The 63,838-nt window shown below is 45.4% G+C and overlaps 2 long non-coding RNA genes across 16 annotated transcripts in view; both read left to right on the plus strand.

Moving 5' to 3' along the window:
• The window catches only part of LOC115080089, a 24,281-nt gene extending 3,267 nt beyond the window's left edge, over positions 1–21,014 (plus strand). Inside the window, exons 2-4 of the long non-coding RNA XR_003853515.1 lie at positions 567–734; positions 18,549–18,619; positions 20,954–21,014. This is a non-coding gene — a long non-coding RNA (uncharacterized LOC115080089). The remainder of the gene's footprint in view (positions 1–566; positions 735–18,548; positions 18,620–20,953) is intronic.
• An 18,691-nt stretch (positions 21,015–39,705) lies between these two features.
• Positions 39,706–59,493, plus strand: LOC115079779. 15 transcript variants are annotated; one of them, XR_003853372.1, is made up of 14 exons: positions 39,706–40,598; positions 41,496–41,586; positions 42,485–45,458; positions 46,340–46,430; positions 47,313–47,403; positions 48,286–48,376; positions 49,258–49,348; positions 50,246–50,336; positions 51,215–51,305; positions 52,187–53,265; positions 54,867–55,014; positions 55,777–55,870; positions 56,392–56,496; positions 57,716–59,493. It is a non-coding gene; the product is annotated as an uncharacterized LOC115079779 (long non-coding RNA). The 15 variants fall into 15 exon arrangements; XR_003853368.1 differs by having other exon boundaries at positions 42,485–42,575; positions 43,457–43,547; positions 45,368–45,458; positions 47,313–49,348; XR_003853370.1 differs by having other exon boundaries at positions 47,313–49,348; positions 52,187–52,277; positions 53,175–53,265.
• The last annotated feature ends 4,345 nt before the right edge of the window (positions 59,494–63,838 follow it).

The raw sequence follows: 63,838 nt of genomic DNA on the forward strand, positions 1-63,838 counted from the left end.
CCATATGTTATTTATTTATTATTATATTTATTTATTTAAAGTTTTTTATATACCGACAATCGTTAAGAAAACATCACATCGGTTTCCATAGAACAACAAACTGGCCAACAGGGCTTCACAGTGTAACTGATAAAAGAACTAGAACTAGGGGGGAGGGGGGCAAACAAGGGGGGGACGGGGTGGAGGGAGGAGGTTTTACATAGAAACAGGGGAGATATTAAGGGAGGGGAAGTGGAGGGGTAAGGGAAACTAATTTTTAAACTGTACAAATATTTATTTTTGATCCCAGTTCCTGTAACCCTGTTTGATGTAAGGCTCTCGTTTTATGCTCCCCTCATTTCGCTGTAAACCGATATATGTACTGTTTGCACATGAATGTCTGTATATAAAAGTTCAAAATAAATAAATAATTACATAGTAACACAGTAAATTACAGCAGTAACGTCTGCTCAGTACAAGTTACACCCTCATCTCTCTTTACTTTTTCAAACAGCTGCTTTTAAGTTAGTTTCCTATTTTTATTTTAGAGGGGTTCTTTAATTTTATCTTCCTTTTTCTCTTTGCAGGGCTGGAAAGATCAGAACCTTTAGAAGCCAATCAGGAACGTTCTACCACCACAGGGCTGGAGCTCTTATTCATTGTTCTCAGCATCTGTCCTGGCAAAGGGACATCTCCAGCATGAATCTACTCAAAGGGAAAACAGGAGAGAGATTTCTATGCATGTTTCCCTTCAGGTAAAACAAATTCTAATCTCTTCACTGAATCAGAGCTTTAACAAAAGTTTTTTTGGGTTTTTTTTTCTTGTGCAGCTATCCCAGCTGCTCTTCAAAGCACACTGCAAAAATATTTAAGAGAACATATTTTTTTTCATACTATGATCTACTTTAGAACTGATATCACTGAAAGGCTTTAAAATTAAGGTCACCAGATTCTGGGTAGGCACATTTGCTCCCCATACTACCAGTAGTGAACAAGCAGGTTACAGAGATGGTAAGGGTGGCTCATGTGAAAGTGAGATTTACCTCACCAGCAAGTGAGAAGGAAGGCCCAAAGGTGAGAATTTTCAGGTGGTGTCTGAGGTATAAATCTGGAAAGATTAAGTGATGTATTACTCTGCAAATGAAAAACAGCAACACTGAATGATATTTAGCTTTCTTTGGTGCCTCTAAAATGATAATAGACCAAATGGTGGCAGTATGAGAACAGTTTTCAAAGGAATTTGGCTGAGTAACTGATGCCTTCACTTCCCAGGGCTGAAAATGTCCTTCCGCTCAGTGGCTAACGTATGCATGCATGAGATAGGGCAGGGAAGGCAACACACACACATGGGGACCTGAATCTGAAATGATTGCTTGTAATTTGTTTCTTGTTCTCACCTGCAGGAAAGCAGGTGCACAGTCTGCAAATACTTTCTCTTTGATATTTAGCTTGCAAGGCCTGCGGACTGCCCAGAGTTTAAAAGGTTCCTCTATACATATATTCCAGAGGAGAGGGGGATTATGATAGAGAAATTTAAAATACCTCAAAGATGTAACAAACATGACTGGCCTGCCACTCCCTATGCCCCTTTCCCCACCCCTCAGCAGTTGAAACAGAGCTGTTAGGGGTGCTAGCAGTCCATTCCCACATGAGACCTCATTTTAACTTTCAGAGTGCAATGCAGACTCACTTTATGTCACTGTAAGCTGCAGTGGGCTCCAAATCTGAAGGGGTCCAGTGGCAGTAAAATCCATTGTCCTTTCCTCCTCTCTGCTCTTCTCTTTTCCCTCTTGCCCCTTTCCTCCTCTCTCAGCTGCTCTCCCACCTACTACTATTATTAAACATTAATATAGTGCTACAAGATGTACAGAGCACTGTACAGACACAAGAGACATCCCTGCTCCATGGATCTTACAATCTAGTAGTGGATACATAGACATTGTCTCTCATCTCTCTGCCTCTCTATGCATTATGTTGTATTTTTCCAAAATGTCATCTTGATTTCAGGCCTTTTCATTAACTTCCTTGAATGCTTACAGTTCAGCACATTCCACATCATATACACTTACCTTTAATGCTTACAACCAGGCAGATTCCATGTCATATTTTTTTGGTTATGCATTGTAAATTAGTTAATTATCATTGTGAACCTTTTTGCATTCAGTACATAGTTGAGCTTGCATGCATTCCTCAGGCTTAGCAATAAACATTGTAACATAGATAGTAATACAAACTTACTACCAAATTGTACAATATAGCTTTAAACAGTAAAATTCTGATACAAGATAGACACATAGTGTCAGTCTGCTGTAGTAGTTAACACAGGCCTCCTATGTCACTGCAGGTCTAGCAGGTTCATGGTGACAGCTGGCAGTCATGAAGTTATCTGAATATAACATGGCAACATTTTCAAATTAGAAGTTCCCTGTACATACCCTGATCAGTCCAGACTCCTGGGCTTTGCCTCCTCGCCAGCAGATGGAGACAGACATTTTTGACTGACCCTGCCCTATACCTTGAGGTGCCACCTACACTCCGTCAGTATTTCTCTGTCTCCAGCAGATGGTGGAGGAGCATAATCCTAGACTGATAGTTAAAAAAAAAAAAAAAAAAAGGAAACCTTTTATTCCCTGTATGTACCCAGATCAGTCCAGACAGCTGGGTTTTGCCTCCGTTCCAGCAGATGGAGACAGAGAAAAACTTTGAGCACCCTCTCATAACCTGGTGTGTGCCACCTGTTGCTCCTCAGTATTTGTCTTCAGCAGATGGAGGTGGTACAAAACCTGTGGTTCTGATCCCAAGTGTGTATTTCAGTTAAAAAAAAAAAAAAAAAAAAAAAAAAAGCAAAAGACAAGGGATTTCAATCTTTGGAGCATCCCAGGGAGTTGTTAGGTCCTGGTGGGACTGTTCTCCCTGGTAGTAGGCAGTGGAGGAGCAGGGGTTGGGAACCCTAAATTTGGCTCCTATCTTGTGGCCGGTGGGGTGATAGCTGGGAGTTCTCCTTCCTCTTCAGCCGTTTGTAGCCTCTGCCAGCTCTTCAGGGAAGTATCCCTTTAATTTCTTTCCTTTCCTTTCCTTTCTCTTTAAGGAAAAAAAAAGACTCAACTTTTTTAGCTGAGGAGAAACGGATAGCAGGGCTGATCGGCTGTGCAGCGTTTTCCAGGGGATCCTGGTTTGTGGGGATGGCGAGGTTGGGGATTTCTTCCCCCCCCCCCCCTCCAGCACCTGATATGCCACGCATGAGCCAGTGCTCGCACTGTGGAGAACGGCTGTTGGGCTGTGTCTCCTCTGGTTGCTGTGACCTGTGCCTCCCCGGCGGGGAGGGCTCTTTGGGTGCAATGGGACAGCAGGTGACTACCGGGATATTGCTCCCTGCTCAGCAGATCACTGCCAACCTATTCCCTCTAAGCACAGGAACAGTGGCTATTTTGGATGCTTTTTGTGCCATGGAGGACAGAGCTGAGGGGGGGTGGGGATCTCCCCCCCCCCCCCCCAGCACTCTCTCTGGCTAGTACCAGCGCTGTGGAGGCCTGAGGAGCCATAGGGGGGCTTCATGAGGAGGACCCTTTTTCCCCGGAGGGGAATTCAGGGGGTCCTGCAGTTTTCTCACCAGAATTTTTTTCTTTTAATGCACCAGGCCTTTTTGGCCAGTGGTGCCCCTAAGAGGTCTCCCAAGCCCCCTGGGGTCCATAGGTCCGCCATCCAAGATTCCCAGGGTGGATGATATGCCTACAGCGACCAGGATCCACAAAGTGCAGGACCCTGTGGTATGGGGTCCACAAGGGCTGCTTGTCCAGATGATTTGGACCTGGGGGAGAGCTGGTAGTCCCCATTCCACCCCTGATATACTGGACCTTGAGACCGCATCTGATCATTTGCCCTCAGTGGAGGGGGAAGATTATTTCAGCGTGTCGAGTTGGCACCCCTCATTCTGCATGTCCTGGCAGAGCACGGAATTGTGGAATTGCCAGCACAACCAGGCCCAGATAAGGTGGATCCTGTTCTTGTGGGCTTGTGTGGGTCTTTTATGACTTCTGCATGCCATGCTTTGACAGATGATGCTCCAGGAGTGGGTTACTCCGGAGACAGGCCTCAAGGTGAGGGCGATGGACAAACTATATCCCCTGCCGAAGGATATCTTGGACCTCCTGAGGTTCCTGAAGGTGGATGCATCTGTCATAGCGGTCACCAAGCACATGACTATCCCTGTCAAAATGAACTTTCCACTGCTTGGGTATCCAGACTTTTCCGGTGACTGGGGGGAGGAATGAGCCTCTTGACTAGGCCCAGGATACAAGGTCGGGCCCAGCAGGATGGGAGCATTCAAGTCTTGTGACTCCCGGACTGGCTGCTTCATGAAGCTCCGTCCTGCTACGTCCCCGACACCACCCGTTGGGGTGCACTACAGCCAGCCAGCAGTCAGCACTGCCCTTGCCTGCCTCCTGTCCAGGCCATAGATGCAAGGTCGAGGGCTGGAAGAGCAGCTGTGCTAACCCGCACCACTCGCTAGGGCACCCGGCAGTGCTTCTACCACCACACTACTGCTGCTGCTGCCTCTTGTGGTCCCTAGAATAAGTCAGTCCAGGAGTCACAAGACATAAATGCTTCGACCTGCTGCATCCCCAACACAGCCTGTTGGGGCGCACTACAGCTCGAGATGCAAGGTTGAGGCTCTCTCTCCCACAGACATGGTATGCACACAGCCTTCTCACTCTCAGGCTGTCTCTCCCACAGACACAACTAGCACACATATGCTTCTCGCTCACTCCCAGGCCTCTGACTCCTTTCCCCCAGCGTCCCCCTCCGAGGCAGGCAGGACCCTGCTGGGTTCCTCTGCCTCCTTTCCCCCAGCGTCCCCCTCCGAGGCAGGCAGGACCCCGCTGGGTTCCTCTGCCTCCTTTCCCCCAGCGTCCCCCTCCGAGGCAGGCAGGACCCCGCTGGGTTCCTCTGCCTCCTTCCCCCAGCTTCCACCTCCGAGGCAGGCAGGTCCCCGCTGGGTTCCTCTGTCTCCTTTCCCCCAGCGCCCACCTCCGAGGCAGGCAGGTCCCCGCTGGGTTCCTCTGCCTCCTTTCCCCCAGCGCCCACCTCTGATGCAGGCAGGTCCCCGCTGGGTTCCTCTGCCTCCTTTCCCCCAGCGTCCTCCTCCGAGGCAGGCAGGTCCCCGCTGGGTTCCTCTGCCTCCTTTCCCCCAGTTGCCCACCTCTGATGCAGGCAGGTCCCCGCTGGGTTCCTCTGCCTCCTTTCCCCCAGCGTCCCCCTCCGAGGCAGGCAGGTCCCCGCTGGGTTCCTCTGCCTCCTTTCCCCCAGCGTCCACCTCCGAGGCAGGCAGGTCCCCGCTGGGTTCCTCTGCCTCCTTTCCCCCAGCGTCCCCCTCCGAGGCAGGCAGGACCCCGCTGGGTTCCTCTGCCTCCTTTCCCCCAGCGTCCCCCTCCGAGGCAGGCAGGACCCCGCTGGGTTCCTCTGCCTCCTTTCCCCCAGCTTCCACCTCCGAGGCAGGCAGGTCCCCGCTGGGTTCCACTGTCTCCTTTCCCCCAGCGTCCTCCTCCGAGGCAGGCAGGTCCTCGCTGGGTTCCTCTGCCTCCTTTCCCCCAGCTTCCACCTCCGAGGCAGGCAGGTCCCCGCTGGGTTCCTCTGCCCCCTTTCCCCCAGCGTCCTCCTCCGAGGTAGGCAGGTCCTCGCTGGGTTCCTCTGCCTCCTTTCCCCCAGCTTCCACCTCCGAGGCAGGCAGGTCCCCGCTGGGTTCCTCTGCCTCCTTTCCCCCAGCGTCCTCCTCCGAGGTAGGCAGGTCCTCGCTGGGTTCCTCTGCCTCCTTTCCCCCAGCTTCCACCTCCGAGGCAGGCAGGTCCCCGCTGGGTTCCTCTGCCTCCTTTCCCCCAGCGTCCTCCTCCGAGGCAGGCAGATCCCCGCTGGGTTCCTCTGCCTCCTTTCCCCCAGTTGCCCACCTCTGATGCAGGCAGGTCCCCGCTGGGTTCCTCTGCCTCCTTTCCCCCAGCGTCCCCCTCCGAGGCAGGCAGGTCCCCGCTGGGTTCCTCTGCCTCCTTTCCCCCAGCTTCCACCTCCGAGGCAGGCAGGACCCCGCTGGGGTCCTCTGCCTCCTTTCCCCCAGCGCCCACCTCCGAGGCAGGCAGGTCCCCGCTGGGTTCCTCTGCCTCCTTTCCCCCAGCGCCCACCTCTGATGCAGGCAGGTCCCCGCTGGGTTCCTCTGCCTCCTTTCCCCCAGCGTCCCCCTCCGAGGCAGGCAGGACCCCGCTGGGTTCCTCTGCCTCCTTTCCCCCAGCTTCCACCTCCGAGGCAGGCAGGTCCCCGCTGGGTTCCTCTGCCTCCTTTCCCCCAGCGTCCCCCTCCGAGGCAGGCAGGACCCCGCTGGGTTCCTCTGCCTCCTTTCCCCCAGCGTCCCCCTCCGAGGCAGGCAGGACCCCGCTGGGTTCCTCTGCCTCCTTTCCCCCAGCTTCCACCTCCGAGGCAGGCAGGTCCCCGCTGGGTTCCTCTGTCTCCTTTCCCCCAGCGTCCTCCTCCGAGGCAGGCAGGTCCTCGCTGGGTTCCTCTGCCTCCTTTCCCCCAGCTTCCACCTCCGAGGCAGGCAGGTCCCCGCTGGGTTTCCTCTGCCTCCTTTCCCCCAGCGTCCTCCTCCGAGGCAGGCAGGTCCTCGCTGGGTTCCTCTGCCTCCTTTCCCCCAGCTTCCACCTCCGAGGCAGGCAGGTCCCCGCTGGGTTCCTCTGCCTCCTTTCCCCCAGCGTCCTCCTCCGAGGTAGGCAGGTCCTCGCTGGGTTCCTCTGCCTCCTTTCCCCCAGCTTCCACCTCCAAGGCAGGCAGGTCCCCGCTGGGTTCCTCTGCCTCCTTTCCCCCAGCGCCCTCCTCCGAGGCAGGCAGATCCCCGCTGGGTTCCTCTGCCTCCTTTCCCCCAGTTGCCCACCTCTGATGCAGGCAGGTCCCCGCTGGGTTCCTCTGCCTCCTTTCCCCCAGCGTCCCCCTCCGAGGCAGGCAGGTCCCCGCTGGGTTCCTCTGCCTCCTTTCCCCCCAGCTTCCACCTCCGAGGCAGGCAGGTCCCCGCTGGGTTCCTCTGCCTCCTTTCCCCCAGCGTCCCCCTCCGAGGCAGGCAGGACCCCGCTGGGTTCCTCTGCCTCCTTTCCCCCAGCTTCCACCTCCGAGGCAGGCAGGTCCCCGCTGGGTTCCTCTGCCTCCTTTCCCCCAGCATCCTCCTCCGAGGTAGGCAGGTCCTCGCTGGGTTCCTCTGCCTCCTTTCCCCCAGCTTCCACCTCCGAGGCAGGCAGGTCCCCGCTGGGTTTCCTCTGCCTCCTTTCCCCCAGCGTCCTCCTCCGAGGTAGGCAGGTCCTCGCTGGGTTCCTCTGCCTCCTTTCCCCCAGCTTCCACCTCCGAGGCAGGCAAGTCCCCGCTGGGTTCCTCTGCCTCCTTTCCCCCAGCGTCCTCCTCCGAGGCAGGCAGATCCCCGCTGGGTTCCTCTGCCTCCTTTCCCCCAGTTGCCCACCTCTGATGCAGGCAGGTCCCCGCTGGGTTCCTCTGCCTCCTTTCCCCCAGCGTCCCCCTCCGAGGCAGGCAGGACCCCGCTGGGTTCCTCTGCCTCCTTTCCCCCAGCTTCCACCTCCGAGGCAGGCAGGTCCCCGCTGGGTTCCTCTGCCTCCTTTCCCCCAGCGTCCCCCTCCGAGGCAGGCAGGACCCCGCTGGGTTCCTCTGCCTCCTTTCCCCCAGCGTCCCCCTCCGAGGCAGGCAGGACCCCGCTGGGTTCCTCTGCCTCCTTTCCCCCAGCTTCCACCTCCGAGGCAGGCAGGTCCCCGCTGGGTTCCTCTGCCTCCTTTCCCCCAGCGTCCCCCTCCGAGGCAGGCAGGTCCCCGCTGGGTTCCTCTGCCTCCTTTCCCCCAGTTGCCCACCTCTGATGCAGGCAGGTCCCCGCTGGGTTCCTCTGTCTCCTTTCCCCCAGCGTCCTCCCTCCGAGGCAGGCAGGTCCCCGCTGGGTTCCTCTGCCTCCTTTCCCCCAGTTGCCCACCTCTGATGCAGGCAGGTCCCCACTGGGTTCCTCTGCCTCCTTTCCCCCAGTGTCCCCCTCCGAATCCTGAGTCTCAAACTCATTTACAAAACAAAATAATTGTGTGAATGAAGTAATAAAGTGCCCTTACATTGATTAAAATAAAAATACACACACACTGGAGTGTGTGTACTGTTAATGTGTATGCAGATACACGTCAATACCAAAAATTGCCTTGTGTCCTAGAAGCCCATTTAAAGCAGAGAATGTATTAATGCTTCTAATTCTGCCAGTCCCAGTATTGTTGTTCATTCCACTACTTGTAGTAAAGTAGTAACTAAGTAGACTAAGAAAGCAGAATCATGCAAAACAAACAAAAGACCTTCAGAAATAATAATAAAAAAAGATAAAGTGAGCGCCCAGCAGTTGCACATTTCTGAAGGATTTCTTTTTCATGATTCTGCTTCCTAACTCCTACTTCAGTACCACAAGCATTACATTTGCCGCTTCAAATGGCTGTCTTGGTCATGCAAAGATTTTTGGCATCGAAGTGTATACTCGACTCGTTGCAGTAGCCTGAGTGCACAATATTGCACTGGCCAGGTTGAAAGATGTGTGAATGGTCAGTAGCCATGGTTGAAGCCTTGACGTTGGCGCTACTGCTCACAAGTATACAACTTGTGCTAATTCAACCAGACTGAGTTTCTTATGAAAGTGTATCACTGGGTGTCGTACTGTTCCTGCCTCCTTCCATGCACAGGCTTCTCACTCCCAGGCTCTCTCTCCCACAGACACAACACGCACACAGGCTTCTCACTCCCAGGCTCTCTCTCCCACAGACACAACACGCACACAGGCTTCTCTCTTCCACAGACACAACACGCACACACAGGCTTTTCTCTCCCACAGACACAACACGCACACACAGGCTTCTCACTCCCAGGCTCTCTCTCTCCCACAGGCACGCACGCACAGGCTTCTCTCTCCAACAGGCACGCACGCACAGGCTTCTCTCTCCCACAGGCACAACAGGCACGCACAGGCTTCTCTCTCCCACAGGCACAACACGCACGCACAGGCTTCTCTCTCCCACAGGCACAACACGCCCGCACAGGCTTCTCTCTCCCACGGGCACAACAGGCACGCACGCACAGGCTTCTCTCTCCCACGGGCACAACAGGCACGCACGCACAGGCTTCTCTCTCCCACGGGCACAACAGGCACGCACGCACAGGCTTCTCTCTCCCACGGGCACAACAGGCACGCACGCACAGGCTTCTCTCTCCCACGGGCACAACAGGCACGCACGCACAGGCTTCTCTCTCCCACGGGCACAACAGGCACGCACGCACAGGCTTCTCTCTCCCACGGGCACAACAGGCACGCACGCACAGGCTTCTCTCTCCCACGGGCACAACAGGCAGGCACGCACAGGCTTCTCTCTCCCACGGGCACAACAGGCAGGCACGCACAGGCTTCTCTCGCCCACGGGCACAACACGCACGCACGCACAGGCTCCTCTCGCCCACGGGCACAGCACGCACGCACAGGCTCCTCTCGCCCAGGCCTCTATCTCCTTTTCCCCAGCGCCCACCTCCGAGGCATGAGTCTCAGACTCATTTACAAAACAAATTAATTTTAATTTAACATCTTATACAAAAATAAAAACAAATATATATTTTATTGTATAAAAAAAAACAGAGTGGAGTTGCCCAGGCCAGGGCAAAATATGATGCAGATTTATGATGTTGCAGGGTCATATGTAGAGGAGGGTGTCGACCCGGGAGGATCCTGCTCTGGATATTAGGGCACTGGCATCTCCTCCTCCAGGGCTGACAATCTCCTGTATAGATTTCTGAGATCCTGCAGCAGCAACATCATGAAGTCCGCATCATATTTCGCCTTGAACTGCCGTACTTCCTGCAGGATCTCCTCCAGCTTGGCAAACTCTGCAGGGCATGCACAACTAGGAGGAGATCCTGCAGGAAGTATGGTAGTAGTGGTGCTGCTGATATTGTTACTGCTGCTGCTGTCGCTGCCTCTTCTTGCACTGTAAAATGTAAAAAAACAAATTCAACATGAAACATAGAACAATGCACATATGGCAAATAAATAAGCAAATACTGAACGTGCGCGAGCAAGTTTATAAAATCGACCCCTTAGTTTACTAACCTAGAGGGTTTTAGGAAAATGACAGTCCATAACTGGAAAGAGTGAGGGAGGAGGAGAGCGGAGGAATATCAATCTAGATAGATTAGAGAGAGTACATGATTAGAAGGATTGGAAGGAGAAATAAAGGAGTCCGAATATGATGCTACACTACAGTATAAATCTCTTTCCCGTCGATAGCAGGGCTGAATTAGCCATGCTGTATGGGAACTATCAATCAGGGCCCAGGAGGCGGAGCTTCTTAGCAGAGTCAAGATCTTTTTGATCCTCTGCGGCTGCGCGTGGGTTCCCGCGCAGCAGTAACGGTTCTCCTCAGTCTGTTTTTTTCCGCGCGCGGGAGCGCACGCGGAGCCCTTCTTCTCAGAAGAACCAAAAAAAAAAAAAAAAAATGTCCAAAAAACAGTCAGGCTTCAAGCCATGCCCTTGCGGCAAGATCATGTCCGTCACGGACATGATGATGGGCATGATCGTTGCTATCGATGTCTCGGGCGCGAGCATCCACAATCCGACTGTGAGCACTGCGAAAGAATGTCGCCCAGAGCTCGTCATCATCGAAGCTACCGATGGCTGGAAGTAGAGGAAAAGGCTTCCACCACACATTCTTCACCGGGACCGAAATCTAAATCTTCATCTTCCACTAAGAGAGCATCGTCCTGGGACCCTCAGTCCCCGAAGGTAAGGGAGACTAAAAGAAGGCCCAAGGACAATGAAGGCCAGGGACCTGGTCTTCACTCCATAGGAAGGGAAGACGGGAAGCAGGAGCCATTCAAGCTGACCGAGCCCTGTTCCCAAAGACCTCGGGGAGAAAATCTGGTAAGAGCCTTGTTACTTTCCAAGGCTGCGGGTCTGAGGCCGTCATCGGCACCGAAAAGATCGCAACCGGAAGGGGAAACATTGTTGGCGCAGAGAAAGGCATCACCGCCCAGTACGTCGAAATCGGCGCCGAAAACACTCTCGGCGCCCAGGAAGCATCCGGAGCCGGACACTTATACGGCGCCAACTCAGCCGGAGCCGAAAGATCTCACGGCGCCGAAGCATCCGGAGCCGAGACCGGGGCCGAAATACCCAGCGCCGAAGCGCCCGGAGCCGAGACTGACGCCAAAGTACCCGGAGCTGAAACGGGCGCCGAAGTACCCGGAGCCGAGACCGGCACCGAAACACCCACAGCCGACTAGGCAACCGGCGCCGAAGCAATGGGAGCGGGATAAAGACCCGAAGTCAAAGGCGCATTTGGCACCGAAGACACATTCGGCGCCGCCATCAAAGGACTCGGAAAAGAGTAAATCAAAGTTTACTTCTAAACAGGAAACCTCAAAAACACACGGTCCGGAGACAATATCTACTAAATCCACGGACCATAAACGACGTAAGATAAGCGATTCCGGGGATCCGGAGGCAACTACTGGGAATCAGCAATCCACCCCAGACCCACAGCCTATCGCGACGACAAACCCTCTCCAGGAGTCGGCATATGCCCACTCAGGAAGAGAAGAATCTCTGGAAGTAGGGAAACACTAAATCCGAAGACCAAGTTCAGACAAAGGGTCGAAAGACAGCAAAACTTCCTCTTCAAGAAAGAGACGCCATCATCATTCGACTTCATCGCCCTCCCCGAAGAGATACTATGGCGAAGCGAGGAAGCATCACGGAACACATCTCCAGAGTTGGAAATCTTCCTCCTCTTCATCCTCTCATTATAGGAGTAGTTCCAATCGTTCTGCCTCGTCCTCTCACAGAGTGATTCCTATTTCCTCGTCGCAGTCCCCCAACACTTTAGACTCGGTGCATTCCAGGAGTCACAGTGAATCTAATTGGAGTGATCACTCAGATCGGAATAAGAATACCAATCCTCTTCCGTTACAGTCACCTAAAGGTGTTCAACGTCCATCAATGCCACAACACACTTCTAAGGCATTTTGGGACCTTACACAATCTTTAGCAGGATTCTTCGAATCCCTGCAATCAACGTACACCCTTCCTCCAGAATCGGCTATTCCGGAGGAGTCAGCACACACTCCACCGCAAACTCCACTGAATATACCTGCCTCTCTAGCTCACTCTCCACCAATATATCCCATCTCCCCGTCCCAACACACAGATTCCATATCAGCACGTTCCTCGCCTGCTTCATCTACGGGTTATCCTTCCGACCCGCCGGAACAACCAGCGGAACCATACTCCCCCCCCCCCCCCCCCCCCAGAGGATCTCACGTATCCTAAATTTGTGGAGAAAATGGGTAATATCTTGAAACTAGATATTCAAAAATTGCCAGAACCAAGGGCGGAAACATTTGGATTATTAAAAATTTTTGATGCCCCTGGGGAGCCATCAGCCCTGCCGCCACACGCAGTGTTACATGGAGTTCTACAGAAGTCGTGGGACACCCCCTATACTCTATCAGCAGTATCGAGGAAGACGGACTTAAAATTTAAGCTACAAAAGCCATCCATGTATTCCATCCCCCAGTTACCACACGAATCTATAGTGATAGAGTCGGCACTACAAAAGTACCGGAAAACAAAGATGCATACTTCGGCTCCGCCGGGAAAGGATAATAAATGTCTAGACGATTTTGCGAAAAGAATTTATCAAAACGCAATGCTTACGTCTCGGATTAATCACCACCATTTCTATATGGTACAGTATTTATACGAATGTCTACAAGCCACCAAAGGCATGTTCACGGCAGCAGGGGAAAGCATTCCGTCCCCGATATCAGATATGGAGGAATGCACGCGTCATATGCTGAGAGCAGTATATGAAGGATTTGAGAATTCATCAAGGGCTTCAGCTATGGCGATAGCTGCCAGACACCTAGCATGGCTCAAAGCTAGTGCCATCAGAGAAGATCTACATGAAAAATTGGCAAATTTACCATGCTCAGGTGATAACCTCTTCGGAGACCGTCTACACGATACCGTGAGTAAACTCAAGGATCAGGCTCTGGCAGTCCAATCGCTAGCAGCTCCACCGTCTGCGAAATGATATTTTCCATCACGCAGACAACCTTACACCAGAAGACCGTATAGGTCTTACCAGAACTTCAGAGCACAATCATTTACCCCTTACCATAGGCAAACACACATTAACCCTCCTCAACAACAGCAGAGAAGGGGAAAACCACGAGCACAACGGCAACCACAGCAACAACAGAAGACAACGGTCCCAGCTAAAACTGTTCAGTCTTTTTGACTCCACTGCCACCTCTGCCACCATCCTTACCGGAACATCCCCCGGGCAGGATAACTGCTTGTTACGCTGCATGGAAATCCATCACGACAGATCAGTGGGTTCTAGATATAATTCAAGACGGATATCACTTACATTTCCTATCCAAACCCATCATTCCTCATTTTCCCCTGAAAAAGGGAAAACCTTGTCAGCCCCAACTGGCCCAGGAATTGACCACGCTGATTCATCAAAGGGCAATTCATCCTATCCCTCGGGAAGAAAAGGGCCAGGGGTTTTACTCCCCATATTTCCTCATTCCAAAGAAGTCTGGGGGCACTCGGCCCATCCTGGACCTCAGGGAACTCAACAAGCACCTAGTCCAAGAGAAATTCAAGATGGTATCCCTAAAATCCATCCTACCCTTCAACACAGGGATTGGATGTGTTCGATAGACCTCAAGGATGCGTATACCCACATTCCGATCCACAAATCATGTTGGCAATACCTATGTTTCCAGTATCACAACCAACATTACCAATACAGGGTTCTACCCTTTGGACTGTCGGCAGCACCCAGGGTATTCACCAAGTGCATGGTGGTAGTGGTGGCTCATCTTCATTTACAGGGACTAACAATATTCCCTTACCTACACGACTGGCTACTAGTAGCGTCGGACCCGATCCTTTTGGAATCGCATCTCAGCATTGCAATAACCTGTCTACAACGACTAGGATTAATTATCAATTACCCAAAGTCCAAGTTACAACCCTCACAAATTCTACAATTCATAGGGGCGCGTCTAGACACGTGTCAAACCAGAGCATTCCTACCGGAGGAAAGGAAGCTGGTAATCTGTTCATTGCTCTTAGCCCTACAGAGCATGCGAACGACTACGGCTCGGATGGTACTACGACTTCTGGGCCATTTGGCGGCTGCGAACTTCACAGTCCCAAACACAAGACTTCATATGCGATGCCTACGGTGGGGTCTGAAACGTCAATGGACACAACACACTCAACCATTGAACAAAAGAGTGTGTGTAACCAACCAAATGAACCAAGACATCACTTGGTGGCTCAAGATACCAACGATGAGCAAAGGAGCTCCATTCAACCCTCAGCCACACAATGCGGTCCTCACAACAGACGCCTCGCGGAAGGGCTGGGGAGCTCATCTGGATCTCCTAGAGACACAAGACCTATGGTTGCCAAACGAACAGCAATTACAAATCAATCTCTTGGAGCTCAGAGCAATTCGGAACGCCCTGCTCACCTTTCAGGACTACCTACGTGGTCGGAGGGTCATGATTTACACGGACAACCAAGTCGCCATGTTCTATATAAACAAACAAGGCAGGGTCCGGTTCATGTTCCCTCTGCAGAGAGACTCTACAGATTTTCGCTCACGCTCACAGACACTCCACCTACAAGCCTCTTACTTACCGGGAATTGCGGACAGACTGAGTCGTATATTTCATCCGCACGAGTGGAGAATAAATCCCGAAGTACTGCAGGAAATCAACAGTTGGGGTACACCAACAATAGATCTGTTTGCCACGGAAACAAACACTCAACTTCCTCAGTTTTGTTCCATCAGGCCCAGTCAGCACAGGTTGTCTCAGGATGCCTTCCTGATTCCTTGGGCCCCAACTCTTCTATACGCTTTTCCGCCGATTCCATTGATCACGAAAACGATACAAAAATGCATCACAGACTGCAGCCAACTCATTCTCATTGCACCGGCTTGGCCTCGACAACCATGGTACAGCTACCTCCTACACCTATCAGTAGAAGAGCCGATCCGCTTCCCGGACCGTCCGGACCTTCTCCTTCAAGACAACGGCCTTCTCATTCACCCGCTTCTCTCATCACTCCATCTGACTGCATGGAGATTGAACGGGCGTTATTAACCGAACAAGGGGTTTCCCACACGGTGCAAACTATTCTTCTCGAATCTAGGAAACCATCCACCAGAAGAAGTTACTCCTTCAAATGGAAACGCTACTCTGCCTGGTGTGGGGAAAACAATATTTCACCCATAGACTGTTCCCCAACATCCTTGTTAGATTATTTGCACTCTATGTATGAATCGGGATTGGCCACCTCCTCTATCCGAGTGCATCTTAGTGCGATTGCAGCTTATCATAGGCCACTAGATAATCATTCGGTGGCAGAACATCCGCTTCTATCTAGATTCTTCAAAGGTCTCCTGCATTTACGCCTTCCGGTGGCTAAACCACCGATACCGTGGAATCTCAACTTACTTCTTGAACAACTTATGCTATATCCATTTGAACCCATGGAATCCGCACACATGAAATATCTCACTTGGAAGACAGTGTTTCTAGTTGCGATAACGTCTGCCCGCAGGGTTAGTGAACTACAAGCTCTAGTTCATTACGAACCATATCTACAATTTCATCATGATAAGGTTGTCCTACGAACTCATCTTTCATTCCTTCCAAAGGTAGTTTCTTCCTTCCATCTCAATCAAACCATTGATTTACCAATATTTTTCCCAAAACCTCATTCAAATGATAGAGAACGCTTATGGCATACCCTAGACTGCAAGAGGGCATTAGCATACTATAAGAGAAGAACACATTCCCTCAATAGGTCTTCTCAATTGTTCCTATCCTTCAACCCAAACGCTCCTGGCGTACCAGTAGCGAAGCGTACAATCTCCAGCTGGATAGCACAAGGCATCCAGTACTGCTATTCTAAGAAGGGAACACAGCTTTCTTCAATGCCAAACGCCCATCAATTAAGAGCGATGGCCACATCGTTAGCTCATCTACAGAACGTTCAGCCCGTGGATATCTGTAAAGCAGCCACTTGGTCTTCGCTGCATACCTTCACATCCCACTATTGCATAGATAAACAATCTGCGGGAGATGCTACACTGGGGCAATCAGTTCTACACACCATTTCTGGGTAATAGCCACGACTGCCACGCTATTACACACGCTAACAAACATTATACAATGTATACGGGAGCTTTGGACTCCCATACAGCATGGCTAATTCAGCCCTGCTATCGACGGGAAAAAGCAAGTTTGCTTACCGTAAACGGTGTTTCCGTAGATAGCAGGATGAATTAGCCATGCTGACCCACCCGCCTCCCTGTCAGTCGTGGTTTTTTCCCGCTACGCTCAAGCTTAATTACAGACTGAGGAGAACCGTTACTGCTGCGCGGGAACCCACGCGCAGCCGCAGAGGATCAAAAAGATCTTGACTCTGCTAAGAAGCTCCGCCTCCTGGGCCCTGATTGACAGTTCCCATAAAGCATGGCTAATTCATCCTGCTATCTACGGAAACACAGTTTATGGTAAGCAAACTTGCTTTTCTTCTTTCTCCTTCCATTCCTTAGTTTACTCTCGTAGTCACTCAGTGTCATTATAATTAGGGATGTGAATCATTTTTTGACTATTTAAAACAATTGTCAGATATATTTTAAATCGTCAAAAATAGTAAGAGCCATGATACATTAACATTTCCCCCGATTTATTGTCAAAAATCGTAAATGGGGGGAGGGGTGGAGGGCGGGAAAACCGGCACACCAAAACAACCCTAAAACCCACCCCGACCCTTTAAAATAAATCCTCCACCCTCCCAAACCCCCCCAAAATGTTTTAAATTACCTGGGGTCCAGTGGGGGGGGGGTCTCCCTGGCACGATCTCCCACTCTATGGCCACAGCTGCATTTAAGAGAAATGGCACCGGTGCCCCTTTGCCCTTACCATATGACAGGGCAAAGGTAGCGCCGGCACCGTTTTGGTTCCTGTGACCTGACGTCACGAGTGCAGGAGATCGCTCCCGGACCCCTGCTGGACCCCCAGGGACTTTTGTCCAGCTTGGGGGGGCCTCCTGACCCCCACAAGACTTGCCAAAAGTCCAGCGGGGGTCCGGGAGCGACCTTCTGCACTCGGGCCGATTTGCCAATATTCAAAATGGCGCCGGCGCTACCTTTGCCCTGTCATGTGATAAGGGCAAAGGGGCACCGGTGCCATTTCTCTTAAATGCAGCCGTGGCCAGAGAGTGGGAGATCGTGCCGGGACACCCCCCCCCCCCACTGGACCCCAGGTAATTTAAAACATTTTGGGGGGGTTCGGGAGGGTGGAGGATTTATTTTAAAGGGTCGGGGTGGGTTTTAGGGTTGTTTTGGTGTGCTGGTTTTCCTGCCCTCCCACCTCCCTGATAAAACGAATTTTTAAGCTAAAAATCTAAGACGATCAGATTCCCCCCCCAGCCAAAATCTATCGTTAAGACGATCGATCACAGGATTCAGATCCCTAATTATAATATATAATATATAATATATAATAATATATAACACAAATCCATCCATAATCACCTTCAACTCGACCTCGAAATTCCTTTCAAACTCCATACTTCCAGCAGACCGATTAGAGAAGTCTACAAAGGAGCTCTACAAGCCCCTCCAAGCAAAGCCACGTGCCTCACCTCGACCAAAGACCGAGCTTTCTCAACAGGAGGCCCAGCCATGTGGAACAACATCCCTTCAGACCTCAGGCTGGAACCTTGCCTCCTAACATTTAAGAAAAAACTTAAGACTTGGCTGTTTGCCAAGCCTTCCCGGATCCCTGGGATACACATTAGATGATTAACCCTGTTCCTCCTCTAAGTACTTCAGAAGCACTAGTACCTCTTCCAATAACTTAATAAGCACTAGCCTGGATTCCGTGATGATTTTATGTTCTTAATTTATTGCCCTCTTAGGCCTTTCCTTCTAGCTGCTTAAGCTTCCAAGTTTACTGTCCTTGTTAAATGTAACTTTTGATTCTTTCTGATTATTAAAAAAAAGTTGTTTTTCTGTTAGTTTTTCTATCCCAGTTCGATGTAAACCGATCTGATATGGTATTTAACCTTGAAGGTCGGTATAGAAAAATGCTAAATAAATAAATAAATATACATACATCCAACAGAGGCCTGGTTTTGGCCTCTGTTGGAAACAGGATGCTGGGCTTGATGGACTCTTGGTCTGACCCAGCATGGCAATTTCTTATGTTCTTATGTGGTATTAATATTTATATTTATCATTTTGAAATGATGGTATTTGTGATTTTGAATGCCACATTGAAAGATAACTAAGAATAAAATAGTATCTTTTTATTACTAACTTTTCTATGTTGCTTAAAAAATAACCTAGTAGGTCAAGGCAAAACTTGGGCATGTTTGTAATTATTAATCATCGTTATTCTTTTTCCTTTATCCCTCTAATTCTCAGGTCACCATTTGAGACTTCACATGGGTAGGTGGCTCGAGGAGAACTGCAGAACTCTTCCTGTCCCTTGCCTGGTAATTTGTTTTCAGAATACTACACAAGTACACAAATATTATTCATTCAATAAGTGTGTTGCTGCTGTAACAAATTTTAATTGTAATGGAATATAATTGTAATGGAATTTGTGATAACTTTGTTTCTTTGGAAGTATAGTTGGTAGTATAGTATAATAGTATAGGGTCAAGGTGACACACTACTACTACTTCTGTTCTTCTAAAATATATTTTAAATTACTGTACTTATAACTTTATAGAACTCACTGTATGCTGCTACTACTACTACTCGTACTCTCTTCAGTTTCTAAATACAAAATATAAATAATTAATAATATGCACAGCGTTATTATCTCGCACCTTTCTTTTGAGATCTTCAATCTCAGGAGGGTAAGAGGCTCACCAGCAGAACTCCTCCTGGAGAGAGGCCCAGGCTGCAGACTCCCTTTCCAGGTTCTGCCTGCAGCCTGGGGAGGTGTAGAGGTTCCTCTCATCCAGGAGGATGAGCTGGGCCAGGAGGTCCACATCGGCCTGTGTAAAGCGGGGCTTCCTGGACCTTGCAGTTGCCTTCCTGACTTTAGCAGATGTCACCTTGGAGGAAGATGGTGGGGGAGGAGTTGGACTCCCTGTCCCTGTCGGACTCCCTGTCACGTTCTCTTCTACCATAGGAAAATAAAAAAGATGAAAAAAAAAAAGTGCTTTAGGACAGATATCTGTTCAGAAGCTCACACCTTAATGCAGGGAGGGAGCTGTCTCACCCATCACCATCCTCCCCCCCCCCTCACCCACACACCATTCACTGGCTGGGACATGGGGGAGGGGAGGATGTGATGGGCCAGGCAGTTCCCCCATCTCTGAAGGACAGCCCTCTGTTCAGAAGCTCACACCTTAATGCAGGGAGGGAGCTCTCACCCATCACAATCCTCCCCCCCCCCCCTCACCCACACACCATTCACTGGCTGGGACATGGGGGCGGGGAGGATGTGATGGGCCAGGCAATTTCCCACCCCACCCCATCTCTGAAGGACAGCTGACAAAATTGGTGAGAAAACTGTGGACAGGTTGTCAGTCTCTGTTGTTTTTGTTCTTTTACTAGACCAGCATAAAATAAAAAAGTACTTTCTTAAACTTTTTTTATTTCCTGTAATGTAACTTAACTTAAAATGTACTTCATTTAATATTATTTTTATATTTTATGCTACTTTAGGGGAAAATAGTGCATTAATTATATAACTAACTAGTAACTAACTACATACTATAGAAAAACAAAGACAAAACCTTATATACTTACAGTGGTACAACTTGAGCTAGTGCTCTGGAGAGTATCTTTTGCTGTCCTGGTGAGGTGCTGATGATGCTGTCTCTCTGTGCTAAGTTCTGTAAAAGTTACTGCGCACCGCACATTGAAGAAGCAAAATGGCCCCTGGGGACACCACCAAGCATGCTCGGATTAGTGCGCACTAACTCTGGATGGAGGTAGTGATGGCTCTACATTCTCATTGGCTGTCTTCAAGGTGGAGAGAACCAATGGGAACCCAGAACCGTACCTCTAGCTAACTAACTCCTCATGAATTGATGCGTTTTAATTTTTAAGTAGCACTTTTTGTTAGTGCGCACTAACATTAGTTACAGTGCACTACTACTCAATTAGAGGGGCAGTGGTTGAGAGGAGACCCTCTGCAGGGGATAGTTTGATAGAAAAGATTGAGTGGCAAGGTTAGAGTCAGAGTGAAGTGAAGCTAATTTTATTTTAGTGAACCTCTGGGGTCATGTGAATTTTCAAGATCTAAAATGGGGGTCACATTGGCTAAACATTTGGGAAGCCCTGGTACAGCATGTCCACGAGCGAGCTGCTGATCACACTGCCCAGATTCTTAGTATCTGAAGCCCTAATCAAAAGCCAGGCTGATCGCAGCTCTGGGAACCTGCACTGCACTGCCAAGGAGTCTGAGTGAAAGCAGGGCTGGTCAGGTCCCACTCTGAGGGAATCTGCACCATCACTACCCAGAGAGAGAGAAAAGCAGGAGCAGCAGCAATAGCAATCATATGAGCCAGCAAGAGTCTGGTGATGGGGGAGAAAGGGTGGTGGGGATGGGCTTAGGAGTGAGGCATAATGGTAGTAGGATGGAGAGAACGAGAGAGAGACTGTCTAAGAGGGCAGACTGAAGAGGAAGGGCTGGTGAGAAAGCAAGAAAGACTAGTGAGCCTCTCACCAACCCACGACCACCATTCTTCCTCCCCAGCACCAGCTCATGTCTGTCAGCAAGGGCTCACTGATGTTGCTCTTCTATTTCTATAATAAATCTATTAACCTTTGTAACTATATTTCTTTATTCTCCTGTATTCTAATTTTAGGCTACATACTGTAAGAACATAAGAAAAAGCCATATTGGGTCAGACCAAGGGTCCATCAAGCCCAGCATCCTGCTTCCAACAGTGGCCAATCCAGGCCACAAGAACCTGGCAAGTACCCAAAAACTGTCTATTCCTTGTTACCATTGCTAATGGCAGTGACTATTCTCTAGTTGAATTTAATAGCAGGTAATGGACTTCTCCTCCAAGAACTTATCCAATCCTTTTTTAAACACAGCTATACTAACTGCACTAACCACATCCTCTGGCAACAAATTCCAGAGTTTAATTGTGCGTCGAGTAAAAAAGAACTTTCTCCGATTAGTTTTAGTTCGTGCACAGTAACGGAACTTAATGCACATTCACATAGCTAGTGCACACTCATTCGTCGTACTATGCACTAATTCTGAGAGAGTGCGGTTTGGGTAAAAACTGCGTGAAATCTTCGTTCCTGTGGCTTTTACTTGTTTAAATCGGATGTGTTGTGCTGACAAAAAAAACCACCTTGACCGTTTAAATTTAATTCTTTCTAATTTCCCACCCTCCCGACCCCCCCCCCCCCCCCAAAAAAAAAAACTTTTTTAAAGTACCTGGTGGTCCAGCGGGAGTGACGGGAGCGATCTCCCGCTCTTGGGCCGTCGGCTGCCAGTAAACAAAATGGCGCCGATGGCCCTTAGCATGTGACAGGGTATCCGTGCCATTGGCCAGCCCCTGTCACATGGTAGGAGTAATGGACGGCCAGGCCCCCCAAATTCTGATGAGTTTGAAAATATCTTCTGATATTTTGTATCGTTAGAAAAACGATTCACATCCCTAGTACAGACACATGCAAGCGACATCCCTGCTTCATGGAGCTCCATGGAGACATTTTCTCTCATCTCTCTGCTTCTCAATGCATTATGATGTATTTCTTTCCAAAATGTCTTCTTGATTTCAGGCCTTTTCATTAACTTCCTTGAATGCTTACAGGTTAGCACATTCCACATCATATACACTTACCTTTAATGCTTACAACTGGGCAGATTCCATGTCAGACTTTTTTGGTTATGCATTGTAAATTAGTTAATTATCATTGTGAAGCTTTAAACGTTTTGAATTTGGTCCATAGTTGAGCTTGCTTGCATTTCTCAGGCTTAGCAATAAACATTGTAATTGAGAAGTATGCCTGAACAGAAAACCAACATGGAGAAGGAAATCCCCAGAAGCTTCTGCGTGTCTTTGGCCTCCCTGGGCTGAATGGACTCTGGAGTGACTTTCTGAGCATGACTTACAGAATGTCCCTGGATATCTGTGGAGGCAGGCAAGCTGGCACCAGACAGGTGATGTCTATTCATAGAGTCACAAAAGAAGAACCCACAGGGGAGCTTCAGGCACCATTCTCAGGAGTTCCACCCAGTTACCGATGTGTTGATTGCCTTTACCAGTAAGAGTTTAACAGAACAAAGAGAGCCATGGGAAATGGGCTACACATCCTGGGAAGCCAATCAGGGTAGTTAGCAATGATTTAATCATGCAGTTGACATTACAACTTATGAAAATGATCCTTTGGGTAGTCATGCAAGTCTCTAGAATCTTCTATCCTTTTCCTGTATTTGAATGTTATCTATAAAACAAGGTCACTTCCTGTATCCAAGGAGATGCTGGTCAGTTTGTAAGACTAAGGGCACTCAGTACCCAGCATCTCCTGAGAACACTTATATTGATTAATAAAAATACATTATACTTTTACTGAGTCTAAGTGTTCTTGTGTCCCTGGCTATAAGCATAGCGTAAGCTTTACATAATATAGATAGTAATACAAACTTACTACCAAACGATACAATATAGCTATAAATAGCAAAATTCAGATGCAAGATAAAGCCACATAAAGTGGCAGTGTGCTGTAGTTAAAACAGGCCTCCTATGTCACTTCACGTCTAGCAGGTTCATGGTGACTGCTGGCAGTCATGAAGTTATCTGAATATAGCATGGCAACATTTTTAAATTATAAGTTCCCTGTACAAACCTGGATCAGTCCAGACTCCTAGGCTTTGCCTCATTTCCAGCAGATGGAGACAGAAGTTTTTGACTGACCCTGCCCTATACTTTCAGGTGCTACCTACAGGTTATCAGTATTTCTCTGTCTCCAGCAGATGGTGGAGGTGCAAAATCCTACAGTCTGATAGTAAAAAAAAAAAAAAAAAAAGGAATACATTTTAAAAGAATGAAACCTTTAGTTATACAGACGCAAGGCAGAAGAGATCCCTGAGCCTCCCAGGGGGTTTACAGGTCCATGTGGGACCTTCCCCCTGGTATTTGAGGATGTGTGGAGCTGGTGTCAGGGACCCTGCTGACCTACCCTGCTGACAGCGTTTGGGGTGATACCGAGGAGCCCAGTTAACTCACCCTTAGGGGAACAGGACCCCAGTGCTTGGATGGAACCAGGTTTGGAAAAAAGTAAAAGACTTATTCCCTGTACGTACCTGGATCAGTCCAGACAGTGGGGTTATGTCCCCAATCCAGCAGATGGAGTCAGTCAAAGCTTTGAGGGGGCGCGTCCGTCGAAGCAAACTGCAGGGAAAGAAGCAAAAACAAACACTGCACTTACCCCGCACGCAACGAAAGGAGAAGGAGAGAGCAGACAAACATAGAGGGAAGCCACGCCTCCCAATTAGGGCCCTCTAACTCACTTTACCCTTTTTTTTTTTTTTTTTTTTTTTTTTTTTAACAAAACTTGATCCAAAAAGAAGTAGGCAGAGAGAAGAAAATCAGAAAAAGAAGTACAAGGAATGCCTAAGGTAATCGGGAGCAACCCGTATTCCCTACTCGCATCTGCTGGAGTCAGAAGATACTGGACTCCTGCAGAGGGGGTAGTAGCACTTATGGTGACGCCCCCTCAAAGCTTTGACTGACTCCATCTGCTGGATTGGGGACATAACCCCACTGTCTGGACTGATCCATGGTACTACAGGAACGAAAATTAGCAGGTAAGGAATAATTTTCTTTTTTTGCTAGCTGTCCGGGCCTGTTCTCTGTTCCCTCCAATGCTGTGTTGCTGTCATCTGTGGCTTTTTTTCTCACCAAAGCCTCACCGGTTCTTTGGTAGTTTGCCAGCCGTTGATGCTATGTGGTGCAGTCTGCTGCATGTGTGGAGACGCACGCGTGAATTTCCTGTGATGGTCTGTGCTCTGGTTGCCTCCCCGGGAGGGAGGGTGGTCTGAGGATGAGCCTGGTAGGTTCAGTCAGGCATGGCAGCCTTGCCCAGATATGTTCCAGCTCAGTGCAGGAACAGAGGCCATTTTGTCTGTCTTTCTCTCTGAGCCAGTTCAGAGCATGGAGTCAGAACCCCTGAGATATTGGGCAGAAAAAGCTTCAATGTGGCCTGATCTTACCATAGTAGCACAACACTTTCTTTCCTGCCCACCAACCAGTGTGCAAAGTGAAAGAGTATTTTCATAGACAGGGAACATTGTGAGTCCACACCGTGCATGTTTGAGTCCAGACTTAGTAGAGGAATTGGTTTTCATCAAAATGATCCTACCGCTGCTTGAGAATCTGAACGTTCCCTGTGACTGGGAGGAGGAGTGAGCCTCTTGTCTAGGACGGGGATGCAAGGTAGTTTGGGGATGCAGCATGATGGAGCGTTCAGCATCATGTGTCTCGTACTGGCTTTTTTGCACAAGTCAGCCAGTCAGCCCTGCTCCTGCCTCCTGTCCAGGTGACACACCACGGTGCTGCCACTGCCTCTTGTGGCCCTCAGCAGAAGCCAGTGCGGGAGCCACAAGCAAGCCATGGGGTGAGAAAAAGCCTGTCCTGCTGCGTCCCCGCACCACAGGCTGCCAGCCAGTCAGCCCTGCTCCTGCCTCCTGTCCAGGCCCCCAGATGCAAGGTCGAGGGATGGAAGTGAGGCCTTGCTCTAGTCTGTGCACACAGGCTTCTCACTCCCACACTTTCTCTCTCACCCACAGACAGACAGGACACGCATGGACACGCTTCTCTTGCCCACCTCCGAGGCCGGACCCAGCCGGGTTCCTTCCTCTGCCTCCTTTCCACCAGCATCCACCTCCGATGCCAGACCCAGCCGGGTTCCTTCCTTTACCTTCCCCTCGAAGGCCGAACCCAGCCGGGTTCCTTCCTCTGCCTCCCCCAGCCTCTGAGGCCAGACCCAGCCAGGTTCCTTCCTCTGCGTCCCCCAGAGTCCACCTCCGATGCCGGACCCAGCCGGGTTCTTTCCTCTACCTACCCCTCGAAGGCCGGACCCAGCCGGGTTCCTTCCTCTGCCTCCTTTCCCCCAGTGTCCACCTCCGAGGCCGGACCCAGCCGGGTTCTTTCCTCTGCCTCCCCCAGCGTCCACCTCCTTTCCACAAGAGTCTCATAGTATTTTTCAAAACAAAATAATTGTGTGAATGAATTATGAAATATTTTCAAGGCCAATGCGATAAAAGTAAGTGCAAAGACTTTCAGAAATAATGCAAAAGTAATATTAGAAGAAAAAGAAAAACTGAGCCTCCAGCAGTTGTGTATTTCTGAAGGTTGGGTTTTTTTTTTTTAGATTCTGCTTTCTCTTATCCTACTTTAGTATCACACAAACATTACATTTGCTGCCTAAAATGACTGCCTTGGTCATGCTTTGCACTTGTTCCAATAGATTGAGTGCACTGCAGTGCTGCACACAGTGCACTGTACAATGAATATTGCATTGGCCTGTTTGAAAGATGTGTGAATGGTCAGTAGCCATGGTTGAAGCCTTGACGTTGGCGCTACTGCTCACAAGTATACAACTTGTACTAATTCAACCAGACAGAATTTTTATTTCTGAATGTGTATGACTGAGTGCCATACTAAATTAAAAAACACTGAAATTTTTTTGATTATATATAATACGATTACATACAAATCTGTTTTCTATAAATTTAGTACCATACTACTTCATTTAGTAATAATAATAATGAAGAATAAATTCTTTAAATAATATATAGTACAGTAATAAAATAATATAAATTCAGAAAGACATCTATGAACGTAATCAAGCACAGGACAGTTGTCACATTAGAATAATTGAGTCCACTAATATTTCTCCAATGAAAAATATTTTATTGACTAAAAAATATAGCTAAAATAAATAGTATTTCCTGTCGTGTAGCCAGATGGACTCAGAACAAGTGGGTATAGTGTGCTCGTGCTAGCAGTTGGAGACGGATCTGACGTCAGCACGGGTACATATACCCCCACAGGAAGTGAAGCTCTTCAGTCATTTCCGTCTCCAAAGCAGTTTGGAGAGCTTGCATGCTCGCTGAGCGTGTTTCCAATCTACTTTCTATTTTCAGGACTACAAGCATTGTCTTGCCGTGATCCTTTTCTCAGAATCACTCCTGAGGCTATCCATCTTCATACGGTTCCATCCTTCTTGCCTAAGGTAGTCTCACAATTTCACCTCAACCAGACCATATCCTTGCCAACTACAGCAGGTCTGAAGAAAACAGAAGAAGGGCGTTTGCTACGCCATCTCGACATCGGCAGATTGCTGCCCAGATACCTGGAAATGACAGAAGCAGTACGAAAGACTGACCATCTGTTCGTCCTTCACAGCGGGAAGAAACAAGGAGAAGCGGCCTCTCGGCCCACCATCGCCCGCTGGATTAAAGAAGTCATCAGAGCGGCCTACGTAGAGGCCGGGAAGTCACCGCCTCTACAAGTTAAGGCTCATTCTACCAGAGCCCAAGCAGCATTGGGCGGAATCAAGGATGCTGTCGCCTGCAGAAATATGTAAAGCGGCGACATGGTCCTCCCTCCATACCTTCTCCAGGTTCTACCGTCTGGATGTCCAGGCCAGGGAGGACACAGCATTTGCGAGGGCAGTCCTACGCGGTCCTCAGGCAGCCTCCCGCCCAGTCTGGGAGTAAAGCTTTTGTACATCCCACTTGTTCTGAGGCCATCTGGCTACACGACAGGAAATGTGGAGATTACTTACCTGATAATCTCCTTTTCCTTAGTGTAGACAGATGGACTCAGCATCCCGCCCAGCTGCCTGTAGTCATTGGTTTCACCGATTCAAGGTAAGCCTTATCACTTCTTACGTCCACTCTGCCAGGTGTCGACGCCTTCCGGTTGGGAATGCTGGCGGTCTCCAGCTACTATCAATCGGTCAGGGGAATCCTGTTTTCACTATTTTTCTTTGATCGTCAGTACACATATATCCATAACAGCTTTTGCAAGGAAGATTACTGAAGAGCTTCACTTCCTGTGGGGGTATATGTACCCGTGCTGACGTCAGATCCGTCTCCAACTGCTAGCACGAGCAAACTATACCCACTTGTTCTGAGTCCATCTGTCTACACTAAGGAAAACGAGATTATCAGGTGAGTAATCTCCACATTGTAATGTTTATAAAAATAACTTTTAAAAATGACAAAACATTAAAATAAAAAAAAAACATGGGGTTTAACACCCCCCTCAGGCCTAATTTTGATGCTCATTGCAAGGATGTGGAGTGGAGGATGGCAACCCGGGAGGAGGATCCTGCTCTGGAGCAGAGGGCACTGGCATCTCGAGGAGGAGATACCTGTATCCTCGGCTCCTGAATGGCCTCCTCCATGGCTGACAGCCTCCTCTCCACATCCTTGCAATGAGCATCAAAATTAGCCCTGAGGCTTATTCCCTGCAAGATCTCCTTCAGCATGCCAAACTGTGCATGTGCAGTGCATACACAGCTTGGAGGAGATCCTGCAGGGAGTAAAGCAGCAGTGGTGCCGGTGCTGGGCCTGGCTGTGGCTGCCTCCATTCTTCCTCCGGTTGTGGCACTGGTGGCTGTGGCTGCCTCTTCTTGCCCTGTAAAGAAATGTGAAAAAATGCAACATAAGATATAGAACAATACATATATGTGAAATAAATAAGCAAATGTACGTGCACCATCAAGTTTATAATATTAAAATAAAATCGACCCCGTAGTTTACTAAATTGCAAAATGAAAAATGAGTCTATATTCTACAACATCAGTGATGGAGAGTGGAGGGATATCATTCTAGATAATTCGATAATATTATATAAATATATAACATACAGCTATCCCACTCTCTATAACTGACTAATCACAAACAATAATTTTGTTTTTCAGCCTCAGACAGATACACTACTACTTACTTACTGGCCCTGTGGCCCATAATACAAGGCATTAAGCCTGTGAAAATGGGCTACATTAAAAAAATATATATTTTTTTCAGTTCGTTTTTGGACATGGCACTCTTCTACACTTCTTCTTCCTCACTCAGCCTCTTTCTCCTACTGCCTCCCTCCCCTCTCACTGACTGATACCCCCTTCCCTCACTCTAACCTCCCCCCATTCACATTTGCAGCACGTTGGTCAGGTCTCAATTATCTAATATTACCTGGCCCACTGGCTGGGCTGTTGGCTCCGTCCTCCTCTGCTGATGACAGCTGCTGCTGGGCTCAGGAAGCCCCACCTCGTCCCTGCTTCTGTGTGGTTCTGTAGAATACAGTTCAGATTTCAGAGAACAGTTACAATTTAAAAAACAGGAATGGGATCAGACACAAGCATTCATTCACTGTTATAATAATAATTTATAATAAACAAACATTAAACACAAATTCCATTACAATGAATTGAATAATATTTGTGTAGTATTCTGAAAACAACCTACCAGGCAAGGGACGGGACAGGGTTCTGCGGATCTCCCTGAGCCACTCACCCTCGTGAAGTCGTAGGTGACGACCAGAGAATTAGAGAGAGAGAAAGGAAAAAGAATAACATTGATTAATTTAATTACAAACAACATGTCCAAGTTTTACCTTGAACTACTAATTTATTTTTTTATGCAACATAGAAATGTCAGTAATAAACCATTACTTAGATAATATTTCAATGTGGCATTCAAAATCCCAAATACCACCATTTATTTATTTATAACTTTTATATACCGACATTCAAATGAATATCACATACAACTGGGAAACCAAAAAACCAGTACTGAGAAAGGAAGGATAAAGTTACAATTAACAGGGGGTCATAAGGAACGGGGAGAGAATGCGGAACGGTCTAAGGGACCAAGTGAGAGTAATAGCAGGAAGGATACAGCAAACTTACAACTTTGTTGAGATAGCAACTATATTACATAATATATTTACAAAAGTGTATGACAGTCAAAAGCCCTAGTGGTTGCAGCAAATTGCTATGACAATGTATAATGTTTGGGTTTACCAGAGAAAGCTATAGGAATGTTAGGGGGATAAAGGTTCAATGGATAGAGTAATGGAAACTGGTAGGGGTGCAGAATGCTTGGTTGAATAACCAGGTTTTTAACTTTTTTTTAAAGGTGTTCGGGCAGTGTTCCAGGCGAAGTTCTGGTGGCATCGAGTTCCATAGTGTAGGACCTGCGATGGAGAAAGCCCGTTCTTGGGTGGAAGTGAGCTGGGCAGATTTGTGTGAGGGGGCAGTTAGAGTCCCTAGGTAGGCTGATCTGGTAGGCCTGTTGGGGATATGAAACTGGAGAGAGTCATTAAGCCAGTGAATCTCATTATTGTGTAGGGTTTTGTGGATGATGGATAGGCTTTTATGAAGGATTCTTGCTGGGATAGGAAGCCAGTGAAGGTCTCTGAGGATAGGTGTGATATGGTCTGATCTGCGGGAGTTGGTAAGAATTCTAGCTGCCGCATTTTGCAGCATCTGCAAAGGTCTGGTGGTGGACGCAGGCAATCCTAGAAGTAGGGTATTGCAGTAGTCGATTTTTGAAAATAAAGGAGTTTGGAGGACAGTACGGAAGTCGTTATGGTGTAAAAGGGGTCTTAATTTTTTCAGGATGTGTAATTTGTAAAAGCAGTCTCTTGTAATGTTGGTTATGTGATTTTGGAGATTGAGGTGGTCATCCAAGGTGACGCCCAGATCTCTGACATGTTGTGAGAAGGGGTGAGTTGGGAGCGGGGGAGTGTGAGGGTGGCGGGCAGGAGAAATGTAGAGTAGTTCAGTTTTTGATGAATTAAGGGCGAGGTTAAGGTTGGTGAGAAGGCTATTGATTGAGGATAGGCATTTATCCCATAATTTAAGGGCGTTTGTTACAGAATCGGTGATAGGAAGAAGTATCTGGACATCATCTGCATATACATAGTGTGTGAGTCCAAGATCTGCAAGCAATTGGTGTAGGGGAGAGGGAAGAGCCTTGGGGAACACCATGAGATAACTTGACCGGGTTAGATTCATGATTGACTATTTTGACTTTGTAGAAGCGGTTGTCTAAGAAGGACGACAACCAGTTCAGGGCTGAGTCTGCAATACCGATATCTGAGAGGCAACTGATAAGGAGATTATGGTTGACGGTATCAAAGGCAATTTCAAAACAATTTCAAACCAATTAATATTAATAATAATACCACAGATAACTTTCTTTCTTTCATAGTCTAGTAGTTACTGCAGTGTAAGGGTGGTACACTACTACTATTTCAGTTCATCTAAAATATATGTATTTTAAATTAGTAGTACTGTACTTTACTTACTACTTATAATTTATATAACTCACTCTATGCTATTACTATAAATACATACTCTATTCAATTTTCAAATACAAATGAAAATATACATAATAATTGACCAACATTATTATCTCTCACCTTTCTTCTTGAGATCTTGGATCTCACGAGGGTAAGAGGCTCGATCGCTAAATTCCTCCTGGAGGGACACCCAGGCTGCAGACCCTTTGCAGATTAGGTCTACAGCCTGGGGGGGGGGGGGTATAGAGATTGTCCTGATCCTGGCAGATTAGCCGGGCTAGGAGGTCCACATTATCCTGACTAAAGCGGGGATTCCTGGACCTATCAGCTGCCATCTTGGAAGAGGACGGTTGGGTGGAATCTGACTTCCTATCATGATCCATCTACAATGTGAAAAAAAAAAAGAATATGAAAAAAAAGTATGTTCAGAATCTCAGAATGCAAAGGGATGAAGTAACCCACCCTTCACATCCCTCCCCCCCTCACCTCACATTTATTGCTGGTATATGAGAGAGGTGAAGGGCCAGGCAGTCCCTGTCTCTGAAGGACAGCTCTCTTCAGAAAATCAGACCTGAATGCAGGTGCTGTCTCCCCCTCCACATCTCTCCCCCCCCCCCCACACACACCATTTACTGCTGGTGTATGGGAGAGGGGAGGGGTGGTGAAAGGGCAAGCAGTCCCTGTCTCTGAAGGACAGCTCTCTTCAGAAAATCAGTCCAGAATGCAGGGATTGTCTCACCCTTCACATCCCCCCCCCCCCCCCCCACCACACCATTCACTGCTGATATATGGGAGGGTGGACAGTCCCTGTCTCTGAAGGACAGCTCTCTTCAGAAAATCAGACCTGAATGCAGGTGCTGTCTCCCCCTCCACATCTCTCCCCCCCCCCCCCCACACACCATTTACTGCTGGTGTATGGGAGAGGGGAGGGGTGGTGAAAGGGCAAGCAGTCCCTGTCTCTGAAGGACAGCTCTCTTCAGAAAATCAGTCCAGAATGCAGGGATTGTCTCACCCTTCACATCCCCCCCCCCCCCCCACCACACCATTCACTGCTGATATATGGGAGGGTGGACAGTCCCTGTCTCTGAAGGACAGCTCTCTTCAGAAAATCAGACCTGAATGCAGGTGCTGTCTCCCCCTCCACATCTCTCCCCCCCCCCCCACACACACCATTTACTGCTGGTGTATGGGAGAGGGGAGGGGTGGTGAAAGGGCAAGCAGTCCCTGTCTCTGAAGGACAGCTCTCTTCAGAAAATCAGTCCTGAATGCAGGGGCTGTCTCCCTTTCACATCCCCCCCCCCCACCATTCACTGCTGGTATATGGGAGGGGGCAGTACCTGTCTCTGAAGGACAGCTCTCTTCAGAAAATCAGACCTGAATGCAGGTGCTGTCTCCCCCTCCACATCCCTCCCCCCCACACCCACACCATTCACTGCTGGTGTATGGGAGAGGGGAGGGGTGGTGAAAGGGCAAGCAGTCCCTGTCTCTGAAGGACAGCTCTCTTCAGAAAATCAGTCCTGAATGCAGGGGCTGTCTCCCTTTCACATCCCCCCCCCCACCATTCACTGCTGGTGTATGGGAGAGGGGAGGGGTGGTGAAAGGGCAAGCAGTCCCTGTCTCTGAAGGACAGCTCTCTTCAGAAAATCAGTCCTGAATGCAGGGGCTGATTCCCCCTCCACATCTCTCCCCCCCACCACACTATTCACTGCTGGTATATGGGAGAGGAGAAGGGTGGTGAAAGGCCAGGCAGTTCCTGTCTCTGAAGTCAGCTCTCTTTAGAAAATCAGACCTGACTGCAGGGTCTGTCTCCCCCTTCACATCCCCCCCCACACCATTCACTGCTGGTATATGGGAGGGGGGCAGTCCCTGTCTCTGAAGGAAAACTCTCTTCAGAAAATCAGACCTGAATGCAGGGGCTGTCTCCCCCTTCACATCCCTCCCACACCATTCACTGCTGGTATATGGGAGGGGGGCAGTCCCTGTCTCTGAAGGACAGCTCTTTTCAGAAAATCAGACCTGAATGCAGGGGCTGTCTCCCCCTTCACATCCCTCCCACACCATTCACTGCTGGTATATGGGAGGGGGGCAGTCCCTGTCTCTGAAGGACAGCTCTCTTTGGAAAATCAGTCCTGAATGCAGGGGCTGTCTCCCCCTTCACATCCCCCCCCCACCACACCATTCACTGCTGGTGTATGGGAGGGGGGGCAGTCCCTGTCATTGAAGGACAGCTCTCTTCAGAAAATCAGACCTGAATGCAGGGGCTGTCTCCCCCTCCACATCCCACCCACACCATTCACTGCTGGTATATGGGAGGGGGGCAGTCCCTGTCTCTGAAGGACAGCTCTCTTTGGAAAATCAGACCTGAATGCAGGGGCTGTCTCCCCCTTCACATCCCCCCCCCCCACCACACCATTCACTGCTGGTGTATGGGAGGGGGGGCAGTCCCTGTCATTGAAGGACAGCTCTCTTCAGAAAATCAGACCTGAATGCAGGTGCTGTCTCCCCCTCCACATCCCTCCCCCCCCACACACACACACCATTTACTGCTGGTGTATGGGAGAGGGGAGGGGTGGTGAAAGGGCAAGCAGTCCCTGTCTCTGAAGGACAGCTCTCTTCAGAAAATCAGTCCAGAATGCAGGGATTGTCTCCCCCTTCACATCCCCCCCCCCACCACACCATTCACTGCTGATATATGGGAGGGTGGACAGTCCCTGTCTCTGAAGGACAGCTCTCTTCAGAAAATCAGACCTGAATGCAGGGGCTGTCTCCCACTCCACATCCCTCCCCCCCACACCATTCACTGCTGGTGTATGGGAGAGGGGAGGGGTGGTGAAAGGGCAAGCAGTCCCTGTCTCTGAAGGACAGCTCTCTTCAGAAAATCAGTCCTGAATGCAGGGGCTGTCTCCCTTTCACATCCCCCCCCCCCACCATTCACTGCTGGTATATGGGAGGGGGCAGTACCTGTCTCTGAAGGACAGCTCTCTTCAGAAAATCAGACCTGAATGCAGGTGCTGTCTCCCACTCCACATCCCTCCCCCCCACACCCACACCATTCACTGCTGGTGTATGGGAGAGGGGAGGGGTGGTGAAAGGGCAAGCAGTCCCTGTCTCTGAAGGACAGCTCTCTTCAGAAAATCAGTCCTGAATGCAGGGGCTGTCTCCCTTTCACATCCCCCCCCCACCATTCACTGCTGGTGTATGGGAGAGGGGAGGGGTGGTGAAAGGGCAAGCAGTCCCTGTCTGAAGGACAGCTCTCTTCAGAAAATCAGTCCTGAATGCAGGGGCTGTCTCCCTTTCACATCCCCCCCCCCCCCACCATTCACTGCTGGTATATGGGAGGGGGCAGTACCTGTCTCTGAAGGACAGCTCTCTTCAGAAAATCAGACCTGAATGCAGGTGCTGTCTCCCACTCCACATCCCTCCCCCCCACACCCACACCATTCACTGCTGGTGTATGGGAGAGGGGAGGGGTGGTGAAAGGGCAAGCAGTCCCTGTCTCTGAAGGACAGCTCTCTTCAGAAAATCAGTCCTGAATGCAGGGGCTGATTCCCCCTCCACATCTCTCCCCCCCACCACACCATTCACTGCTGGTATATGGGAGGGGGGCAGTCCCTGTCTCTGAAGGAAAACTCTCTTCAGAAAATCAGACCTGAATGCAGGGGCTGTCTCCCCCTCCACATCTCTCCCCCACCCCACACCATTCACTGCTGGTGTATGGGAGGGGGGCAGTCCCTGTCTCTGAAGGACAGCTCTTTTCAGAAAATCAGACCTGACTGCAGGGCTTGTCTCCCCCTTCACATCCCTCCCACACCATTCACTGCTGGTATATGGGAGGGGGGCAGTCCCTGTCTCTGAAGGACAGCTCTTTTCAGAAAATCAGACCTGAATGCAGGGGCTGTCTCCCCCTTCACATCCCTCCCACACCATTCACTGCTGGTATATGGGAGGGGGGCAGTCCCTGTCTCTGAAGGACAGCTCTCTTCAGAAAATCAGACCTGAATGCAGGGGCTGTCTCCCCCTCCACATCCCACCCACACCATTCACTGCTGGTATATGGGAGGGGGGCAGTCCCTGTCTCTGAAGGACAGCTCTCTTTGGAAAATCAGACCTGAATGCAGGGGCTGTCTCCCCCTCCACATCCCACCCACACCATTCACTGCTGGTATATGGGAGGGGGGCAGTCCCTGTCTCTGAAGGACAGCTCTCTTTGGAAAATCAGACCTGAATGCAGGGGCTGTCTCCCCGTTCACATCTCTCCCCCCCCCCCACACACACACTCACACACACCATTCACTGCTGGTATATGGGAGAGGGGAAGGGTGGTCCCTGTCTCTGAAGGACATCTCTCTTCAGAAAATCAGACCTTAATGCATGGGCTGTCCCCCCCGTCACATCCCTACTTCCCCCACACCATTCACTGCTGGTATATGGGAGGGGGGACAGTCCCTGTCTCTGAAGGACAGCTCTTTTCAGAAAGTCAGACCTGAATGCAGGGGCTGTCCCCCCCTTCACCCCCCTCCCACACCATTCACTGCTGGTGTATGGGAGAGGGGAGGGGTGGTGAAAGGGCAAGCAGTCCCTGTCTGAAGGACAGCTCTCTTCAGAAAATCAGTCCTGAATGCAGGGGCTGTCTCCCTTTCACATCCCCCCCCCCCCCACCATTCACTGCTGGTATATGGGAGGGGGCAGTACCTGTCTCTGAAGGACAGCTCTCTTCAGAAAATCAGACCTGAATGCAGGTGCTGTCTCCCACTCCACATCCCTCCCCCCCACACCCACACCATTCACTGCTGGTGTATGGGAGAGGGGAGGGGTGGTGAAAGGGCAAGCAGTCCCTGTCTCTGAAGGACAGCTCTCTTCAGAAAATCAGTCCTGAATGCAGGGGCTGATTCCCCCTCCACATCTCTCCCCCCCACCACACCATTCACTGCTGGTATATGGGAGGGGGGCAGTCCCTGTCTCTGAAGGAAAACTCTCTTCAGAAAATCAGACCTGAATGCAGGGGCTGTCTCCCCCTCCACATCTCTCCCCCACCCCACACCATTCACTGCTGGTGTATGGGAGGGGGGCAGTCCCTGTCTCTGAAGGACAGCTCTTTTCAGAAAATCAGACCTGACTGCAGGGCTTGTCTCCCCCTTCACATCCCTCCCACACCATTCACTGCTGGTATATGGGAGGGGGGCAGTCCCTGTCTCTGAAGGACAGCTCTTTTCAGAAAATCAGACCTGAATGCAGGGGCTGTCTCCCCCTTCACATCCCTCCCACACCATTCACTGCTGGTATATGGGAGGGGGGCAGTCCCTGTCTCTGAAGGACAGCTCTCTTCAGAAAATCAGACCTGAATGCAGGGGCTGTCTCCCCCTCCACATCCCACCCACACCATTCACTGCTGGTATATGGGAGGGGGGCAGTCCCTGTCTCTGAAGGACAGCTCTCTTTGGAAAATCAGACCTGAATGCAGGGGCTGTCTCCCCCTCCACATCCCACCCACACCATTCACTGCTGGTATATGGGAGGGGGGCAGTCCCTGTCTCTGAAGGACAGCTCTCTTTGGAAAATCAGACCTGAATGCAGGGGCTGTCTCCCCGTTCACATCCCACCCACACCATTCACTGCTGGTATATGGGAGGGGGGCAGTCCCTGTCTCTGAAGGACAGCTCTCTTTGGAAAATCAGACCTGAATGCAGGGGCTGTCTCCCCCTCCACATCCCACCCACACCATTCACTGCTGGTATATGGGAGGGGGGCAGTCCCTGTCTCTGAAGGACAGCTCTCTTTGGAAAATCAGACCTGAATGCAGGGGCTGTCTCCCCGTTCACATCTCTCCCCCCCCCCCCCCCCACACACACTCACACACACCATTCACTGCTGGTATATGGGAGAGGGGAAGGGTGGTCCCTGTCTCTGAAGGACAGCTCTCTTCAGAAAATCAGACCTTAATGCATGGGCTGTCTCCCCCGTCACATCCCTACTTCCCCCACACCATTCACTGCTGGTATATGGGAGGGGGGACAGTCCCTGTCTCTGAAGGACAGCTCTTTTCAGAAAGTCAGACCTGAATGCAGGGGCTGTCCCCCCCTTCACCCCCCTCCCACACCATTCACTGCTGGTATATGGGAGAGGGGGTGAAGGGCCAGGCAGTCCCTGTCTTTGAAGGACAGCTCTCTTCAGAAAATCAGACCTGAATACAGGGGCTGTCTCCCCGTTCACATCCCTCCCCCCCCCCCCACACCATTCACTGGCTGGTATATGGGAGAGGGGAGGGGGAGGTGAAGGACCAGGCAGTCCCTGAAGGACAGCTGTCTGTTCAGATGGGCCTTGCAGATAAAATTTGTGAGAAAACTTTGCTCAAGTTTGCAGTTCCTGTGTTAAACTTTTTTTTTTTTCACTAGAGTAGCATAAAATATACTGAAGTACTTTGTGTATTAAACTAAAGAAACTTTACATAAAATTAAATTAAGTACTTATTTTCATTTAATATGCTGCTTTAATGAAACAAAACATTTAATAAAGAAACTTGCGACATGAGCTTCAAAACATTAAAATACTATAGAAAAACTAAACAAAAAAGTTTCTAATATTAGTACTTATTTATTATACTTACAGTGGTTAAATTTAAAGAGCATGCAATGTTAATTTGGTAATTCTTGCTTGCACTGCACGTCTGAGTCTTGTCCGTGCATGGCTGTGTGCTATCTGATAGCAAAATGGCCACAGTGAACAGCACCAAGCATGTGCGGATTAGTGTGCACTAAATCGTGGATAGTGCACTACCCGCGATTTAGTGCGTACTGAAATACATCTGTTAAATATATGGTTCTACTTTCCCATTGGCTGTCTCCACGGTGGAGAGACAGCCAATGGTGATGCAGAACAATACCTCTAGCTAACAAAACATTTCCTCAAATGTTACTTTTAAACCGTTAAGTAACATTTTTGATAGTGCGCACTAACTCACAGATAGTGTGCACTAACTCCTGTTAGTGCGCACTATTCGGAAAAATGATTTTTTTACAAAAAAAAAAAGCTGATCCGCGGGAACATGATATCTTCTGGCTGCCAGACGAACCCGGTCATGAAAAAGATCAGGTACCCGATTCACATCCCTATAAAATATACATTTCAAAAGTGTGGTGTGTAACCTGTAACCTGACAATACCATGACAGGAGAAGGTTACCTTTGTGCAGTGTTGAAATAGCTTCATAATTACTCTGTTTTAATAGGTGAAGTCTGCCTTTATTGAGCTCCGTTTGCAGTGGAACTCTGACCAACATAGGATCAGTCTGTTTGTGAATGCATACCCAGGCATGAGAAATAATGAGCCTACGCATTGGTACTTTAACTATTTCTTAGGCGGAACTGAATGCAGTATAATTATTTGTATCTGTATGTCTGTAGGATTTTACCGGATATGTGGTTTTTGGCACTCGTCATAGCTGAGACGTCTTTGTGGATTTGCACCCTATTCTCCATTGGGTACGGGTTGTCTAGTCACTGAGTTTCCTATGCATATATTTTTATATGTACTTGATATTAGAGAAAAAACTCTTAATTATGTTATATGTTAATGATGAATCAGAATGGATCTGAATAGGGTTGAATTATAAGTGAATTCAAAAATTACTGGGGAGTGGCATCCTCGCTGATATATTAAATGTCTAGGATATCTAGTTAGCTTTGCTCTGATTCTAATGTAATGAGAAGAAAAGTTATTTTAATAGTCTTAAAGGTTTTAGCCAGAAAGGAAAAATATTCTTTCAAATTTAGAGCTATTAGATTTTCACATAAATATAATCATTACCTGAAAATTAGTTTTGAAACATAGGAGACACGACTGTAAAACTGCGAAAATGTAAAATATCAGTGAGACTGCCTCCTAGAATCAGGTGGCTTGGGCTGACTGAATGGAGAGCAGTGGAGGTCAGAATTTCCCTCATTCAGATCCATTCTAAGGTGAAATTTACAAGTGGAGGCGGTGGTAAATTTCCATGTCTGACCTCTTGAATATATGCCAATATTTCACACTGGGATTCCTGGTAATAACTGGTTTGATGGGAATTCCGAATAAGTATGAAACAAGCATTTCAAATGTTTCATGTGCAACCTATAACCGGACAATACCCTGACAGGAGAAGGGTAGCGTGTGCTTTTGTATGGTGTGAAACAGCTTTATAATCGTTCTCTTTTAATAGTTGATGTCTGATTTTATAGAGCTCTGCTTGGGGTCATGGCATTTGTGAATGCATACGCCGGCATGAGAAAAAATGATAGTACGCATTGGTATTTCCACTATTTCTTAGGTGGAACTGAATGCAGTAGAATTTCTTTGTATCCGTATGTCTGCAGGCTTTTGCCGGATATGTGGTTCTTGCTACTCATCAGAGCTGAAACATCTCTGTCAATGAGACATCTTTGGGGCTTCGTACCCTATTCTCCATTCGTACGGGTTGTCCGGTTCCTGGGTTTCCTATGCACACATTTTTATATTTATTTCAGATAATAGAGAAAAATCTAATTATAATGAACCAGAATGGATCTGAATAGGGTTGACTTACAAGTGAATTCAAAATTCTCTGAGGAGTGGCATCCTCGCTGATATTTTAAATGTCTAGGATATCTAGTTAGCTTTGCTCCAAGTCAAATATAATAAAAAGAAAACTTATTTTAATAGTATTAATGAAAAATGTCCCTTCAATTTTAGAGCCATTAAATTTTCACATAAATATTTTAATCACCTGAAAAATAGTTGTGAAACATAGGAGACTCGCACGTAAAAAGGAGAAAATGTAAAACATCAGCGAGCCTGCCTCCCTCAGTCAGGTGGCTTGAGCTGACTGAATGGGGAGTAGTGGAAGTCAGAATTTCCCTCATTCAGATCCATTCTAAGGTCAAATTTACAAATGGAGGGGGTGGTAAATTTCCATGTCTGACATCTTGAATATATGCCAATATTTCACACTGGGATTCTGGTAATAACTGGTTTGATGTGAAATTCGAATGATTATAAAATATGCATTTCAAATGTGTTGTGTGTATCCTGACAATACCCTGACAGGAGAAGGGTAGCGTGTGTTTGTACAGTGCAGAAACTGTTTTATAATTGTTCTCTTTTAATAGTTGATGTCTGATTTTATAGAGCTCCACTTGGGGTCATGGAATTTGTGAATGCATATGCTGGCATGAGAAATAATGAGCCTATGCATTGGTATGTCCACTATTTCTTAGGGAGAACTGAATGCAGTATACTTTCTTTGTATCTGTACGTCTGCAGGATTTTACCAGATATGTGGTTCTTGCTACTCGTCAGATCTAAAACATCTGGGTCACTGAGATGTCTTTGAGGCTTGGTACCCTATTCTCCATTCGTATGGGTTGTCCGGTTGCTGAGTTTCCTATACACACATTTCTATATTTATTTAAGATGATAGAGAAAAATCTCATTGTAATGAACCAGAATGGATCTGAATAGGGTTGAATTACAAGTGAATTCAAAGTGCACTGAGGAGTGGCATCCTCGCTGATATTTTAAATGTCTATGATATCTAGTTAGCTTTGCTCCAAGTCTAATATAATAAAAAGAAAACGTATTTTAATAGTATTAAAGGTTTTAGCCAGGAAATAAAAATGTCCCTTCAATTTTAGAGCCATTACATTTTCTCATAAATATTTTAATCACCTGAAAATTAGTTGAGAAATGTAGGAGACTCGCACGTAAAAAGGAGAAAATGTAAAACATCAGCGAGCCTGCCTCCCTCAATCAAGTGGCTTGGGCTGACTGAATGGGGAGAAGTGGAGGTCAGAATTTCCCTCATTCAGATCCATTCTAAGGTCAAATTTACAAATGGAGGCGGTGGTAAATTTCCATTTCTGACCTGTTGAATATATGCCAATATTTCACACTGGGATTCCTGGTAATTAATTTTGGAATTCTGAATGAATATAAAATATGCATTTCAAATGTGTCGTGTACAACCTGTAACCTGACAATACCCTGACAGGAGAAGGGCAGCGTGTGTTTGTACAGTGCAGAAAGTGCTTTATAATCGCTCTGTTTTAATCGGTGATGTCTGCCTTTATAGAGCTCCGCTTGCAGCAGGACTGTGATCAACATGGGGTATTGGGGCTTGTGAATGAATACCCTGGCAAAAGAAATAATGAGCCTACGCATTGGTACTTCCAGTATTTCTTAGGTGGATCTGAATGCAGTATAATTTCTTTGTATCCGTATGTCTGCAGGGTTTTACTGGATATGTGGTTCTTGCTGCTCATCAGAGCTGAAACATCTGGTTCACTGAGACGTCTTTGGGGCTTCGTACCCTATTCTCCATTCGTACGGGTTGTCCGGTTGCTGGGTTTCCTATGCACACATTTTTATATTTATTTAAGATGATAGAGAAAAATCTCATTATAATGAACCAGAATGGATCTGAATAGGGTTGAATTACAAGTGAATTCAAAGTGCACTGAGGAGTGGCATCCTCGCTGATATTTTAAATGTCTATGATATCTAGTTAGCTTTGCTCCAAGTCTAATATAATAAAAAGAAAACGTATTTTAATAGTATTAAAGGTTTTAGCCAGGAAATAAAAATGTCCCTTCAATTTTAGAGCCATTACATTTTCTCATAAATATTTTAATCACCTGAAAATTAGTTGAGAAATGTAGGAGACTCGCACGTAAAAAGGAGAAAATGTAAAACATCAGCGAGCCTGCCTCCCTCAATCAAGTGGCTTGGGCTCACTGAATGGGGAGAAGTGGAGGTCAGAATTTCCCTCATTCAGATCCATTCTAAGGTCAAATTTACAAATGGAGGGGGTGGTAAATTTCCATGTCTGACCTCTTGAATATATGTCAATGAATTTGATTACTAGTTTTTCACACTGAGATTACTGGTAATAACTGGTTTGATGGGATTTCCTAATCATTATAAAATAAGCATTTCAAATGTGTCGTGTACAACCTGTAACCTGACAATACCATGACAGGAGAAGGGCAGCGTGTGTTTGTACAGTGCAGAAAGTGCTTTATGATTGCTCTGTTTTAATCGGTGATGTCTTTCCTTTATAGAGCTCCGCTTGCAGCAGGACTCTGATCAACATGGGGTATTGGGGCTTGTGAATGAATACCCTGGCAAAAGAAATAATGAGCCTACGCATTGGTACTTCTACTATTTCCTAGGTGGAACTGAATGCAGTATAATTTCTTTGTATCCGTATGTCTGCAGGCTTTTGTCGGATATGTGGTTCTTTCAGCTCGTCAGAGGTGAAACATCTGGTTCACTGAGACGTCTTTGGGGCTTCGTACCCTATTCTCCATTCGTACGGGTTGTCCGGTTGCCGGGTTTCCTATGCACACATTTTTATATTTATTTAAGATAATAGAGAAAAATCTCATTATAATGAACCAGAATGGATCCGAATAGGGTTGAATTACAAGTGAATTCAAAGTGCACTGAGGAGTGGCATCCTCGCTGATATTTTAAATGTCTATGATATCTAGTTAGCTTTGCTCCAACTCTAATATAATAAAAAGAAAACTTATTTTAATAGTATTAAAGGTTTTAGCCAGGAAATAAAAATGTCCCTTCAATTTTTAGAGCCATAAAATTTTCACATAAATATTTTAATCACCTGAAAATTAGTTGAGAAATGTAGGAGACTCGCACGTAAAAATGAGAAAATGTAAAACATCAGCGAGCCTGCCTCCCTCAGTCAGGTGGCTTGGGCTGACTGAATGGGGAGCAGTGGAGGTCAGAATTTCCCTCATTCAGATCCATTCTAAGGTCAAATTTACAAATGGAGGCGGTGGTATATTTCCATGTCTGACCTCTGGAATATATGCCAATGAAGTTGATTACTAGTTTTTCACACTGAGATTACTGGTAATAACTGGTATGATGGGATTTCCTAATCATTATAAAATATGCATTTCAAATGTGTCGTGTACAACCTGTAACCTGACAATACCATCACAGGAGAAGGGCAGCGTGTGTTTGTACAGTGCAGAAAGTGCTTTATAATTGCTCTGTTTTAATGGGTGATGTCTTTCCTTTATAGAGCTCCGCTTGCAGCAGGACTCTGATCAACATGGGGTATTGGGGCTTGTGAATGAATACCCTGGTAAAAGAAATAATGAGCCTACGCATTGGTACTTCCAGTATTTCTTAGGCAGAAGTGAATGCAGTATAATTTCTTTGTATCCGTATGTCTGCAGGCTTTTGTCGGAGATGTGGTTCTTGCTACTCGTCAGAGCTGAAATATCTGTGTCAATGAGACATCTTTGGGGCTTCGTACCCTATTCTCCATTCGTACGGGTTGTCCGGTTGCTGGGTTTCCTATGCACACATTTTTATATTTATTTAAGATAATAGAGAAAACTCTCTTTATTATGCTAGATGGTTATAATGAACGAGAATGGATCTGAAGAGGCTTGAATTACAAATAAATTCAAAATTCACTGAGGAGTGGCATCCTCGCTGATATTTTAAATGTCTAGGATAGCTTTGCTCCAAGTCTAATGTACTAAAAAGAAGCTAATTTTAATAGTATTAAAGGTTTTAGCCAGGAAATAAAAATGTCCCTTCAATTTTAGAGCCATTACATTTTCTCATAAATATTTTAATCACCTGAAAATTAGTTGAGAAATGTAGGAGACTCGCACGTAAAAAGGAGAAAATGTAAAACATCAGCGAGCCTGCCTCCCTCAATCAAGTGGCTTGGGCTGACTGAATGGGGAGAAGTGGAGGTCAGAATTTCCCTCATTCAGATCCATTCTAAGGTCAAATTTACAAATGGAGGCGGTGGTAAATTTCCATTTCTGACCTGTTGAATATATGCCAATATTTCACACTGGGATTCCTGGTAATTAATTTTGGAATTCTGAATGAATATAAAATATGCATTTCAAATGTGTCGTGTACAACCTGTAACCTGACAATACCCTGACAGGAGAAGGGCAGCGTGTGTTTGTACAGTGCAGAAAGTGCTTTATAATCGCTCTGTTTTAATCGGTGATGTCTGCCTTTATAGAGCTCCGCTTGCAGCAGGACTCTGATCAACATGGGGTATTGGGGCTTGTGAATGAATACCCTGGCAAAAGAAATAATGAGCCTACGCATTGGTACTTCCAGTATTTCTTAGGCAGAAGTGAATGCAGTATAATTTCTTTGTATCCGTATGTCTGCAGGCTTTTGTCGGATATGTGGTTCTTGCTACTCATCAGAGCTGAAATATCTGTGTCAATGAGACATCTTTGGGGCTTCGTACCCTATTCTCCATTCGTACGGGTTGTCCGGTTGCTGGGTTTCCTATGCACACATTTTTATATTTATTTAAGATAATAGAGAAAAATCTCTTTATTATGCTAGATGGTTATAATGAACCAGAATGGATCTGAATAGGGTTGAATTACAAATAAATTCAAAATTCACTGAGGAGTGGCATCCTCGCTGATATTTTAAATGTCTAGGATAGCTTTGCTCCAAGTCTAATGTACTAAAAAGAAGCTAATTTTAATAGTATTAAAGGTTTTAGCGAGGAAATAAAAATGTCCCTTCAATTTTAGAGCCATTACATTTTCACATAAATATTTTAATCACCTGAAAATTAGTTGTGAAACGTAGGAGTCACGCACGTAAAAAGGAGAAAATGTAAAACATCAGCGAGCCTGCCTCCCTCAGTCAGGTGGCTTGCGCTGACTGAATGGGGAGAAGTGGAGGTCAGAATTTCCCTCATTCAGATCCATTCTAAGGTCAAATTTACAAATGGAGGGGGTGGTAAATTTCCATGTCTGACATCTTGAATATATGCCAATATTTCACACTGGGATTCTGGTAATAACTGGTTTGATGTGAAATTCGAATGATTATAAAATATGCATTTCAAATGTGTTGTGTGTATCCTGACAATACCCTGACAGGAGAAGGGTAGCGTGTGTTTGTACAGTGCAGAAACTGTTTTATAATTGTTCTCTTTTAATAGTTGATGTCTGATTTTATAGAGCTCCACTTGGGGTCATGGAATTTGTGAATGCATATGCTGGCATGAGAAATAATGAGCCTATGCATTGGTATGTCCACTATTTCTTAGGGAGAACTGAATGCAGTATACTTTTTGTATCTGTACGTCTGCAGGATTTTACCAGATATGTGGTTCTTGCTACTCGTCAGATCTAAAACATCTGGGTCACTGAGATGTCTTTGAGGCTTGGTACCCTATTCTCCATTCGTATGGGTTGTCCGGTTGCTGAGTTTCCTATACACACATTTCTATATTTATTTAAGATGATAGAGAAAAATCTCATTGTAATGAACCAGAATGGATCTGAATAGGGTTGAATTACAAGTGAATTCAAAGTGCACTGAGGAGTGGCATCCTCGCTGATATTTTAAATGTCTATGATATCTAGTTAGCTTTGCTCCAAGTCTAATATAATAAAAAGAAAACGTATTTTAATAGTATTAAAGGTTTTAGCCAGGAAATAAAAATGTCCCTTCAATTTTAGAGCCATTACATTTTCTCATAAATATTTTAATCACCTGAAAATTAGTTGAGAAATGTAGGAGACTCGCACGTAAAAAGGAGAAAATGTAAAACATCAGCGAGCCTGCCTCCCTCAATCAAGTGTCTTGGGCTGACTGAATGGGGAGAAGTGGAGGTCAGAATTTCCCTCATTCAGATCCATTCTAAGGTCAAATTTACAAATGGAGGCGGTGGTAAATTTCCATGTCTGACCTGTTGAATATATGCCAATATTTCACACTGGGATTCCTGGTAATTAATTTTGGAATTCTGAATGAATATAAAATATGCATTTCAAATGTGTCGTGTACAACCTGTAACCTGACAATACCCTGACAGGAGAAGGGCAGCGTGTGTTTGTACAGTGCAGAAAGTGCTTTATAATCGCTCTGTTTTAATCGGTGATGTCTGCCTTTATAGAGCTCCGCTTGCAGCAGGACTGTGATCAACATGGGGTATTGGGGCTTGTGAATGAATACCCTGGCAAAAGAAATAATGAGCCTACGCATTGGTACTTCCAGTATTTCTTAGGTGGATCTGAATGCAGTATAATTTCTTTGTATCCGTATGTCTGCAGGGTTTTACTGGATATGTGGTTCTTGCTGCTCATCAGAGCTGAAACATCTCTGTCAATGAGACATCTTTGCGGCTTCGTACCCTATTCTCCATTCGTACGGGTTGTCCGGTTGCCGGGTTTCCTATGTACACATTTATATATTTATTTAAGATAATAGAGAAAAATCTCTTTATTATGCTAGTTGGTTATAATGAACCAGAATGGATCTGAATAGGGTTGAATTACAAGTGAATTCAAAATTCACTGAGGAGAGGCATTCTCGCTGACATTTTAAATGTCTAGGATAGCTTTGCTCGAAGTCTAATATACTAAAAAGAAACTAATTTTAATAGTATTAAAGGTTTTAGCAAGGAAATAAAAATGTCTCTTCAATTTTAGAGCCATTAAATTTTCACATAAATATTTTAATCACCTGAAAATTAGTTGTGAAACATAGGAGTCACGCACGTAAAAAGGAGAAAATGTAAAACATCAGCGAGCCTGCCTCCCTCAGTCAGGTGGCTTGGGCTGACTGAATGTGGAGCAGTGGAGGTCAGAATTTCCCTCATTCAGATCCATTCTAAGGTCAAATTTACAAATGGAGGTGGTGGTAAATTTCCATGTCTGACCTCTTGAATATATGCCAATATTTCCAACTGGGATTCCTGGTAATTAATTTTGGAATTCTGAATGAATATAAAATATGCATTTCAAATGTGTCGTGTACAACCTGTAACCTGACAATACCCTGACAGGAGAAGGGCAGCGTATGTTTGTACAGTGCAGAAAGTGCTTTATAATTGCTCTGTTTTAATCGGTGATGTCTGCCTTTATAGAGCTCCGCTTGCAGCAGGACTCTGATCAACATGGGGTGTCGGTGCTTGTGAATGAATACCCTGGCATAAGAAATAATGAGCCTACGCATTGGTACTTCCAGTATTTCTTAGGCAGAAGTGAATGCAGTATAATTTCTTTGTATCCGTATGTCTGCAGGCTTTTGTCGGAGATGTGGTTCTTGCTACTCGTCAGAGCTGAAATATCTGTGTCAATGAGACATCTTTGGGGCTTCGTACCCTATTCTCCATTCGTACGGGTTGTCCGGTTGCTGGGTTTCCTATGCACACATTTTTATATTTATTTAAGATAATAGAGAAAACTCTCTTTATTATGCTAGATGGTTATAATGAACGAGAATGGATCTGAAGAGGCTTGAATTACAAATAAATTCAAAATTCACTGAGGAGTGGCATCCTCGCTGATATTTTAAATGTCTAGGATAGCTTTGCTCCAAGTCTAATGTACTAAAAAGAAGCTAATTTTAATAGTATTAAAGGTTTTAGCCAGGAAATAAAAATGTCCCTTCAATTTTAGAGACATTACATTTTCACATAAATATTTTAATCACCTGAAAAATAGTTGTGAAACGTAGGAGTCACGCGCGTAAAAAGGAGAAAATGTAAAACATCAGCGAGCCTGCCTCCCTCAGTCAGGTGGCTTGGGCTGACTGAATGTGGAGCAGTGGAGGTCAGAATTTCCCTCATTCAGATCCATTCTAAGGTCAAATTTACAAATGGAGGCGGTGGTAAATTTCCATGTCTGACCTCTTGAATATATGCCAATATTTCCAACTGGGATTCCTGGTAATTAATTTTGGAATTCTGAATGAATATAAAATATGCATTTCAAATGTGTCCTGTACAACCTGTAACCTGACAATACCCTGACAGGAGAAGGGCAGCGTGTGTTTGTACAGTGCAGAAAGTGCTTTATAATTGCTCTGTTTTAATCGGTGATGTCTTTCCTTTATAGAGCTCCGCTTGCAGCAGGACTCTGATCAACATGGGGTATTGGTGTTTGTGAATGCATACCCTGGCATAAGAAATAATGAGTCTACGCATTGGTACTTCCAGTATTTCTTAGGCAGAAGTGAATGCAGTATAATTTCTTTGTATCCGTATGTCTGCAGGCTTTTGTCGGAGATGTGGTTCTTGCTACTCGTCAGAGCTGAAATATCTGTGTCAATGAGACATCTTTGGGGCTTCGTACCCTATTCTCCATTCGTACGGGTTGTCCGGTTGCTGGGTTTCCTATGCACACATTTTTATATTTATTTAAGATAATAGAGAAAACTCTCTTTATTATGCTAGATGGTTATAATGAACGAGAATGGATCTGAAGAGGCTTGAATTACAAATAAATTCAAAATTCACTGAGGAGTGGCATCCTCGCTGATATTTTAAATGTCTAGGATAGCTTTGCTCCAAGTCTAATGTACTAAAAAGAAGCTAATTTTAATAGTATTAAAGGTTTTAGCCAGGAAATAAAAATGTCCCTTCAATTTTAGAGCCATTACATTTTCACATAAATATTTTAATCACCTGAAAAATAGTTGTGAAACGTAGGAGTCACGCGCGTAAAAAGGAGAAAATGTAAAACATCAGCGAGCCTGCCTCCCTCAGTCAGGTGGCTTGGGCTGACTGAATGTGGAGCAGTGGAGGTCAGAATTTCCCTCATTCAGATCCATTCTAAGGTCAAATTTACAAATGGAGGCGGTGGTAAATTTCCATGTCTGACCTCTTGAATATATGCCAATATTTCCAACTGGGATTCCTGGTAATTAATTTTGGAATTCTGAATGAATATAAAATATGCATTTCAAATGTGTCCTGTACAACCTGTAACCTGACAATACCCTGACAGGAGAAGGGCAGCGTGTGTTTGTACAGTGCAGAAAGTGCTTTATAATTGCTCTGTTTTAATCGGTGATGTCTTTCCTTTATAGAGCTCCGCTTGCAGCAGGACTCTGATCAACATGGGGTATTGGTGTTTGTGAATGCATACCCTGGCATAAGAAATAATGAGTCTACGCATTGGTACTTCCAGTATTTCTTAGGCAGAAGTGAATGCAGTATAATTTGTTTGTATCCGTATGTCTGCAGGCTTTTGTCGGATATGTGGTTCTTGCTACTCATCAGAGCTGAAACATCTCTGTCAATGAGACATCTTTGCGGCTTCGTACCCTATTCTCCATTCGTACGGGTTGTCCAGTTGCCGGGTTTCCTATGTACACATTTATATATTTATTTAAGATAATAGAGAAAAATCTCTTTATTATGCTAGTTGGTTATAATGAACCAGAATGGATCTGAATAGGGTTGAATTACAAGTGAATTCAAAATTCACTGAGGAGAGGCATCCTCGCTGACATTTTAAATGTCTAGGATAGCTTTGCTCGAAGTCTAATATACTAAAAAGAAACTAATTTTAATAGTATTAAAGGTTTTAGCAAGGAAATAAAAATGTCTCTTCAAATTTAGAGCCATTAAATTTTCACATAAATATTTTAATCACCTGAAAATTAGTTGTGAAACATAGGAGTCACGCACGTAAAAAGGAGAAAATGTAAAACATCAGCGAGCCTGCCTCCCTCAGTCAGGTGGCTTGCGCTGACTGAATGGGGAGAAGTGGAGGTCAGAATTTCCCTCATTCAGATCCATTCTAAGGTCAAATTTACAAATGGAGGTGGTGGTAAATTTCCATGTCTGACCTCTTGAATATATGCCAATATTTCACACTGGGATTCCTGGTAATTAATTTTGGAATTCTGAATGAATATAAAATATGCATTTCAAATGTGTCGTGTACAACCTGTAACCTGACAATACCCTGACAGGAGAAGGGCAGCGTGTGTTTGTACAGAGCAGAAAGTGCTTTATAATTGCTCTGTTTTAATCGGTGATGTCTGCCTTTATAGAGCTCCGCTTGCAGCAGGACTCTGATCAACATGGGGTATTGGTGTTTGTGAATGCATACCCTGGCATAAGAAATAATGAGCCTACGCATTGGTACTTCCAATATTTCTTAGGTGGATCTGAATGCAGTATAATTTCTTTGTATCCGTATGTCTGCAGGGTTTTACTGGATATGTGGTTCTTGCTGCTCATCAGAGCTGAAACATCTGGTTCACTGAGACGTCTTTGGGGCTTCGTACCCTATTCTCCATTCGTACGGGTTGTCCGGTTGCTGGGTTTCCTATGCACACATTTTAATATTTATTTAAGATGATAGAGAAAAATCTCATTATAATGAACCCGAATGGATCCGAATAGGGTTGAATTACAAGTGAATTCAAAGTGCACTGAGGAGTGGCATCCTCGCTGATATTTTAAATGTCTATGATATCTAGTTAGCTTTGCTCCAACTCTAATATAATAAAAAGAAAACTTATTTTAATAGTATTAAAGGTTTTAGCCAGGAAATAAAAATGTCCCTTCAATTTTAGAGCCATTACATTTTCACATAAATATTTTAATCACCTGAAAATTAGTTGAGAAATGTAGGAGACTCGCACGTAAAAAGGAGAAAATGTAAAACATCAGCGAGCCTGCCTCCCTCAGTCAGGTGGCTTGGGCTGACTGAATGTGGAGCAGTGGAGGTCAGAATTTCCCTCATTCAGATCCATTCTAAGGTCAAATTTACAAATGGAGGCGGTGGTATATTTCCATGTCTGACCTCTGGAATATATGCCAATGAAGTTGATTACTAGTTTTTCACACTGAGATTACTGGTAATAACTGGTATGATGGGATTTCCTAATCATTATAAAATAAGCATTTCAAATGTGTCGTGTACAACCGGTAACCTGACAATACCCTGACAGGAGAAGGGCAGCGTGTGTTTGTACAGTGCAGAAAGTGCTTTATAATTGCTCTGTTTTAATGGGTGATGTCTTTCCTTTATAGAGCTCCGCTTGCAGCAGGACTCTGATCAACATGGGGTATTGGTGCTTGTGAATGAATACCCTGGCAAAAGAAATAATGAGCCTACGCATTGGTACTTCCAGTATTTCTTAGGCAGAAGTGAATGCAGTATAATTTCTTTGTATCCGTATGTCTGCAGGCTTGTGTCGGAGATGTGGTTCTTGCTACTCGTCAGAGCTGAAATATCTGTGTCAATGAGACATCTTTGGGGCTTCGTACCCTATTCTCTATTCGTACGGGTTGTCCGGTTGCTGGGTTTCCTATGCACACATTTTTATATTTATTTAAGATAATAGAGAATCTCTTTATTATGCTAGATGGTTATAATGAACGAGAATGGATCTGAAGAGGCTTGAATTACAAATAAATTCGAAATTCACTGAGGAGTGGGATCCTCGCTGATATTTTAAATGTCTAGGATACCTTTGCTCGAAGTCTAATGTACTAAAAAGAAGCTAATTTTAATAGTATTAAAGGTTTTAGCCAGGAAAGAAAAATGTTCCTTCAATTTTAGAGCCATTAAATTTTCACATAAATATTTTAATCACCTGAAAAATAGTTGTGAAACGTAGGAGTCACGCGCGTAAAAAGGAGAAAATGTAAAACATCAGCGAGCCTGCCTCCCTCAGTCAGGTGGCTTGGGCTGACTGAATGTGGAGCAGTGGAGGTCAGAATTTCCCTCATTCAGATCCATTCTAAGGTCAAATTTACAAATGGAGGCGGTGGTAAATTTCCATGTCTGACCTCTTGAATATATGCCAATATTTCCAACTGGGATTCCTGGTAATTAATTTTGGAATTCTGAATGAATATAAAATATGCATTTCAAATGTGTCCTGTACAACCTGTAACCTGACAATACCCTGACAGGAGAAGGGCAGCGTGTGTTTGTACAGTGCAGAAAGTGCTTTATAATTGCTCTGTTTTAATCGGTGATGTCTTCCTTTATAGAGCTCCGCTTGCAGCAGGACTCTGATCAACATGGGGTATTGGTGTTTGTGAATGCATACCCTGGCATAAGAAATAATGAGCCTACGCATTGGTACTTCCAGTATTTCTTAGGCAGAAGTGAATGCAGTATAATTTGTTTGTATCCGTATGTCTGCAGGCTTTTGTCGGATATGTGGTTCTTGCTACTCATCAGAGCTGAAACATCTCTGTCAATGAGACATCTTTGCGGCTTCGTACCCTATTCTCCATTCGTACGGGTTGTCCAGTTGCCGGGTTTCCTATGTACACATTTATATATTTATTTAAGATAATAGAGAAAAATCTCTTTATTATGCTAGTTGGTTATAATGAACCAGAATGGATCTGAATAGGGTTGAATTACAAGTGAATTCAAAATTCACTGAGGAGAGGCATCCTCGCTGACATTTTAAATGTCTAGGATAGCTTTGCTCGAAGTCTAATATACTAAAAAGAAACTAATTTTAATAGTATTAAAGGTTTTAGCAAGGAAATAAAAATGTCTCTTCAAATTTAGAGCCATTAAATTTTCACATAAATATTTTAATCACCTGAAAATTAGTTGTGAAACATAGGAGTCACGCACGGAAAAAGGAGAAAATGTAAAACATCAGCGAGCCTGCCTCCCTCAGTCAGGTGGCTTGCGCTGACTGAATGGGGAGAAGTGGAGGTCAGAATTTCCCTCATTCAGATCCATTCTAAGGTCAAATTTACAAATGGAGGTGGTGGAAAATTTCCATGTCTGACCTCTTGAATATATGCCAATATTTCACACTGGGATTCCTGGTAATTAATTTTGGAATTCTGAATGAATATAAAATATGCATTTCAAATGTGTCGTGTACAACCTGTAACCTGACAATACCCTGACAGGAGAAGGGCAGCGTGTGTTTGTACAGAGCAGAAAGTGCTTTATAATTGCTCTGTTTTAATCCGTGATGTCTGCCTTTATAGAGCTCCGCTTGCAGCAGGACTGTGATCAACATGGGGTATTGGTGCTTGTGAATGAATACCCTGGCAAAAGAAATAATGAGCCTACGCATTGGTACTTCCAGTATTTCTTAGGTGGATCTGAATGCAGTATAATTTCTTTGTATCCGTATGTCTGCAGGGTTTTACTGGATATGTGGTTCTTGCTGCTCATCAGAGCTGAAACATCTGGTTCACTGAGACGTCTTTGGGGCTTCGTACCCTATTCTCCATTCGTACGGGTTGTCCGGTTGCTGGGTTTCCTATGCACACATTTTAATATTTATTTAAGATGATAGAGAAAAATCTCATTATAATGAACCCGAATGGATCCGAATAGGGTTGAATTACAAGTGAATTCAAAGTGCACTGAGGAGTGGCATCCTCGCTGATATTTTAAATGTATATGATATCTAGTTAGCTTTGCTCCAACTCTAATATAATAAAAAGAAAACTTATTTTAATAGTATTAAAGGTTTTAGCCAGGAAATAAAAATGTCCCTTCAATTTTAGAGCCATTACATTTTCACATAAATATTTTAATCACCTGAAAATTAGTTGAGAAATGTAGGAGACTCGCACGTAAAAAGGAGAAAATGTAAAACATCAGCGAGCCTGCCTCCCTCAGTCAGGTGGCTTGGGCTGACTGAATGTGGAGCAGTGGAGGTCAGAATTTCCCTCATTCAGATCCATTCTAAGGTCAAATTTACAAATGGAGGCGGTGGTAAATTTCCATGTCTGACCTCTGGAATATATGCCAATGAAGTTGATTACTAGTTTTTCACACTGAGATTACTGGTAATAACTGGTTTGATGGGATTTCCTAATCATTATAAAATATGCATTTCAAATGTGTCGTGTACAACCTGTAACCTGACAATACCCTGACAGGAGAAGGGCAGCGTGTGTTTGTACAGTGCAGAAAGTGCTTTATAATTGCTCTGTTTTAATGGGTGATGTCTTTCCTTTATAGAGCTCCGCTTGCAGCAGGACTATGATCAACATGGGGTATTGGTGCTTGTGAATGAATACCCTGGCAAAAGAAATAATGAGCCTACGCATTGGTACTTCCAGTATTTCTTAGGCAGAAGTGAATGCAGTATAATTTCTTTGTATCCGTATGTCTGCAGGCTTTTGTCGGAGATGTGGTTCTTGCTACTCGTCAGAGCTGAAATATCTGTGTCAATGAGACATCTTTGGGGCTTCGTACCCTATTCTCCATTCGTACGGGTTGTCCGGTTGCTGGGTTTCCTATGCACACATTTTTATATTTATTTAAGATAATAGAGAAAAATCTCTTTATTATGCTAGTTGGTTATAATGAACCAGAATGGATCTGAAGAGGCTTGAATTACAAATAAATTCAAAATTCACTGAGGAGTGGCATCCTCGCTGATATTTTAAATGTGTAGGATCGCTTTGCTCCAAGTCTAATGTACTAAAAAGAAGCTAATTTTAATAGTATTAAAGGTTGTAGCCAGGAAATAAAAATGTTCCTTCAATTTTAGAGCCATTAAATTTTCACATAAATATTTTAATCACCTGAAAAATAGTTGTGAAACGTAGGAGTCACGCACGTAAAAAGGAGAAAATGTAAAACATCAGCGAGCCTGCCTCCCTCAATCAGGTGGCTTGGGCTGACTGAATGTGGAGCAATGGAGGTCAGAATTTCCCTCATTCAGATTCATTCTAAGGTTAAATTTACAAGTGGAGGCGGTTGTAAATTTCCATGTCTGACCTCTGGAATATATGCCAATAATTTTGATTACTGGTATTTCACACTGGGATTCTTGGTAATAACTAGTTTGGGAAATCTGAATGAGTATAAATGAAGCATTTCAAATGTGTTGTGTGTAACCTATAACTTGACAATACCATGACAGAAGAAGTGTCATGTGTGTCTTTATAGTGTGGAAACTGCTTTATAATTACTCTTTTGATAGGTTATGTCTGCCTTTATGTAGATCTGCTTACAGAGGAGAGGCATGGAGAGATGGCACATTCAGGGATATAAAGGCTTATAGGACATCATACTCAAGTTAGGCTTTCAGCTGTAGGTTTTTGGGATGTTGCTCTGTAGGATGTTACTTTTCTCCCTTAGGTCTTACTCTGGACTTACACCTTGTCCCATAGCTCCTTGGAAGTTAGTTTGCGTTCTGCAAAAACAGCCTGCCCTTGAGTGATCTCTTCCTGTTATGTTCTTGCCTGTATTCCCTTCCCTGCATAGGGTGTATGTTAAGCTTGTTAGATTGTAGACTGTGCATGTCTTAGTGTCTGACAGATTGTGGAGAGGGTTTTGGCAGGAGGGCGCTGGGGGAAGCACATGCTAGTACTGAGTGGGCATCTCTCTCTTAGGCAGAGTATCTGAGACTGTGAGAGGAGGAGGGTGTATGGGGACATGTGTGATGGGGTTCTGGGTGGTGACCTCTCGCTTAGGCAGGGTGTGGTTAGGAGGCTGACGAGGGATACGCATGCTGGTAATGGGTGGGGACCCCCCCTCCCTTAGGCAGAGTTTCAGACAGGATGTGGGCAGGCGGGTGCTGGGAGGATACGTATGTTGGTATTGGGTGGGATCTGTCCCTCAGGCAGAGGTATTTAATATTTCACAAAGGGTGTGATGAAGTCTATTTTACTAATTTAATATAATAAATTTTTTATTTTTAAGGTGATGATTGAGGAGGTTCTTTGATTGGTAAAGTAGTTTGTTTCACGTTCTTAACTGTGTGAGATGCTTGGATTTGGCCAACTGGAGGAAGAAAGCTGCTCATGCAATGTAATGGACTGGATGAGATGCAGAGGATGGACTGTTTTAGGTAAAAATGGAAAAAGAGATCGGAGGCTTTTAACTTGTTTATGGAAGAGTTACAAGCAGTGGAAATATTTGTAGTGTAGGGGTGGGGGAATAATGGAAGGGTTGGGGATTTTGTTCTACATTTAGCATTGGCTGTTTATTTTTGCTGATTGAAATATGATGGATACAAGTGTTGTATATTTTTTATGTTCTGGCTAAAACAGTCTATTGAATAAATATATATATAAATATCAAATGAAATTGTGTTTAAATAAAATAGAGGTTGGATGTGAATTCTTTGAGTGAGCTGCTTAAAAGCAGAAGTTTGCTTTAAGGAACCAGTGGATCTTGGAGACTTCTTTTCTTCTTTATAAGAATTTCTTTAATTTGGGGAGGGGGGGGATGTAGATGGGTGGGTGTCTACTCCCACAGAACAAGTATAAGTTTTGAAAAGTGCTTGCTATGAAAGGCTCGTTGGCCTCAGGATTTGGAGCTGGGTTAGTAAGTTAGAGGTTGTGGTTTTGAAGCTGGCCAAGGTCAGTACTTTCTGGTATGGCAATGTGAGTGAGGGATTGGGGTAGGGTTACGGTTGTTGGTTAGTAGGTTAGGGTAGGGGATTATGGTGCTTTAGAGGGTCAGGGTTAGTGTCAGTGTGAGGATCTGATGGCAGCCTGTGTTCTAGTGTTACTCCTGGGGTAAATTTGGGCAAAAAAATGTAAAACTCTGTGCCCAAAAAGTTAAAAATCTGCTAATTTTATATTGGTTTAAATAATATTTTTTCCAGGACAAGAAGGATGGTAGTCCTCACCTGTGGGTGACATCACTGGATGGAGCCTTATCATGGAAAACTTTGACGTCCACCTGATCGACACTGGCAGGTGCATTGAAAATGTTGGTTAGTAAATGTTGCCGGGAGCACCAGGGTAGTGGTGACTGTCTATCAATGAGTCCTTCTAAGACATTGTTATTGGTGCTGGGGAAAGATTGGGATGAGCACTGAGAAAAGTATTGATGCTGGCACCAATGCGAGTATATTTCTGGTGCTGACCCCGACACTGCATTGGCCTTGATGGTTATTGATCCGCTTGCGAAGAAGACATGGTTAGTAGGCTGTTAACAGTTTCTTCACCTGAACAACTAAGGTGATCCCCAGACATCAGTATTGGGTACTTAGCCACCATAGGTCTCTGTGGTGGTGCCAGTAACACCTAGCCTGCCACCCCTTGTAGCTGTGAATTCCCAATCTTCTGTTTGTTTGACTGCTGCAGAACACTGAAATGATGAATTGAATGTGTTATGTGCTCTGACGCCTGTGCTGAGTGTCTCCAAAAGCATGTTAGTGTTCCATGTAGATACACATGTAAAAGATGTTTATCTAATCTGTACAATTCCATTGCAGATAAACATGCAAACATCCGAGCCAGTGTGATGACCAGAAATGAGCGGGGGTATGGAAATGGGCACATGAAAAAAGTGGCCACTTGGGGGCAGAAGCTAATCACAGGTGGGTCCAAGTCAGAGGGATACCAAGATCCCTCCCTGATTTTCAAAATGTAGTCACACAATGTGAATATTGTCAGTTGACACATCCAAGGTCACCCAGGCTATTGAGCAGGGGCATATTAATTGTGGTTTAAGTCCTGCCACTATTTGGCAAATAGATTTTATAGGCCGTTTATGAACATGTGGAGGAGATGTATATTTATATATGGCAGTCGATACCTGTAGTGGAATCATGATGGCTGTGCCTGCACCAGAGGCTAATCAGATAGCTACGTTATAACTTTTAAATGAAATGAGTAGGTATTATGGAATACCAAAACAAGTTCAGAGCGATAGAGGGACTGGTAACTTAGTGCAGCAATATGCTAGAGACAACCACATTGAATGGATATTTCAAATTCCATATTATCCGCAAGCTGTTGGCCTTATTGAGTGTATGAAAGGAGTCATTCCTTCCTTTTTTAAAGGTCTACTCTTTAGCAGCTGTAGAGCTGTGGACAATACAGATTTCCACCCCTTCATAGTGTCAAATTTTGTAAGACACCATAACACACTTTTTAATAACCCATTTCAGAAGTAATATAATCATGAACCTGCTTCTACTCAGATCCGAAATATCATTTGCTGGGCTACGCCTTCGGGAAATGTGGAATTGCTTAGCTAAAATAGTTATGAAGCTGAGGGATATGATGTAACCAATCCCACCGCTATAGTGATACCTCCTCATGAATCTTCATTGTATGATTTTCAGATTGGGTGCAGCATCCCTAAGCAACATTTTTGATGGCTGTGTATTTGATCTAGTTGTGCAAAACAAGGCATAGCTGTATTGGGGGGACTCATTGATTCTGACTACTGTGGTCCCATATATGTACTGTATCATAACTTGACGATTAAAGATATTTACGTTCCTGCCCAAACCCAAATGGTACAATTGATTATTATTCCCTATGTAACAGAGCAAATGGCATGGGGAATTCCCAATTCCACTCCCTGAGGACAAGGTGCCTTTGGAAGCACCTCCAGTCCAAGTAAACTACATCCTGGAGCTAAAATATGGATCTTCCGATTTCATAGAGAACCTAGGAACGATGAAATTTTAGCTGTTGGCAAACATGTAGTACTGACTGTACTACCAGAAGGAGATGAACATTAGATACAGGTACTCAGTATCCAATGTAAACTAAGGGAATAACTAAAGCTGTGTTCTCTCGCTACAGGTTGGCTTGCATCTCCCGTTTATGGCGATCAACGTCTTTGCCATGATTGTTATGGTGCACACCCTATATCAGCCTGTCGAAGTAACATCTGGATGGGGGACTATCAAGTGGAAGAACAGCACCTTCTCTGGAACGCAGGATAATTTCACTTGTAAAGCATACGATGCTTGTGTGGTTTGGAACATCACCACAACTGCAAAAGTAGTAAAAGCAAAGGCCACTCAGGACAAAATCACTAGATTAGTTGTCAAGTATAAAGACGTCAGTACATTAACAGATACAGTATGTAAATTTACATCACTTCCTTTCCCAGTCTATCTTCCCGAAAGAGGAAGTATGCTAATACAAGTTTTGCATGCTAACAAATGGATATGGACCACCAATAATCACAGTATTGACAATACAATGTGTACCCCTACACTAATGGGATTGGCTTGCCTTTAATGTATTCCACATTACCCGATGATTGCATGTTGCAGCAACCTTTGGCACACTGTAGCCTTCTCATATTACCTGATAATGTGACCGGTGTCATAATTCCATTCCCTGGAACTGTATGTGTAAATAATTTGACTTTTACAGGATTCCTGTATAATGTTGTTTTACTTTTGGTTCTCGACAATATTATTTACTAGCAATGGACATCGCTGATGTGCAATTGGGGGTAAAGTTGGACTTATCATTCTTTAAGACACCATTGTTGGATTCTACTAAACTGCAAAAGGTATTGAATACCTCACATTCATTGAAACAGACCCCGAGACACGTTGACATTGCTCTAACTGGTGGCCTGCTTTGAGCGGACTTTGCCAAGGAATGCCTACTACATTTACAACTATAATTGATAATAGACACTTCTCATTCTTGGTGGGATGTGTTTTTTGGACATTCCTCTACTGCTGCAATGATTCTGAAGAGGATTTTTCATTCTATCCTTATTGTAATGTGTGTATGCCTCCTCTGCCTAGCGTGTACATGTTATCTTACCTATTGAGTGCATAAAATAGCACGTCAAAGTAAATATACCACTACAGTGGCTTTGTATGCAGTGGTGCCTGCATTGGAGAATGATTGATCAAGGGTGGAGTGTAGGATAAACATGTTCTTGTTAAACAGATTGTGCAACTCAGCTTTCTGGCTCCCTGTCAGGAATAAGGCGGTCTGATCAGCCGCCTGCATGCCAGGGACAGGACGAGTCTGACTGGGTAATAGCAACTGTTGATACATAACATGGGTGGATAGTGATCAATCATTTCTCTCTTGCATGCACACTTGTTTACGGCATGGTATAAAAGAGGAGGACTTTCCAGTGTCCGGTGGGAGTAGGAGATATTGGCTCAATAGAAGTATAGAGTGCTGGACACTGAAAACTCCCTTCTCACCTTTGCTGACCTGATGACTCCTAGATACAAGGCTGATGACAGGAAGGGTGCTGGATGGCATATGCAATCATGCTGACTATATGAGTCCCTAGTTAGATGTGATCAACATCTGCTATTCTATGTTCAGTTAATAGTGTCAACCTGCCCTATGTAACAAGTTATGTTCCTCTGTAAACCTGAGTTGACCATGTGAGCTCCTAGCTCAATGTGATCAATATCTGCTATTCTTGTTTTTTTTGTTTGAATTAATAGTTTTTTATTGATAACATCATAATGAACAACTGTAGTACAATGCCTTTGTGAAAAACGCTCAAAACGTCCACAATGTATACATCATATTAACTGACTTGAGAAAGATGAACAATCATATAATAAAATAAACAGATGCTTGAACTACTTGATCTGTGGGTTTCTTTTCTATAGAAATATATAAAAGTGTAAAAGTATGCTATACTGCAAACTTAATACAATGTAGAAATAAAATAAAAGAAACCGATACAGAGTTATCACTTATTAAAGCACTCCATTCCCTAACCCTCCCCCCCCCCCTCCCCTCTGGGTGAATCAGAGTTGCTCCCAGTCATAATATAGACTCTGTCAACAGTTGATGAACTCTGCGAAATGGAACGTAGTCCACATTCCCTGAAAATTTATTGTCTAGGATGACATTCGTGAAATCCATAGTGCATACGGTGCCCACGTTGTCTCAAATCTCTGGACCCGCTGTTGTTTAAATGCAGTGATCTTGCCCAGAGCATACATCTTATGAACCCTAGCCTGTATCTCAGGCAGCGAAGGGACCCTACTATCTTTCTAAAGGTATGCAATTGCACATCTGGTGGCTACCACCACAGATTTCACAAACTGCAGGTGTGCCCTTGTACTTCATTGTATCTTCATTGTGTACTCATAGCAAAGCTTGCACCGCTGAAAAGGTAACTGAGGTGTGCAGAACCTCACCCACCCATGTGGTCACTTGAGACCAAACATTTTGTATTTTTGGGCAAAACTACCACAGGTGAAGAAAGGTACCTATGGAACCACATAGTTTCCAGCACTGGTCAGACACCCTAGGAAAGATTTTATGAAGTTTAGCGGGGGTTAGGTGTCATCGGTAAAGCAATTTATACCCATTTTCAATGTGCCCTGCTGAGATAAGCCCTTTCCCTAAATCCTGAAAGACATCTAACCAGTCCGTCTCAGAAAGTTGGCCAGGTAGGTCATGCTCCCAGCCTCGTAGGTGAGCATAAGTGTAATTAGGTTTCCCCATCAACAGTCTGTCTAAGTGTGAAATAGTCTTATCTACTTTATCGGCCTGACGGCACAAGACCTCAAAATATGATATGCCCTTTGCTAATTCCACATGCAGGGCCTTGTTAGTGAGGAAGTGTCTAACTTGCAAATATGAAAATATGTCCCTACTAGGTAAATGGTATCTGTCACTCAGTCTATCAAAGGATACCATACCTCCTGGTTCCCAGATGTGAGTTATTTGAGAAATGCCACCAGAGAGCCATCCCCGAAAAGCTGCGGCCGTCTGTCCAGCCAGTAACAACTTGTTATGAAAGAGGTGGGTACAGTGATAATATACCCTGTTTCCCACGAGTGAGTTCTTCCAAAGAGACCAAATAGCGCAAGTTGTCCGGACAGTGGCAGGTAAGTCCGAAATAGTGGCCCATGTATGTTTAGGCTGCTAGGGGCATCGAGCTCATCATTGCTTGTTCCAATTTTACCCAAAGCGGTTGTCTGTCCCTCTTATGCCAATCTAGAACCGCTTTCAAATGTGCCGCGGCATGGTATCAGGAGAGATGTGGGACACTCATACCACCCTGGGATTTGGACTGAAATAGAACTGCTGTGGCCACTCTCGGTCTCTTTCCTTTCCAAATGAATTTCAATAGTCTTTTCTGCCATTTATCAAGTAACCCAGGCGGGACTTCTATAGGGAGTGTTTGAAATAAGTATAATATTCTAGGAAGGATGTTCATTTTAAAGACTGCAATTCTGCCTACCCAAGAAATATGGTAGCGGTCCCATTCCTCCAGGATTTTATAAATCTTTTCCATTAGTGGGGGATAGTTCAACTGAAATAAATCGTCCCGAACGCCAAATGTAAACTCCCAGATACTTGATCTTTGTTTTTGCCCATCTATAGGGGTAGGATTGTTTAAGTTCCTCCACCATACCTGTTGGTGCCGATATATTAAGGAGCTCCGACTTATTCCAGTTTAATTTAAATCCCGACAGCTTTCCGAAAGCCCGAAGTTCCTGACCTATAGCAGGAAGGGATGTGGGTGGGTCGGTGAGTGTGAAAAGTATGTAGTCTGCAAAAAGGGAGAGTTTGGAGGAAAAGTTCCCCACTGAAATACCAGATATCAGACTATTATTTAGGATTTTGATGGTAAATGGTTCCCAAAAACTAGCAAAAAGGAGGGGTGACAAGCGACAACCCTGCCTAGTGCCTCTGCCGATCGGAAAGGAGTCAGAATAACCCCCATTCACCTTTAGTCTAGCCAAGGTGGAATTATACAGTTTCTGAATCCACCTCAAAAAATAATCCCCTAATTGCATAGTCTGAAGTGTATGGAACAGAAATGCCCAATGTACAAAATCAAACGCCTTCTCTGCGTCTATTGCCAATAATAAACTGGGGACTGCCCTATGCTTCACCCAATGGATAGAATTAACCGTCTTACGGACATTATCCGAGGCCATGCGGCCAGGTATAAATCCTTTGTTTTGGTCACTATATTCCCTTTTTCATCTTTTATCTTAACTATATGATTTGCAGACTGTGTTTCAAATGAGACTCTTGTATAAAAGCTATAGCTGTATGTTGGTGCTACAAATCACTATACAAAAACTGACGTTTTCTGTATGAATTAAGTCCCTTAACACTAAGGGATATCATCTGAATGTCAGTCATCACTAGTAATCCATATTAGTATAGTTTATGGGCTGATGGTGGCCCCTTAGCTTGCCACAGAAGCCAATTGTCAGGTCTCTTTGAGTAAGATAGCAAGTAGCTAGTAGAAAGGCTTGCCTTTGCATCCAAGGAATGTAGATTCGCCCCCTGATCCCCTTCAGTATACAGTTATATAAGCCACTTAGAGCAACCCAAAATCCCCACCAAACAAGCCCTTCCTCTGTGGGCTGTATGCCTTAAATAGAGAGGAACGAACCCTCAGGTGGCTATGATCAGAATACCTGATAATAAACAATGTTCTGATTAACATCACAATAAGCAGAAAACTGATATGTTACCAAACTGCTCTCTCCCATTTTTTTCGTAAGACACCTAAAATGCGTCCAATTACTGCTCAGTGTCCGCTGTGCCATCTAAAAACTGGAAGCGCCAAATGTTGGAATGGTACCGTGTCTAAGGCACCTGTGCAATGTCAGCTAACTCAAGACGCCCCTGGTGGCACTGTGTGTGCTGCAACCGGTGCCCTCCGTGTGCCGTTCCAATGCCGAGAGTGTTGTGGTTCAAATCCCGGATAGCGTGCAGCATGTAAGATGGCTGCTCCCTCGTGCACAGCCTTGATCTTGTGAAAATTGCCCTGGAGTGTAAAGGCTAGGCCGAATGGAAAGGTCCAGCGATATTTGACATTGTCCTTTTGCAAAGCCTCAGTGACCTCTTTCATGTCCTTCCGTTTTTGCATAGTTGATGGTGTGAGGTCAGTATAAATAATAATTTTGTGAGTCTCCCAAGTCCAGTCCATCTGTTTCTGTGCCGCCATAGCTATGTGCTACTTGAGGTTAAAATCGTGAAATTTAACAATTATGTCTCTGGGGCGATTGTCTTGCTTCCCAGTGCCCGATGTGCTCTATCTATTTTACTGGTAAAAGGAGTAGGGGATTCTCTGGACTGTTGATGAAGGGAATTCAAAAGTATGGTACTTATTTTCTTAATGGTTGATTTCCAGTCTAAGTATTCCAGTGTTTCTGGTATTCCTTGGAATCGGAGGTTTTGGTGCAGTGAGTGTTTTTCCAAGTCCTTGACCTTTTCAGACATGGACTCTATTTCTTGTTGTAGATTTAGTCTTGTGCTGTTCTGATGTTGTCTGCTATAGCTTCTGCTTTAGGTTCCATGTTGAATGGTGCATGTATGGCCAGTGAAGATATTCCATTGAGGTGGATGCTGTTGGTATCATGTGGATTGGTGCTGGTTGTGGTTATTTGGTTTTGCTATGCAGGTGAATCCTCTGGTTTGTAGGCCTGCTTTGATTTGAATGTATTGTATTTTACTGCAGATTATTATAGCTGTGAAAGCATAGGTTTTTTTTTGCTTTAGTAGTTTATATTTAATTATCTAGTTTATTTTGTTGAATTGGTTGGTTGGATTTGAACCTGCAGTTTCTAGGCTAGCCTCACCTATCAAGCCTATCTTCTAAAGAGCACTAGTGTCCTGAGCCATCTGACTCTTGCAGGGTAAGCTTGTCTTTGTTCAACATGTCTTCAATTTCTGCTGCAGGTGCTGGTCTGTGAGGAAAGGGATAAGTATAAGGTGTGTTGGAGCACTGATGTGAAAGCTATGTAAGGTGGAGGATAAGGTGCTAGGTTAGGAATCAGAAGGCCATGGGTTCAAGTCTGATTGGAGACGTAAGTAAGTAAGTAAGTAAGTAAGTAAGTAAGTAAGTAAGTAAGTAAGTAAGTAAGTAAGTAAGTAAGTAAGTAAGTAAGTAAGTAAGTAAGTAAGTAAGTAAGTAAGTAAGTAAGTAAGTAAGTAAGTAGTCCGTCA

The sequence above is a fragment of the Rhinatrema bivittatum genome, chromosome 18, assembly GCF_901001135.1.
Source record: "Rhinatrema bivittatum chromosome 18, aRhiBiv1.1, whole genome shotgun sequence".
NCBI lineage: Eukaryota > Metazoa > Chordata > Amphibia > Gymnophiona > Rhinatrematidae > Rhinatrema > Rhinatrema bivittatum.